At 39.9% G+C, this 60,948-nt stretch overlaps 1 protein-coding gene across 1 annotated transcript; it reads right to left on the reverse strand.

Annotated features, from left to right (window-relative positions):
* Nucleotides 1-32,402: 32,402 nt before the first annotated feature.
* Nucleotides 32,403-59,807, reverse strand: LOC133851072 (beta-glucosidase 42). The gene is made up of 13 exons (XM_062287376.1): nt 59,642-59,807; nt 58,214-58,280; nt 58,033-58,091; nt 51,408-51,483; nt 44,840-44,914; nt 44,683-44,770; nt 37,649-37,874; nt 36,589-36,704; nt 35,223-35,437; nt 35,082-35,116; nt 34,889-34,991; nt 33,535-33,646; nt 32,403-32,728 (listed from the first exon to the last, which is right to left on the reverse strand). The coding sequence occupies exons 1-13, from the start codon at nt 59,753-59,755 to the stop codon at nt 32,533-32,535; spliced, it is 1,482 nt and encodes a 493-aa protein (XP_062143360.1). The 5' UTR covers nt 59,756-59,807; the 3' UTR covers nt 32,403-32,532.
* Nucleotides 59,808-60,948: the final 1,141 nt, after the last annotated feature.

Here is a 60,948-nt window from a genome sequence, read left to right on the forward strand (position 1 = left end):
CAATCAATACAATGCAAACATTCCTGGTATGGACTAGGATTTAGGAACCAAAATCCTAGGCATGGGAGACCTCACCTACTAGGTGAGTCCACTCCCCCTCAAGGGGTGAATGGTCTCATCCTTCCTTACCCATACCTTCTCTACTTGTGAGGCAAGGGTGTGAGCCATGTCCAAATTGATCAGTCTGACTAGGACACTCTTCATCATGTTGACAAACCCTTCATTGGTCTGTTTCTTCTTGGACTTGTGAGGCTTCATTCTGAAGCATTCGGCCTTGGTGTGGCCATACTTACCACATAGACGGCATGAGGGAGAACCCCTTTGAGGATAATGTCGTTGTTGCCGAAAAGCATGATGATGCTTGGAAGGTTTAGAGCTAGACTTACCTGTCTTTTGCTCTGTTTTCCTGATCCGAGGCTGCTGATGTCGGATCTGAGGACAGTGTGGCCTAAAGTGTCCAGAGACACCACAATGATAGCAGGTAGGCTAACTTCTTTTGCTGAAATGCTTCTTGAAAGATTCTGCAAATTTAAGATTAGCATTTTCACAAATAACAAAGTCCTTACCTCTTTGAGATATATGCCTCCTATGGGGCGGGACATATATATATCTGAAGAGGTTTTCTCAGTAAAGCCCTTTTTGGAATCCTCCTGCTTCTTCCAAGGTTTGTGGGATTTTAACAGATAACACTTTGGTCTAATGTGACCAACCTTCCCACAATGATGACAAATAGGAACAAACTTACCTTATTTTCCTGAATCCTTGGAGTTAGGCTTCACACAGTTATTTAAGCAAGAATTTTCAGAACAAGCTGCATCTACTATCACAGGCTTAATATCAACAGAATCTAATTCAGAATCAGAAGCATGTGAAGTAGAAGTACTTAAATCATTAACAATTAAATCAGGCTTGTTAGAAATATCTGTATGAATACAAAGCATGCTTTTCAAATTATTACTAGAGAATTTTTCCAAGAGATCCTTTGATTCTTTTAATTTATTCTCTAGTGCATCAACAGTATCAAAAAGCATGGTATTCTCAGATTTCAAGGAGTCAATCAAAACATGCGATTCAGATAATTGTAAAATCAAAGACTTTTTTTCTTGCTTAATCTACTTGAGTTCTTTATTAGATTTCTTAAAGATTTTACTTATCAAAAGGGTATCTTTAGAGAAAACATAAAAATCATCATCAGAGAACTCAAGAAGATTTATATTAGAAGAAGTCATGGATCACACTTAGGAAATAAATCCAAACACAAGTGTACCCGCTCTGATACCAATTGAAAATATTTATTGACTTCTAAAACAAACCAAGTGTGTGTGTTTGTGTGCAAACAAATATCTTAAATGCAGAATTTAAATAAGCCAAGATATTTTTTACGAAGTGAAAACTCTATGAAGAGAAAAAAAACACTCTAGGGCAGCCAAACCCAGGAAATCCACTATCCAAAAACAAAGCTAGTTACAAGACACTCGTACTCACATAACCCTATGCAGTAGTCATACCTTTAACTCTGACATCTAGCCCAACACAAACGCTTCCCAACCAGATCTTCCACCTGAAGGGGTTTTTGATGGATTCATTTACCTTAGGGCCAACCCCTAAGATAGAATTCACACGAACACTTAAGCACACACTGGCACCGGCTTGAGAGCTAGCAGATCTTCGATTCTCCCAAAACACCCTCTCAAAGCCCTATGGAATTCAGCTCCGAATTCTGTACAAAACACAGACCTAGAGCCCCTTATTTATAGGCTTCAAGAGACCTCAAAAACTGCTGAGATTCGGACTCTGTCCGTCGAGGGTCCGGACGGAAGTTAGCCACGTCCGGACGGTCTTCAGTGACCGCCTTTTAGAAAACAGCACAATTCTAGAGACCTTCCGGATGCTACTCTCTTTCCGTCCGGAAGGTGGGCCATCCAGATGTCATCCGATTTCATCTCAAGTTGTAGGATTTTTCCTTAGCTTTCCAAGGACACCAATTTCGTCTCAACCCGATACTCGAGCAAAGAGTTATGATAAAAACACTGAGACGTGCGCAAATCTTTCTGGAAGCCTGAAATGCGTCCAGACGGTGTTGCCCTTCCATCCGGACGGTTGCTGTTTCCCGATCCGTGTTTGAACATGAAATCCAACTACTTGTCAAACACTGAATGGCGTCTGGACGGTGTTGCCACGTTACCCAGACGGATGCACTTGAACATTGGATTCTTCTCGAACTCTTAATAGTGTCCGGACAATTTGCCATTACGTCCGAACGGATGCAATCTTGAACAGTTTGAAGTTTCTAAACACTAATGGGCGTCCGGACGAAAATTTTTCGTCGTCCGGACGGATGTTACTAACTGAAGAGCGTCCGGACGGGAACACCACATCGTCCGGACTGTTTCTTGGGATCCGACTTCTCTAAGTTGGAATCTACACAGAATCTTCCTTGAACACTGAAATAGCCTTCATGAAGCTTGTGACACTTGCAACTTGTCATAATACGGCTCTTTCCACATCAGAGAAATAAACTCTGAATATCTGAAGACTCTGAAATATACCGCATCCCTGTGAAAGCAGCAACAATGCATAATAGTGATTTTGTCAACATAATGTTGCCGATAAAAAACTAACAGGGTTGGCTGTGGGAACCTCAAGCAGGGTGAAGGGAAGGCTTACAATGTGACTCTCAGTGATGAGTACGAAGAAGAAGAAGATCCTGAGCAAGAGAAATTTCTAGCCTTTGTGGCTCCACATGTAGAAGATGAGGATTCTTACTACTCAAAGCACAATGATGAAGATGGAGAAGAACTCAAGGAAGCTTATAAAACCCTCTATGTAGAGTTTGAGAAGCTGAGGAAAGCTCGCAAGCAACACATTCATGAGCTGAACAGTTTACAGATAAAGAAAAGCTCATTGTTGCTCAAGATACAGGGACTAGAGGAAAAGCTACTGAAGACACAATTACAGTTGGAAAGGGTCACCGATGAGAAGCTTATTCATATGCTGTCAATCTAGAAAAGCCCAACAAACAAGAATGGACTCGGGTATGTAGCTCCCCCCCTCTGATATTCCTTCTACTTCTAGGACTGTCTTTGTTAAGCACACAGTCCCCGTGCCTCCACCCACTGTCGTGGATAAAGGGAAGGACAAAATCAATGGAGATGTTTTGATCACTCAGAAGCATCCTACCATCAGAAGATCTCCTATATGCCATCACTGCGGATTAAGGGGGCATGTCCGACCCCAGTGTTCCCTTCTCAAGGCTTAGAGAGCAAAGGTCAAGAAAGAAGTGCCCAGACAAGCAAATTTCGGCACAAGACCTCTGTCCCAGTATTAGACTCCATGGAATCAAGCTCCGAGGCATCAGTCTCCCCATCAAGCTCCATGGAATCAAGCTCTAAGGCATCAGGCTTTTCAATATCAAGCCCCATGGCATCATGCCCCACGGCGCCAAGCTCCTCAGCAGAGATTTGTTCCTGCCAATCAAAGTGGCAAATCCAAGAATAACAAATCCAGGCACTTTAAAAAGCCATAGAAGGTGGAGGATGATCAATATTGCAAGGAGCTACCTATTTGAATGTAGAGCATGATGCAGTGGATGGATCATCAGATGAAAACCTGCCAACAACCACCTACAGGAAGGCAGGCATGGGTCAGGAAGGAGGAAGACATTCATCCCTTTAGGGGGAATGGACTCACCTAGTTGGTGAAGGTATTCATGCCTAGGATTTGGTTCCTAATCCTAGGTCATCAGGTTTGATTGCATGGCATGTTCTTCTACTGTTATATCTTGTGTTTGCTTTGCAATTAGGAACCACTGCTATTTGCCCCTATTTCTCTTGAGAGAATTTTGCATGTACTATTTGGGGAAGATAGAAAAAATAAGTCGAGCGACTCTTTTTCTGTATGGGTGTTTTCGAGCCTTCATAGGCTTGATCTTACCTTACATGCTAATTCTATGATGTTGTTTCCATATATCATCTTTTTCTTTTTTTTTCTTTTTTTAACAAAAAACAAAAAACAAATTTTGGGGAGAAAATGCAGGGAATTTTATTTTTCTTTTCTTTTCTTGGCATGTCAAATATTGCTTGTATTTTTGCCTGATATCTCAGTTCATTGTGTGTTAATTGACTATGCTTAGATATGATTGAGAGTTTATGTCTATACATCTGCCAATTTTTTCCTGTGTATGTAAAAGCTAGATAGTTACTTTCCCCATGCAATGAAAATGTGCACTATCCAAGGCTCCCCTAAGGTACATCTTTTCCACTCTAACTTCTTGTTTCTAGAAATTCTAATAAGAGACATGTTTTTGATAAGATGGTCAAATTGACCAACATGCTAGTTGAACCTAAAGCCTAAAAATTCTAGCATTCTCTCTAGATTGCAGCACCAAAAAGAAACAAGCAGTTATTCTTCTGAATTCCTTGTTATATGCTTATATTCACTACTTCTATGCTGAATTAGCTTTATATCTTGTCCATCATGGTGCAATTAAAAATTTTACCTTGTCCTTCATGGTACAAGTAAAAACAATTACGTATTGCATCTTAATAGGAGTGTATCAGATGAGGGTTGTTAGGCCCTAGTAAATAATAAGGTTTGACTTTTGACTGTTCTTTCTTTGATTTTCTCTCTTGTTTAGAAAATCTGGTTGCTTTTTGTCATATCAATGAACTTCATACCTTATTGAGAAAGTCTTTGTTAGTTTGTGATTGGCCTCATTCTGATTGGACAAAATCACTTGTATGTAAATATGCTTTTCACAGGGAATCCACTATTCAGAAGTCCTTCAGATGATTCTGCACTATTTTACAAGTCAGAGATTTTGGTTCCCTGCCAGCCGTCCGAACGACGTGTCATCCTGTCCGGGCGCTCATCGTTCCACAGTTCCATCCATCCGGATGACGTACCATACCGTCCGGACGCCTGACAGACCAAAGCATCATCCGTCCGAACGATGTGGATTTCCGTCCGGACACTCATCTGCATCGAGAAGCTTCTGTTCCAGCTTCCATCCATTCGGACGTCTCAACAGCCCGTCCGGACGACTCTCAGTGATCGAGCTTCAAATTTCCTTTCCAAGTTCAAATAAGGGAAGATTGCTGCAACCGTCCGGACAACGTGGATTCCCATCCGGACGCGCTCACACATAAGGCAAGAATCGCAATTCAAATTCAACCGTTCGGACACCAGTCTGCCATGGTCCGGACGCGCGCTCAACAAATATGGAAATTGCGTGTAGAAGATCAACCGTCTGGACGGCCATCCCCCTAGTTCGAACGTGCGAAGCCTTAGTAAGGAAATAACTTGCAGCGGGCGTGCGACCGTCTGGAGGACAGTGCCTCACCGTCCTTGGCTCTCAAACAGGAAAGATTTTCAACGAAAATCTTAGAATTTTGGTCGTACAGTTGTCCGTCTGGACGAACCATGTCCACCGTCTGGACGGCGTCCAGCTTTATCAAAGCAGTCGCCCATTTGAATCCTTAGCCTATAAATAGAGGCCCCTGGCCACTGAGAACTGCAAGAATTCGGTAGTGAATTCCACTAGAGCTTAGAGAGTTATTTGTGATGTTATTGAGCTAATCCGTTCTCTCTCAAGCCATTGCAAGTGTGTTGTTGTTGTGCTATAACTGAAGTCTATCTTAGGGGTTGGCCCTAAGGTAAAGGATTCCATTGAAGACCCCTTCAGGTAGGAGACCTGGTTGGGAGGCGTTCGTGTTGGGTTACACGTTAGAGAGCAAGGTACGACCACTGCATCAGGGGTATGTGAGTGTTACTATCTTGTATCTAGTCTTGTCTTCTGAATAGTGGATATCCTAGGTTTGGCTGCCTCGGAGTGGTTTTTCTCATCTTGAGTTTCCACTTCGTTAACAAAAATTCTTGTGTTGTTTATTTTCCGCATTGTTTATTTTTGTTAACACCTTGTGCACACACTTGCTGTTTATTTTAGAAGTCAATTTCATTTTTCAATTGGTATCAGAGCTTGGTACACTCTGAGAAGATTTATTTCTTGAGTGTTATTATTTTGACTTCTTTCTGTTTAAAATGTCTCAAACTCTTAATTCTGTTCCTGCCTTTGATGGTACGAACTATGGCTATTCGAAGGCACGTATGCGATTCTTTCTGAAATCTATTGACTGTTGGAGTATTGTTGAAACTGGTTGGACTAAACCAGAGGATGCAACACTCGAGCTAGTCCCTTAGAAATAATGCACGTCTTTCAAGTGATAAAGCCCTCCATGCTCTGTGCCAAGCACTTTTACCATCTGAATTCACAAAAATTTCAAATTGTGAATCAGCCAAAGAAGCATGGCAAATTTTGGAAACAACATATGAAGGCACTAAGCTTGTAAAATCTGCCAAACTTCAAATGTTGATTTCAAAATTTGAAGAGATTAAGATGTTGGAAGATGAGACATTTGGAGAGTTTTACTCCAAGATGAGTGACCTGAGAAACTCCATGGTGAGTCTTGGGAAGCCTATCTCGGATGTAAAACTCATCCGAAAGATTCTAAGATCTTTGCCTGAGCGTTTTAGGATTAAGGTGACAACGATCTAAGAAACCAAAGATCTAGAAGAAATGAAGATTGAAGAGTTGGTGGGATCTCTTCAAACATATGAGCTGTCTCTGCCCCCGGTCAAGAAGTTGAAGACCATTGCCCTAAAGGCTTCCAAGAAGAAGGTAGAAGCTTCATCTGAAGATGACTCTGAGGAGGAAGAAAATGTTATGGCTATGTTAGCCAAGAATTTAAGAAGACTTATGAGAGACGACCGATTTAGAAAGAAGTTTTTTGAAAAGGTGAAGAAAGCTCCCAGAAAAGCTGAACCTGAGGAAGAAGAAAAGAAGGATCCCAGAGGGCCCAGATGTTTTGAATGCTCAGGTTTTGGGCATATCCAAGCCGATTACAGGAATCTTAAGAAAGGCAAGGGGAAAGGCATACAATGTGACTCTCAGTGATGAGTCAGAAGAAGAAGCTCCAGAGTCTAAGAAGTTTCTGGCCTTTGTAGCCCCACACGCTGAGGAAGAAGACTCCTATTATTCGGAGCATAGCGATAATGGTGAAGAGCTCAAGAAGGCTTACAAGACACTCTACATAGAGTATGAGAAGCAGAGGGAAGGTTGTAAGCAGCATCTGTATGATCTAAACAGTTTGTAGACTGAGAAGAGTTCGTTGCTGCTCAAAATACAAGAGCTCGAGGAGAAGCTGCTAGAGACGCAGCTCCAGTTAGAAAGAGTCACTGATGAGAAGTTGACTCGGATGCTGTCTATCCAGAAGAGCCCAACTGACAAGACCGGTCTTGGGTATGTAACTACCTCTTCTGATGCTCCCTCTACTTCAAAGACTGTATTTGTGAAACCTGCAGTCCCAGAGCCTCCTCCCACTACTGAAGATAAAGGGAAGGACAAGATCAATGATGATGTTCCAGGCACTCAGAAGCCTCATTCCATCAGAAGATCTCCCATATGCCATCAATGCGGTCTAAGTGGGCATGTTCGTCCTTAGTGCTCCCTCCTGAAAGCATAAAAAGCCAAGGCCAAGAAAGAAGTGCCCCGACAAGCTAATCATGGCACTAAACCTGCGGTCCAGTTCCAGACTCCATGGCATCAGGCTTCGTATCATCCAACACCAAGATATCAAGCTCTTTGGTCTCATGCACCACGATACCAGACATCTTAGCATTAGAGGCCTCAACAGCGATTTGTACCAGCCAATCACAGTGGAAACTCCAAAAACAAATCCGAGCAGTTTAGAAGGCCTCAGAAGGTGGAAGAAGATCAATATCACAGTGAGCCACCTATGGATGCAGAGCATGATGGAGTGGATAATGTCCTGCCAGCAACCACCCTCAGGAAGGCAGTCTTGGGTCAAGAAGGACAGTCACCCCATGAGGGGGAAAAGACGCACCTAGCAGGTTCAGGTGTTCATGCCTAGGATTTGGTTCCTAATCCTACAGCATCAGGTTTGATTGCTCATTTCACTTGCTATATTTTGTATGCAATCTAGCAAACAGTTGTGTTTTTGCCCCCTTTTTCTCTTGAGAGAACGTTGCAGGTACTTGTTGGGGAAGACAGAAAAAGCAAGTCGAGCGACTGTTTTTCTGTACTGGCATCATCAGGTTTGATCTTACATTGCATATGATGTCATTTTCCAAATTGCATGTTTTAATAATAATAAAAACAAAAATTGGGGAGAATTTGCAAGATATTTTTTTTCTTGGCATATCAGATAATTGCATGTATTTTCTCCTGATATCTCAATTCTTTGGGTATTTACTTTGCTTAGATATAATTGAGAGTTTCTAACTATAATTTGCGAAGAGTTTTCCTGTATATGCAAAAGTAGGATAGCTTCTTTTCTCATGGGATGAAAAATGTGCACTATCCACGACTCCCCTAAAGGTACATCTTTCCTTCTTTGACTTTGTGTTTCTAGAACTTTTGGATAAGAGAAGAGGTCTTTGATAAGATGGCCAAATTGACCACATGCTAATTAAACCTAGAACCTAAAAACTCTGGCATTCCCTCTAGGTTGCAGCACCGTAAGAATCAAGCAGTAAATCATATGAATTATGTGCTTTAATTATATATTCACTGTTTATGTGCTGAATTTGCTTTATGCCTTGCCCTCTAAGTGCAAGTAAAACATTTACTGTGTCCTTCATGGTACAAGTAAAACAATTCGGTGCTGCATCTCAGGGGGACTGTATCAGATGAGGGTGGCTAGGCCCTAGTAAGTTATAAGGTTTGACTTTTGACTAATCTGTCATTGATTTTCTCTCTTGTCTAGAAAATCTGGTTGCTATCTGTCATGTCATTGAAAGTCATACCTTGTGGGTTAAGTCTTCACACACACATGCATTGCATGAGTTGAGTTGTCTATTTAAATTTTCTGTGTCCAGGAAAATATTTGTGCTGATTGAATTCTCAACTCTCTTTTATATCTCTGCTTAGTTTTGAGATGCTCTCTAATTGTGTTATCAGTGGATTATACATGCGTGTTCTGAAACTGACTTGAGAAAAATTAAATTCGGCAAATTTTTCTTCAGTTTTCTGTTTTTCAGTGTGAAGCGTCCGGACGGTTTCTCTTGGCGTTCAGACGGGTGGAGCTTAGTCGTCCGGACGGTTCAGCTTTCGTTTGGACGCGCGCGGCACCAAACGGTCGGACAGTAAGGATACTCGTCCAGACGTGCGCAACCTGTCCACATGTTTCCAATGCAGCGAACGTCCGGACGGGGACCCCACAGACTCTATAAAAGCCCCTGGTCGCCGCCTTTCTCCTCTACCCCACGAAAATCTCCCTTTTTGGCATCTTGTGAGTTATTACTTGTGAGCTTTTGGATTCATCTTGCTCCTTTTTGTCTTTTTGCACATTATTCTCTCATTCCTGGTATTTTTCTTGTCTTTTTCTCTTTAGTTTATTTTTTAACTATTAGAACATTATTTTGGAATGTTGTTGAGATTGTGAGATGCATTTATCTGCTGTGGTGATATTTTTAAGGACTCCATGGTGATAATTTATGTCTATATTTTTTAAAAGTCCTTTTTACTGCCGTTATAATGCCCAATTTTTGGTGTGACCTAACAAGAATATTTTTGGATTATTTTTGGCTATCTTGTTGGTATCTTTTTGCAGAATCATGTATGCAGGCAGTCCACAGCGCCGAGTTCGCCAGAGGACCGAGGGAGATCGGGCAACCATTAGAGCCAAGATCATGGATCGCCTAGTCATTGCCTAAAGAATATGGTCCGCTCTGACATTAAGGTGGCACCTTTGGATAGTATTCATGACACTATCCAAACTTACCATTGGGGGTATCTTCACTCCTATGCCTGTGTTGTCTGCACCAGGCTTGTCAAGCTTTTCTATGACAACCTCAAGGTGGTGCAGAACAATGACCACGAGTTGGTACTTCAGTCCACCGTTGGTAGCCATATCATCACTGTTGATCCCCAAATCATCAGTCACTTCATCAGAGTGCCTGTTCTCGAGTTGCCTGGCAGTCCTTATAATGAGGTAATCATCCCTCCCTCTATGGACAATCTCAGAGAGTTCTTCCACGCTGTTCCCTAGGGAGAGGAGCGCGCCACCACCATCAGGATCAGCGCCCTATCTGCTTCTCATCGCATGTTAGCGAAGATTGTTCAGCACAATCTCTGGCCGACCGTCAGGCGTAGTGACCTAATTTTGAAGAGGGCCCAGTTCGTCTATGCCATTCATCTCCGCTTGCCCTTCTGCCTGTGCAAGCATATTTTGGGCGCTATTCTAGAGGCCCACGATGAGAGCAATACCAGTCTACCTTTCGGCTGCCTACTCACCCAAATCATCCTTCAGTCCGGCATCAGTATTGCTAGAGAGCCGAAGATGAAGATTCATAATCCTATCGGCAAGCAGACTTTGATGAAGTCTAATGCTCAGCTGCAGAGAGATGATTCGGATGATGATGTCCCTGCTGCCATGCCTGTAGGCTTTCCGGACATGGCCTCCTCCTCTCAGACCGTCCCACCTTCTGAGCCGGACATCAATTATTCTCAAATAATGGAGGCCCTAGCTGCCATTCAGGGAGGTATGAGTACCATGCAGCTCTCTATGTCCTCCATGCAACAGTCCATCACTACTATGCAGCAGGAGGTGACTCCATCAATCTGCGTGTAGAGCAGAACCAGCTGGATCTCCGAGAGTTTCTCAAGTTCCATCATCTTGCCAGTAGTGACGATGAGGATGATGCGCCTATGGCAGAAGATGCTTGAGTTTCTTTATGTTTAGTTGTCTTTTTTTGTTGTATTTAAGACAATTGGTTTACTTTCTACTATGTTAAACTCTTGGACTCATATTACTCTGTTTACCCTGGTCCTTCTGAGACCGTTAGGGGGAGTAATTTTTATTTACAGTTGGTTTTTATTACTCTATTTTACCCTTTGTCCCTTTGTGACAAAAAGAGGGACTAATTTTTATTCTTGGACCGGGAATGTATTTCCAAACCGGTCAAGTGATTTTTGTCCCAGAATGGCCAAAAAGGGAGTTTGTTAGTTTGTGATTGGCCTCATTCTGATTGGACAAAATCACTTGTATGTAAAGATGCTTTTCATAGGGAATCCACTATTCAGAAGTGCTTCATATGATTGTGCACTATTTTACAAGTCAGAGATTTCAGCTCCCTGCCAGCCGTCCGGACGACGTGTCATCCTGTCCTGACGCTCATCGGTCCACAGTTCCATCCGTCCGCATGACGTGCCATACCATCCAAACACCCGACAGACCAAAGCATCATCCGTCCGGACGACGTGGATTTCTGTCCGGACACTCATCTGCATCGAGAAGCTTCTATTCTAGCTTGCATCCTTTCGGACGTCTCAGCCTCCCGTCCGGACGACTCTCAGTGATCGAGCTTCAGATTTTCTTTCCAAGTTCAAATAAGAGAAGATTGCTACAACCGTCCGGACGACGTGAATTCTCGTCTGGACGCGCTCACACATAGGGCAAGAATCGCAATTCAAATTCAACCGTCCGGATGCCAGTCTGCCATGGTCCGGACGCGCGCTCAACAGATATGGAAATTGCGTGTAGAAGATCAACCGTCCGGACGGCCATCCCCCTGAACCGGACGCAAGAAGCCTTAGTAAGGAAATAACGTGCAGCAGACGTGCGACTGTCCGGACGACAGTGCCTCACCGTCCAGACGCGGCTCTCAAACAGGAAAGATTTTTAGCGAAAATCTCAGAATTCTGGTCGCATAGTTGTCCGTCCGAACGGCCCATGTCCACCGTCCGAATGGCGCTCAGCTTTATCAAAGCAGTCGCCCATTTGAACCCTCAGCCTATAAATAGAGGCCCCTGGGCACTAAGAACTGCAAGAATTATTTGTGAGGTTATTGAGCTGATCCATTCTCTCTCAAGCCATTGCAAGTGAGCTGTTGTTGTGCTATAACTGAAGTCTATCTTAGGGGTCGGCCCTAAAGTAAAGGATTCCATTTAAGACCCCTTCAAGTAGGAGACCTGGTTAGGAGGCGTTCGTGTTGGGTTACACGTTAGAGAGCAAGGTACAACCACTGCATCAGGGGTATGTGAGTGTTACTATCTTATATCTAGTCTTGTCTTCTGAATAGTGGATATCCTGGGTTCGGCTGCCCGGAGTGGCTTTTCTCATCTTGAGTTTCCACTTCGTTAACAAAAATTCTTGTGTTGTTTATTTTTGTTAACACACTTGCTATTTATTTTAGAAGTCAATTTCATTTTTCAGTCTTCACACACACACGCATTGCATGAGTTGAGTAATCTATTTGAAATTTCTGTCTACAGGAAATTTTTATGCTGATTGAAATCTAAAACTCTCTTTTATATCTCTGCATATTTATTTTTTTTATAAGTAATTAAGTTTTATTGAGAAAAAAAATCGTAAGGCGCCCATAAGTACACAGGAAGTATACATAGTAGAAACCAAAGCTAACCCAAAACACCCAAAAAAAACCAAAACAATGTCCAAAAAATAACCCACAAAAGCACCCAGCCAAAAACACCCACAAAATAACCACAAAAAACACAAAGCTAACCCGAATCACCCACAAAACCACCAAGGTAAACAACCCTACATCAAGTGGGTCTTGCCCTTCCTACATCTAGGAGAAGCTTTAATGGCGCCATAATTCACAGAGCTTTGCAGATTTAGAAGTTCCCTCTTGCCCTTCATCTTCTGACACTTGATACTTTCTTCCATAATTGTCTTGAACCTCTCGCTGTACTTGCAGTCACCGTCCAAATCTTGGACAAACTCTCCCAAAGCCCAGCAGTCTTCGCCCTAATTTTTTCCTCCCATTCTGGCGTCAATTTATCACCCATCTTCGCCGAAGAGATCTGCAACAGGATATCTGACCCATGGTTGTTAGGCAAGGAGGCATCATCAACCCTAGAACCATCAGAATAGCCAGACTCCAGATCAGAAAAAGCTGGCACTTCACAGAGTGGCCAGCCCTGAGTTCCCTTGCTCTCCGGTAGTAATGCCGAAATGGTTTGGAATTAAACAGCACGGGGAGAGAAGAACGAATCTTCTCCCTCAATTCGGCAGCCCCTCAAAGGGGAGGAGGAACAAAAGCAAGAAACTCTACACCACAAGATCTACCGAAAAACCCATAGCTAACTAACTGACTGGTCGGAACCGAAGGAGAAACCAGGGTAACAGGAGGTGGCAGCTCCAGCTCCAACAAAGGGGAGAAGACGAGAGAGGAAGATGACTTCACTGGAGAAAAAGCAAAACAGGAAGAATACCCTCCACCGGGAGCAGGCAGACCCAGTAACACCCCTGAATCTACTATTTGACTACTTTATCAATGGATTATACATGCGTGTTCTGAAGCTGACATTGGGAAAAATATTTTTTCTGTAAATTTTCCTTCAGTTTTGTTTTTCAGTGTGAAGCGTCCGGACTGTCTCTCTTTGCGTCCGAACGGATGTAGTTCAGACGGCCGAACGGTAAGGTTACAAGTCTGAACGTGCGCGGCCTGTCGCATGCTTATGTGGCAACGCGCGTCCGGACGGGTTAGTGATCCGTCCGGATGGGGACCCCACAGGTTTTATATCGATGCTCAAACCCTAGCCACCGCATCTCATTTGCTCTCACTCGTTTTTTTCGTACTTTTTGTCCATTTGAGCATATTTCTCTCCATTCCAGGTACTTTTTCTAGTTGTCTTTATTCTTTTCAATGTTTTATTAACTATTAGAATATTGAATCTTTGTGGAATTTGTTTGAGATAAATATTGCTTATTTGAGATATCTGCTATGTTGGGATTATATCTGTTGGCATTCTTTTGGATTGTATTGTAATATTCGCTGGTTGTAATTTTTGGAAAAGTCCATTTTGCTGTCGTTATAATGCCGAATTTTTTTAACAAGAGTATAATATTTTGGAGAATATTCTTTTTGTATACCTTGTTGATTATTTTTGCAGAATCATGTCTATTGGCAGTCCACAACGCAGAGTCCGATAGAGGACAGAAGAAGATTTGGCAGCCCTCAGAGCCAAAATTATGAACAGGCCCGTCATTGCAAAGCGAAATGTTGTTCTAGCTGATATTATGGTGGCTCCTCTGGATAGTATCCATGAGATTTTTCAGACATATCACTGGGGCAATCTTCACAATTGCGCCTGCGTTGTACTTGCCAGACTAGTCCGAAAGTTTTATGCCCATCTCGAGGTAGTTCAGGATGATGACCGCGGGATAGTTCTTCAGTCCTCCTTTACAGGGCATGTTATCACTGTTGATCCTCAGATCATCAGCCAGTTCATTGGGGTACCTGTGCTCCAGATTTCTGCCAGCCCATACAATTAGGTAGTATTGTCTCCTTCTCTGGATGATCTCAGAGAATTTTTCCATGTAGTCCCTCAAGGTGAGGAGCGTGCCACTACCATTAGGATCAGTGCCTTGTCTGCCCTGCACCACATGCTTGCCAAGATCATCCAACACAATCTCTGGCCTGTTGCTAGGCGCAGTGATCTCATTCTGAAGAGGGCACAATTTGTCTATGTCATTTGCCTGCGCTTGCCCTTCTGCTAATGCAAGCATATTTTGGGAGTGATGCTGGAGGCTTGTGATGAGAATAATACCAGTCTCCCCTTCGGATGCTTACGTACTCAAATCATTTTGCAGTTAAGCATCAATGTAACTGGAGAGCCAAATAGGAAGATCCAGAATCCCATCAGCAAACAGATGCTGATGAAGTCTAATGCCTAGCTGAGGCGAGACGATCAGGATGATGATCCATAGCCCCCTCCTATTCATGTAGTAGTACCTGATATGGCATCCTCCTCTTAGACTGCTCTGCCACCTCCACAGCAAGATACGGGTTACATTTAGATTTTAGAGGCTTTGGCATCACTACAGGGGGGTATGAGCTCTATGCAGCTGGCGATTTCATCATTGCAGCAGGGCTTTACTTCTATGCAGTAGGAGGTTCACTCTATTAAACTTTGTGTGGAGTAAAGCCAGTTGGATCTCCAAGAGTGTCTCAAGCACCATCATCCATCCAACAGTGATGATGAGGATGATGCGCCCATGGCTGAGGCGGCTTGATTTATTTTCTTTGTGCTTGATTTTTATTTATTTTGAGACAATATATATCTTTCTTTTTATGGATAATTTGTTAAGCATTATAACTCTTGGTTAATTATTACTCTGTTTACCCTTGTCCTGCTGAGCCATTTAGGGGGAGTAATTGTTTTGTGGTTTTTCTTATTACTCTGTTTTACCCTTTGTCATTTTGTGACAAAAAGGGGGAGTTATTTATGTTTGGGCCGGGATAGTATTTTTAAAACGGTCAAGTGTTTTTGTCCCAGAATGGCCAAAAGGGGAGTTTGTTGGTTTGTAATTGGCTACATTCTGTTGGACAAAATCACTTCTATGTAATGATGCTTATTATACAGGGATGTTGTTTTATTCAGAGTCTACACTTTATTTTTTGAGCTTCAAGAAGACTCTATGCAGAATTCAAAACAGTTAGTTCAGTTCCCTTGTATCCGTCCGAACGACATGATATTCCGTCCGGACACCCAACTGTCCAAGCATCATCCGTCCGGACGACGAGAACTTTCTGTTTGAACCTTCCTCTGTGACGAGAAGCTTCGAACTGTTCCAAGTTGCATCCGTCCGAACGTCTCAACAACATGTCCGGATGCCGTTCAGTGTTTGACCAGCTATGGGATTTCTTTCCAAAACACAGATATGGTAAGATAGCTACAACCGTCCGGACAATGCGTGTTCCCGTCCGGACACTCTCCTTCATAAGGCAAGTCGTGCATTCAACTTTCAACCGTCCGGACGTCAGTCTTCATGGTCCAAACGCTCAAGCTTCATATATGGAAATTGTGTGCATCAGTTTAACCGTCCGAACGTCAGCCTTCATGGTCAGGATGCTAGGGCAACACCGTCCGGATGCGGCTCAATTCAGGAAAGAATTTTAGCGAATTTGGAAAGCCGATTGCACAGTTGTCCGTCCGGACACCATATGTCTACTGTCTGGACAGCGCCTAGGAAAACCTAATCAGACGCGAATTAGGTCTTCTGTAGCCTATAAATAGAGGCCCCTAGGCATGTTGATTGTAAGAATTCTGTAGTGAATTCTGTAGAGCTTAGAGAGAGAGAACATTGTAAGAGTTATTGTGCCGATCTGCTCACTCTCAAGCCGTTGCCAAGTGTTGTTGATGTACTGAACTGAAGTCTATCTTAGGAGTTGGCCCTAAGGTAAAGAATTCCATTGAAGACCCCTTCAAGTAGGTGACTTGGTTGGGAAGTGTTAGTATTTTGGCCTCATTCTGTGTTTGGACAAAATCACTTATGTGTAAAGATGCTATAAACAGGGATTCCACTTGTCAGAGCATTTTCAAAAGACTCTACACTGCGAAAAAGATAGAAGATTTCAGATTCCCTGTCAGCCGTCCGGACGACGTGTCATCCCGTCCGGACGCCCATCTGTCCACTGTTCCTTCGTCCGAACAACGTGTTCATCCCGACCGGACGCCAGACAGACCAGCATCATCAGTCCAGATGACATACCATTTCCGTCCGGACCCTACAATGTATCGAGAAGCTTCTATTCCAACTTGCATCCGTCCGGACATCTCAGCAGTCTGTCTGGACGCCTATCAGTACTCGAACAGTCTCAGATTCTTTCCAAGTTCCAATAAAGGGAAGATCGATCAACCGTCCGGACGATGTAGTATCCCGTCTGGACGCGCGTCTCCTTAAGGCAAGAATCGCAATTCAAATATCACCGTCCGGACGTCACTCAACCTTGGTCCGGAAGCCCGCTCATCAGTTAAGGAAATTGCCGATTCAACTTCAACCGTCCGGACGTCTGCCTCTCTTGGTCCGGACGCAAGCATAGCAGATATGGAAATTGCGTGTTGAAGAATTGTCGTCCGGACGTTCATCCCCCTTGGTCTGGACGCGCTAAGCCTTATATGGAAATTACTTGCAGCGGTCGTACGACCGTCCGGACGTCAGTGTCTCACCGTCCGGACGCGGCTCTTAAACAGGAAAGATTTTCAGCGAAATTTTTGGAAAATCCTGTCGTACAGTTTTCCGTCCGGACGACCCAAGTTCACCGTCCGGATGGCATCCGTACATATTACAGTAGTCGCCCATTCTGCACCTCAGCCTATAAATAGAGGCCTCTGGGCATTGAGAACTGCAAGAATTCGATATTGAATTCCACAAGAGCTTAGAGAAGTTCAAGATCCCTCTGAAGCCGTTTCAAGTGTGTTGCGCTACAACTGAAGTCTATCTTAGAGGTCGGCTCTAAGGTAAGGAATTCCATTGAAGACCCCTTCAGGTAGGAGACCTGGTTGGGAAGCGTTCGTGTTGGGTTACACGTCAAAGAGCAAGGTACGACCACTGCATCGGTACATGTGAGTGTTACTATCTTGTATCTAGCTTTGTCTTCTGAATAGTGGAATTCCTGGGTTTGGCTACCCCGGAGTGGTTTTTCTCTTGATTGAGTTTCCACTTCGTCAACAAAAATCTGTGTGTCTTTTACTTTCCGCTGTGCTTAATTTTTGTTGACACTTGTTGCACACACTTTATTTTTAGAAGTCAATTTCAATTTTCAGGAAGCATTCATGTTAGGTTACACATCAGAGTGCTAGATACGATCGCTGCATCGGGTATGTGAGTGTTACTATCTATGTACTAGCTTTGTCTTTTGAATAGTGGATATCCTGAGTTTAGCTGCCTCGGAGTGGTTTTTCTCTAAATTTAGTTTCCACTTCGTCAACAAAATATTTGTCTCTTTATTTTCCACATTGTGATATTTTGTTGCACACTATTACACACACTTGTTAAAATTAGAAGTCCTATAATTTTCAACTCCAGTCCTAGTTCTACTGTGGCTCCAGTCTTAGTTCATCCATGAATCCAGTCCTAGTTCAACTACAACTTCAGTTTATCTTCTAGCCAATCGTGAATGTAAATTCAAGTCTATAAATAGAGGACTATAGTGAAGCAGAAAATTCACTAATCCACTGTATCAGTAGTTTGTGAGTACACACTCCCAATCATAACCAGTCATCAAAGATAATATCTGGAGGTTTAATCAAGAACATCAAGAATGTGTCCTTGATCATTCAGCATCCAAGGAGAATCTCAGCCACAGTTAAATAGCCCTACATGCCTAGGAGAGGCCGAATTTGATTGTAAGTACCCCAAACTTGTGTATTTGATTTATCTAGCCATCTTTATCTTGAAGCTAATTTTTTTTCTGAGATCGGTTTCCGTTGCTCTTACTTTGTACGTGCATGATCCCCAACAACAACCCATCCTTCTTATCTACACAGCCTCTCTCTAACCTTAACTCTCACATCAATTTTCCCGAAACCTGTTAGGTCTTAGAAACTAGCTATATTATGTGATTAAAAAACAAAGGTTGTAAACTTTTTATCACTTAAGTATTTTGTTGTAAAAAGTTAGGTTTTTTTATTTGAAGTTTTCTGAGATCGTCACCAACCATCTTGGTGTGAATAATGGATAAAGACTTCAAGAACCAACCCGAGTGGATGTAGCTTCTGTAACGACCCACCCCTGATGACACAATATTGTCCGCTTTTGGCTCCCCCGAACCAGACTTTCCAGGAGGTCACTCATCCTGGTACTACCCTCGCAGAAGCACGCTTAATTGCGGAGTTCTGATAGGTTCATGGTCATCACAGCTTTAAAACGCGTTGTTTCAATAAGGGTGCGTTTATACCCACCCCCAACGACACAATATTGTTCGCTTTTGGCTCCCCCAAACTAGACTTCCCAGAAGGTCACCCATCCTTGGACTACTCTCGCAGAAGCACGCTTAACTATGGAGTTTTGATAGGTTCATGGTCATCACGGCTTTAAAACGCATTGTGTCAAGAATTGTGCGTTTATACATATAAGCACATCCTCATTCCCAAGCGATGTGGGACGTCACAGCTTCCTTTTTACATATTGCATGTAGATTTTCTCCAATCCTATAAATATAATAGGATTCCCATTGTGTTGGTGTGAAGCTTAGACAAAGTTTTAGCCTTAGAACCTCTTTAGAGGTTACCTTGCTTCACCTTTGTGAGCCAAGAGAGCATTTGTTGAGAGCCATTGTAGCTTTCCATCTCTTGAAGTTTTTGTTGTTTCAAACCGCACACCATCTTAAACCTTCAACTACTTGAAATCTACCGGGGGGTTGGTAAGGAGGTCATATATATAAAAGATTGGCCAGTGAGGAGCTGGAATGACGCTAGGCAAAACTAAGATTGCTCTGATAGCATATGATAACAGTAGAAATTAAGAATTGAAGACTGAAAAGGGAATTCGAGAAGAGAGAAAATAATGATCTGAGAAGAGAAAGACCCTAGATGCCCCTAAAGAAGCAAACATAGAATAACTCTGAAGACTGAAATATTATTGATACTCAAAAACTGAATTTCAAATTAATACAGACATGCCTTTATTATAGAGGCTAAGTTTGAGTACTTTCCAAGCAAATACTTGGAAAAAAGAAAGAAATAAATAAAAATACAAAAATATCCCTAAACTTGTAGACAAAAAAGTAAAATATATTATTCTAAAAATAATTTTCAAATATTTTGTATGATTCTTTCCATTCTTGTGGTGATCTTATTCCAAAAGCTTCAAACCTTATGCCTAATTCTCCTGCATCAATCTTCCCCGGGTCGGAAAGAATTTGTCCTCAAATCCAAATCATCTTTGCCTCGATCTTTTGGATGTCTAATCAATTTCTTCCATCCCATACTTCTCAACACCAAAGCAACTTGACACTGGAAGAGAAACAATTTGCAACCCATCATAACATTACTCTGAATATTAGATCTAAAGTTTCTCGCACCAACTTCAGATAAATCAATCTTCGCACGTCTTTTATTTATTTTCTCCAATTCATGCTCCATAAAAGTCTTCCAAAAAAGTATCAATTCTTTCTTGACTACCAAAATTAAAATTATCATCCAACACATCAAAACCAACATTCAAATTGTTATTAGGAGCATTTGATAGAAAATATTCAATCCGAAGGAAATTGACATAACTTATTTCCTCATAACTCTATTGAAATCCTTTATTTTGTGGACTTTCATCAAACACATGGTAGTCATTATTTTATTTAATAAATTTTATTGTATAAACCATAAAACTAACCTCATCCTATAAATTATCTTTATTAGGATAGTTATTACAGGTTGGTGGAGAGACCCAATCTATCAAAAAATCTTCCTCAGCAAATTCATCTTCCTCCTCCACATGAGATAAATTTAGTAAATGAAAGTGGGGCTTCCTAGCAATAGTCAATGCAGTGATAGTGCCATAAAATTCTCGAAGCTTAACTTTGAAGCTTAAGTCTCCATGCCGCTCATCCCGACCATACTATTCTTGAACCAAAACAGGATTGCGATACGGGCTCTCGAAATTGGATTCTGAATCACAATCCCCAATATCGCGATGCATCTCCAAGTTTTACGCTGCTAGACCATGGGTTAACTCCGCAATCTGCCTCTGGAAGTCTTCAATCATCACATCTTGTACATTGCGTTCATGGTATCGGACTTCCTCATTCGAAACCTGTCCATGCCAACCATAACCACAACCACTAACCATGAAAACTAATGAAACAGATTCACCCCTGGAAGATGCTAAGCTATGATACAAACTGACGCCAGACAGAACTAAAATTGTTCTGACAGCGTATGATAGCAGCAAAAGTTAAGAATTGAAAACTGGAAAGGAAACTCGGGAATAGAGAAAATAATGATTAGAGAAGAGAAAGTCGCCCCCGAAGAAGTAAAAACAAAGAATAACTTATAAGACCGAAATATTATTGATACTAAAAAACTAAATCTCAAAATAATACAAAGATGTGTTTATATAGGCTAAGTTTGAGTACTTTCCAAGCAAATACTTGGAGAAAAAAAATTACAAAAATAATCCTAAACTTGTAGACAAAGCAAAATATATTATTCTAAAAATAATCTTCAAATATTTTGTATGATTCTTTTCATTCTTGTGTTGATCTTATTCCAAAAGTAATCTTCAAATCTTATGCCTGATTCTCCTACATCATGGAGACTATTAGAGAGATAGGGAGACAAGTGAGGAGTTTATCTGCGTGCAGATTGTTTTAGTAATTTTACAAAGAGTTATAAGTTTTACTATGCCTCTGCATTGAATCTTTTATAGTCATTGACTTCCTCGGTTTGCCTATCTCGAAGTCGTTTTACCTATGAAGTACTCAAAGGATTTCCATTTTGTAATAAAAATATTTGTATTGATTGTTGGGCGTGATTATATTTGCAGCTTATTTATATTTTGTTTAATGTAGTAATTTGTTATTTTTATTACTATTTTTATTGTGCTTGTGTGCTGTGGGGTTGGATTCCAATCCATACAAAACCCATTTTTGTTGCTATAGATAATGGCTGCGGAAGAAGTTGTAAAGCTCTTCGATTCCTACTGGTTTGAGAGAAGAATTTTCTCAAGGAAGCCACTTTTCTTGTTTTCATAGAATGGTATTTTTTTAGGAAGAATGGTTGTTTCTTTAAATATAATGTGCTTGTTATTATAGTCTATATATAATGTGCTTGTTATTATATAGAACTATAGTGTAAGTAAATAATAATACTGACATATTAACTTAATATGTTAGTATATTGACTAACTAGTAACTAGTTAATGGTATACTTTAATATACATGAACAAGTAATAATCTAGCATGTTATATCACTATTCAATAATATATTAACAAGGGGAAAACTGCAATTTACCCCCCTGATGTTTACACGAATTTTCAATTTTGGCACCAATGTTTAGATTGCTTCAATTGCACCCAAGAAAGTTGAAAAAAATTTCAATCCACCCCCTTCCGTCCAATTGCTCCGTCTGATGAGACGGAAATGGACCCACGTGCGCGGCATGTGACTTATATGCAGATAACCGGACGAAAATACCCTCAAAAAATTGAGCCGTTGTTTTCTAAATTAAAAAAGACCGGTCCTGTGTCCGCTTATGCATTTAAAAATTCAGAAACCACTTTCAAATGCAAAGTAAAAACCCGAAAAACATCTCCGGAATCAACAACAAATTTTTGATTTAGGATTCCTTTGCGGATTATCATCACCAACAAATTTCAGCCGAAATCGACTTTGGGCTAAGGGTTGTCGTGATTAAACAGACCGAAGTGGGTGTTCGATCAAGGTATGTTCAAATAAAAAGACCCCTCTTTTAAATTTAGGGTTTTGTGCAAAAGTAGGTTACGTCGTTTTTGTGTTATGATATCTTTTAAATTCATTCGATAATTCCTTTATTTTGTCTTCAATGAAGCGAAAGAACCGAACTAAAATGTGCTTAGGGTTCCGTCGTTTTTGGGTTATGAAATCTTTGTTTTATTCAGAAGATGCTTTCAATGATTGGCTTTGTATATTTTTTATTGAAAAGTTGCTTTCTTACTGGGTCCGTGTGTTTTGTTGAATTTCAATTACCTTTGTGGCTTTGTATGATGATGGGACCATGTGCTTTGCTTTTACATGTGCATGATGTGCTGCTTTGTGTTGATTTGGTGTTTAAAAAACTGCAATTTACCCCATGAGGAGAAAATGGTACATGATTATGTCTGTGTGTGTAGTTAGTTGGTGTATTGTCTGTTTAAAAAACAACAGTGGTCAGATGAGAAAAATGGTGCCAGTGTGTGAAGTTAGTTGCTGTATTGTGTGTTCAAAAAAGAGTAGTGGTCCCCAGATGAGAAGTTGTGGTTGTGTATATTGGTTGCTGTGTTGTGGTCCCCATATGTCACTTAATGTGTTGTTGGCCTTTATTTAATTTTACAACATGTCACTTACTATGTTTTATTAAATTTACCTCGTAGGATGGCACACAATAAACTAGTGGTTGAGGTCCATTTTGGGGGTAGGTTTGACCGGAGTTTTGGGTGTGAGTATACGGGTGGTGAAGTTGAACTGCACAAAGATAGTGTTGACCTTGATAAACTATCTTTCTTTGAAATTGAAGATATATGTAAGGAATATGGATATAAGTTAGGGGATTTAATGTATTTTAAAGACCCCGTGAAGAGTCTTGCTGATGGGTTGCATTTAATTACTTCAGACCATGATGTGCTGAACTTGTCTGCTTGCCATGATGGGCATGCCATTTTGCAATTATATATTGTGTCTTTTGGGGATGGAGGAGGTGATGAAGAGGATAGTCAAGATGATAATGAATATAGAGGTAGGGCTGATTTGGATGATCCTTGGTGGGATGATAAGCTTAGTGATACTGAAGACGTATTTGATGTTGGTGTTGATGTTGATAGTTCTGGACCCTCTAATGTACAACATGATAATCCTAGGGTTGAACAAGGTAATGTAGAGGATAATGAAGGGGGTAATGATGAGAATAGTGAAGAGGGTGGTAATGATGAGAATAGTGAAGAGGGTGAAGAGGGTGATGAGAAGTGTGAAGAGGGTGGTGATGATGAGAATAGTGAAGAGGGTGGTAATGGTGATAATGAAGATGAAGTTGGTCATGATGACGATGACAATAACTCTGATATGGCTAGAAGTGACATACTTGTCTCACCAGTAGCTAATGATGAAGAAGTTGAAAATTCTGAGTCAAGAGGGTCTGAGTTCCATGCAGTTGACCGAGAGGATCCAAGTTTGGAAGTTAAGATGAGATTCCCAGATATACAGACATTTAGGGAGGCTGTTAGGGTGTTCAATCTGAAGAGGGGCAAGGACATTACCTTTAAAAAAAATGAGAGAAAAAAGTGTATTGTTGTATGTAAAGAACCAAAGTGTAATTATAGAGTGTATGCTAGACAGGTGGATGATGAAGCTACATTCCAGATAATCAGCCTTCAAGGTAGACATGTGTGTGGCAGGCAATTTAGGAACTCAATTGTAAACTCTACATGGATAGCCGATAAACTGATTGATAAGTTTAGAGTTCAGCCCGACATGCCATTACATGTGATACAAAATGAAGTGAAAGAAAGATGGACGATAGATGTGAATCCGAGCATGATGTATAGGGCAAGAATCAAGGCTAATAAAAAAATATATGGCAACCATGGGGGTCAGTATGCGGCCTTGTGGGACTATTGTGAGACCTTGAGAGCAACCAACCCAAGAAGTTGTGTTGTGATGAAAGTGGATAGGACAGTACCCGAGGCGAATCCAAGGTTTCAAAGACTGTATTGTTCTTTGGCAGCCATGAAGAAGGGCTTTTTGGAAGGTTGCAGGCCTGTGATAGGGGTGGATGGGTGTTTCCTTAAAGGGCCATTTAAGGGGCAACTTCTAGCTGCAGTTGGACGCGATGGCAATGATAACATGTATCCGATTGCATATGCCGTAGTTGAAGCTGAGACTAAGGACAGCTGGATCTGGTTTTTGGAAACCCTAGTGTCTGATCTTGGGAACCATGAGCGGCATGGCAGGCCAACATTTATTTCGGATCGACAGAAGGTAAGTCATGGTTAGTGCCCCGTGTGATCTCATTTTATTTTAAAATGTCTAACATTCTTAATCTAATGTTGTGGTTTTTTGATCGTAGGGTCTAATGCCAGCCTTTGATTATGTCATGCCAACCGTCGATCACAGGATTTGTGTAAGGCATCTTTATGCGAACTATAAAGACATTGGGGGGCATAGAGGAATTGCCCTAAAGGAGAAGTTATGGGCTGCAGCTTCTGCATACACTGAAGGGGATTTTCTAAGGGTAATGGGTGAGCTGAAGAGAATGAAGAGTGATGCCCATGAGTACTTGGCCAAAATTGATCCTAGTACATGGTCAAGAGCATGGTTTGCTACGGATTCAAAGTGTGACCTTCTGCAGAATAATATATGTGAGTGTTTTAACTCATACATTCTAAAGGCTCGCAATAAGCCTATCTTGACCATGCTGGAGCAGATACGAAAAAAGTTGATGAGGAGATACCAGGCTAAGAGGGATGGCATTCAAACTTTGACAGGGAAGTTAACTCCTAAAATACAAAATAAGTTGGATGCAATACGGAATGAATCAATGGACTGTGTTGCCCTATATGCTGGTGATGACATGTTTGAAGTGACTGGTCCAGATGGTAGACAATTTGTAGTCAACATGAGGAGAAAAAGTTGTGGTTGTAGAGTGTGGGAAATGTCTGGAATCCCCTGTGTGCATGCATGTTCTGCTATTCGACATAGTTGTAAGAATGCAGAGGATTATGTTGATGAGTACTTCACTGTGGAGATGTACAAGAAAGCATATGAGCCAGTTATATACCCAATGCCTAGTCAAGAGCAGTGGATACCAACCCAGCATGACAAGTTGGAACCCCCAGTATCAAGAGTGGCCCCGGGTAGACCAAAGAAGGTAAGAAAAAGGCAAGTTGATGAACGTAGAGATCCGAAAAATCCAAACAGAATGAGAAAATTTGGTGCTAGGATGAAATGCTCCATGTGTAAGGGCAGAGGGCACAATAAAAGGGCATGTCCAATGAGAAGTACCCAAGCAAGTGTTGTGCTGCCTACCCCACCTCCAGACAGTGTGCGTTTATTAATCTTTATTATCCTTTATTTTTTATTATGTACTATATGCATACTGATAGTCCCACACCTTATTTGACTCATTTGGAACAGACACAAAGTACCACCTCAAGAACTCCTACACAGGCTACAAGAACAAATCTGGTCTCACCGCCTCCACCAGCAAGAACAAATCCAGTCCCACCACCTCCACTAGCAACAACAAATCCGGTCCCACCTCCTCCAAGGAGACAGAAGACACAAAGGGTCGCGGCTATTTTTGGGAAGTCCAAACCGGGTCCCACCACACCTATTGATCTAACTGAGGGTGATAGTGATGAACGAGGTGGCCCTGCAATCCAAGGTGGCCCTGCAATCCGAGGGGGCCATGCAATTCGAGGTGGCCCTGCAATCCAAGGGGGCCATGCAATTCGAGGTGGCAGTGCGGGAACCAGTGGGACAGCAACTAATCCGGCATCCAAAAGCAAGGGCAAACGTGTGGTGGCCACTGTTGAAAAGGCAATTGAGATTGCTGAAGCGAAGAGGAAGAGAATGAGGCCAGAATGGAAGCGTTAATTAAATATGTGCTTGTATTTAATGCACATGTGCATAATCTGTGTTTGACAATTGGTAGTTATGTGTTTGACAATTGGTAGTTGTGCGTTTGACAGTTGGTAGTTGTGTGTTTGACAGTTGGTGGTTGTGTGTTTGATACAGTACTAAAAATGCAGGATTGGTGGTTGTGTTTGATAGACAGTACTAGCAATGCAGAATTGCTTATTTTTGTGTAATGATTACAATGTGTTTTATGATGTTGGAATGCATTGCAGGTTTTGACATTTGTGTAGTTTTGGAATGCATTGCAGGTTTTGATATTTGTGTGGTTTTGGAATGCATTAACAATATGAACAAGTCAACACTGATTTTGGAGAAATAAATTTTGGGTGTGTCATGCGGTTGATATGGGACAGGGAGAATTATATAATTACGCTACTTTGAAGAGAATGCTTTAAATTTATCTTTTGGACCCAATTGACAATTGTGTGCTTATATACTTCTGATTATTATATCTAATGTTAATTATGTGTATTGGGATCGGCTTAATTTGCTGACCAAATTGTAGCCAATTTATGAAACTAATGAGAAAGGGTTTCGAATGGGCTGTTTGGACAATGAGACTCCATTGAAATTAATCGTTCTTCATTAGCTGCCCAAATCGATTGCAATTCGGTTAGCTAAATTGCAATCATTAGCATTGAATATAATTTTACCTTTTGGGTCCAAATTGTGTGCTTATATACTTGTATTGTTATATCTAATCTGAATTATACGTATCCGGATTGATTACAATTAGTTAAAAATTGAAGACAGTTTAGGCAACTAACAAGAAAGGGACTCGGGGTTCATCGGCCCAAACAAATCGACCCCGTATTTTAAGATGCTCAAGCACATGAACTCCATCAATGATAGTGTGAAAAATATAATGGGATAAATTTCTGTTACTTTATGAATACAAGCAGCTCCAACTACAAACAATCCCACTTAAATACATGCAATAAGGCAACCAAAATACCACAACACAACTTAGTGCACAAAAAATGGTTCACTTCTAGCTTCTATGGCCCCATAGAAGTGCACAAAAAATGTCTAACAATACAACTCAAGGCAACCTCAAATAACCAACCCTATTGTCCTCCTGGTTTTTGGCTGCATGTCCGAAGAAGAAACACAATGCAAATAAAATCCACGAACACACAAGCATTGTGTGGTAATTCTTCTTCACTGCTTCAAATTTGATCCCCCAAATCTCAATTTCTTTACGGTATTGTGCAATTTCTGCGTTCCTCTCATTGTCAACTTCGGCCTTCACCTTCTCAATCTCTTTCTCTATTTCGGCCTTCACTTTCCCAACTTCTACTTCAACCATGGTTTCACATCGTTTAGTTTCTGCCACCAAACTTTCGTGCCACTCAACCAATCGACCAACAACCCTCTGACCATGTGCACACATTTTGGGATCAACCCACTCAAAGAAACCACAATCTCTGTGGATCTGCAAAACACAACAAATAATGAAAAAATTGCAACTTGTCCAACTTGTCTGGAATGCATTCCAGATTTTGCCACTTTTTAGCACCAACAATCCAACATCGAATGGTATATATGCAAAAAAGCCAGATTTCAAAAGCCGACTATAAAATTGCAAATTTGAACTCCCAAATACAAAATGAAACCCTAAAATCGATCAGAATAAGTACTACTTGCCTTCCAATTTTCACACCCCATAAACCTTCTTCCGAAATTTTTGCTCGTGTGCGCCGTTTTCACATTCATCGGCCGCTCGCAGTAGCATACTCATTGCCGTGAAAAAGTGGCAACACTCTGTGGGGACTCCGACCTTGCTTCCATCCTCTCCTTCGAGTGCCCAATCGATTGCCCAGAACAGACGGGTATCTGGCCAGGGGTCGAGTCCTGTGTCGAGGCGTCCATCGTCTCCGTCAGCCTTCAAATTCGAAACCCTTGTTTTTCCTGAAACAATATTTGAACCAAATATACATGAAACAATACGGGTGACTTAGAAAACAACGGCTCAATTTTTTGAGGGTATTTTCGTCCGGTTATCTGCATATAAGTCACATGCCGCGCACGTGGGTCCATTTCCGTCTCATCAGACGGAGCAATTGGACGGAAGGGGGTGGATTGAAATTTTTTTCAACTTTCTTGGGTGCAATTGAAGCAATCTAAACATTGGTGCAAAAATTGAAAATTCGTGTAAACATCAGGGGGGTAAATTGCAGTTTTCTCTATTAACAATATTAACCTATAGTTAGTATAGTTAATAAACATTAACATATATATCAAGATATTAACATTTAGTATACTAACTAGTTATGTACTTATGTTATAATTATTAACTAGTAATAAATTAACTAATTAAAAATTAATATTTTAATTTATTTATTTATTAACATAAGTTACAAACCTGTATAGTATGTTACGACTTACTAGTATAGTAAACTTAATAGTACATATATTATACATCAGTCAGTAGTTATTATAGTATATAATATGTATGGCCCTAGTAACTATATGGTACATATGTATATAGGTTACATAAGTTTATATATATAGGTAACAATATATTATTATATATAATTATAAGTAGAGACTATAGTATATGTATAATGTGAGTCTAGTATACTATATATAACCAATTAACTATAGTATAAGTGTAGTATATAACTATAGTTGACCATGTATGATGTGTCATATATTATATTATGTTCATGTATATAGTTATATACTTGTATACTTATAAACTAACTATTAAATATGTTAGTTAACAACTTAACCATATGTCATAATATTATATATCATAGTTTATAACTATAGTTGATATACACTATCACACTAATTATTAGGCAGATAGTTATATAGTTAAACATATTATAAATAGTTAATTGTATTAACTATTTAGTTAACACTTAACTATAGTTAGTATTTACTATTTAGTTCATTAATACTTACTTATATAATAACTATTCAATATAATTATATAGTTATATCCTAACTATTAAATATGTGAGTTATCAACTTAACCAATGTTATAATATTATATAACATACTTAGTTAATACTTAGTTATTTATATACTAACCGAAAGAACTCGAGGAAAAGTTCTAACCCCATAAACAACAATACAAGTAGTAATTATCTAAAATTAAACTTATTGAACAAAGACAACATGAAGAACACACCACAAAAATAATTTGCACATTCACAACACAAGATTTTGTTGACGAAGTAAAAAAAACCATTTGAACATATCAAAGGAAAAAAAACTCTTCGAGGCAATCAAACTCAAGAATCACTATAATAAAGAAGATCCAAAATACAGACAAAAATACTTACAACCCCTTTGTAAAACTAAGACTTCGTATGACAACAAGCTTACTGCTTGCCTCTGTGCTAGCCATTATTCTTTGACTGCCTTTTCTTACTGATCATTCGGTAGACTTCTTTGTAGTTAAAGGATGAGTATGATATGGTCTCAAAAATGAAATAAAAACATCAAGAGAGGGAAAGCTCAAAGCTTTCTACAAATCCTCTCGCTTAGCAATGGTGAGGTAAGGATGACTTCACAAAATTGAAGAGGAAAGCATCAACAGCTCTCTACCGAAACGGCTCACAATGGAAAGCATCAAGGGCTCCCTTTCTAATTTTTGTGCTAGGCTACTCTAAAAACCCAATGAGGGCATCCTATTCTATTTAAAGGATTGGAAAGAGTAAAGATTAAAAAGTTAAGGAAAACCCAATTTTGGTAACTTCGTGATAACTTTTTATCCCAAACTCCGATTGAGGCACACTTAGCAGCGTTGGAAAGCTGGTTCCTAGATCTATGACTATGAATTTCCAAATATTTTTCCAATTTAGACGTTTACTATGTCAAAACTGGCTTGCAAGTTTCTGCTGATGTGCCGCGATGTCATGATGACCTTCTAACATGGCAAAACAGAAACTATCTGTGGCTTTTTGTCATGTCCACGTCTTGACGTCCTTCGGACGACAAGAATAAAAACACCAAAAAAACATTATATTTTTCACACCAAACACTTAGAAAATGAAGATTAAAAAGTTGTTAAGGAAAACCCAATTTTGGTATCTTTGCGATAAATTTTTATCCCAAACTCTAATTGAGGTAAACTCAGCGGCATTGGAAAGCTGGTTCCCACATCTATGACTATGAATTTCCAAATATTTTTCCAATTTAAACATTTACTATGTCAAATCTGGCTTGTAAGTTTTTGCAGATGTGTCGCGACGTCATGACGACCTTCTAACATGGCAAGACAAACTCTATATGGCTTTCTGTCGTGTCCACGTCTTGACGTCCTTCTGACGGCAAGAATAAAAACACCCAAAAACATTATATTTTTCACACCGAACACTTAGAAAATGAAAAGATTTACAATTAAGATTTTGGACACTGAATGAAACCAATTTCAAAAAACTAACACTAACTAGGGAGCTAACGATTTGAGCCGAATGAGTTGAGACGATTTTTTTATACAAGCCAAGCTGAATTTATATGAGTATGTATAGTCTACTACTCGAGTAAATTTTTGTGTTCACGAACGACTTATTTATTTATCAAACCGAGACCAAATTGATTTTTTACGAGCCAAGTTCACGAGCAGTTTGTCTCATTTAACAGTCCTATCCACTCTGCTACAAACTACACCCTCGGTTACCGCTTAGTGTTAAAATGGATGGAAAATCCCTCACTTGCCCCACACGACTTTTATTTTATTTTTTTGCTTTAACGTTCCAAAATGCCCTTGAAAATTATTTTTAAAAAAATCCTCCTCGAAGTTGTAGGTTGAGCAGGCCAAGAAGAGTGCAAAGATCATCAATCTGAACGATCGAGATTGGACGACAATGGTCTCGTTGGCATGGACATGGAGCCTTTGAGAAGCAGAGATTGTACAGCCTGAGTAGAGATTGCAGAGATTGTAGAAACTACAAAGAGAGAGTAATGGAGTGTTGACAGCGAGATTAAGGTTCGACAAAGACGGAGAAAGTACAACACCATTACTGACACAGACGTAACCATAATTTTTCATCTGGAGGGGCCAAAATATGAACGAGATGTCAAACAAGTTTTTAAGCCTAAAATACATATATGTTCAACTTTATAAAAAAAATTAAAAATTAAAAGAATAATTGAAAACCAGGGGGGCCAGGTGTATTGATAGTTCTATCACTTATTACCAGTGCTGGCGATGCGCTGCTTTGGCCACGCTCCGCAGGGTAGGAGGTGGGTGCACTAATTGACCACTCAAACTTGTCAAGGGGTTGGCCGAACTAATCCTTTCAAGTTTTTTTTTTTTTTTTTTCCCCCAATTTTTTTAATAACTTTTAGGGGCATTTTTGAAAAGCTCACATAAGAAAAAATTCACAGGAGGCAGTTTTCGTCTCTCTTAAACTCTAAATGCTGACGGAAGGTGTCATTTGTAACAGGGTGGTAATTTAAAGGAGTCAAGTGTCACATTTAAAAATTTGAAATTATGAAATACCAAATGGGTGATAGCTTAAAACAAGCATTGAATTTAGAATGAAATTTTATTTAAGGTTAGCAACTTTTGACATGACCCGTAAATTTGATACCAACACAATACAAAATTATTGACTTAGGATTTAGGCTAAACAAGTTGACGGATTAACCCGTTTAGTGACACATTTATGACCCGTCAACCCGTTTATGACCCGATTAGCTAAACGGGTTGACACGCTAAACTGTTTAGCTAATCGTGTTGGGTTCGGGTGGGTCAACCCGTTTAGCTAATCGTGTTGGGTTCAGGTGGGTCAACCCGTTTAGCTAATCGTGTTGGGTTCGGATTGGCTTAAACAGGCTTGCGGGTCAACCGAGTCGACCAAAACCCGACACGATAACCCGTTTTGCTAATCCTATTTTTATTGAATTTTAATCCAATAAATGAGCTTAAAAGCTACATATTTAAGGTTAGCAACTTTTGACATGACCCGTAAATTTGACACGAATACAATACAAAATTATTGACTTAGGATTTAGGCAAAACGAGTTGACGGATTAACCCGTTTAGTGACACATTTATGACTCGTCAACCCGTTTATGACCCGATTAGCTAAACGGGTTGACACGCTAAACTGTTTAGCTAATCGTGTTGGGTTCGGGTGGGTCAACCCGTTTAACTAATCGTGTTGGGTTCGGATTGGCTTAAACAGGCTTGCGGGTCAACCGAGTCGACCAAAACCCGACACGATAACCCGTTTTGCTAATCCTATTTTTATTGAATTTTAATCCAATAAATGAGCTTAAAAGCTACATACGGGCGTGAGAAAATAGGTGTGAAAAAGTGAGAGTGTGTACCATTATTTATTCCATAATGGTCATTAGGATATAAAGTACACCACCACAACTTACTAATTTAGAATGCCAGAATAAGTCTAAAATAACAAGTTCTTTCTGGCTATAAATTAGTCTTCCTTGCCTTTTTTCCCTTCACCGCCTTTCAGGAACCGTAGGAACCAATAAGCAGAAGATTTTGGGTGGCGAGAAAGCCCATTCTTGTAATCCACGTAAACCAAGCCGAAACGCTTGGTATAACCTTGAGCCCACTCGAAGTTGTCCAGCAATGACCATGCGAAATATCCCCTCACATCAACTCCATCCCTGTCCATGCAACACACATAAACAACATTAAATTAATTATCTTTTCTTTTTGGAATATTACCTCTAATTCATCATTTATTCACAACTCACTCATTCATAAAGTGACAAGACAAGAGCTCAAGGGTCTCTGAGTATACAAACGGTAAGGGATCCTCATAAAGGTAATACCTATGCCAAGAGCCAATTTAAGACGAAACAATAATTTACTATTCAAAGTCAAAAAGACTCCTGCCAATATTATTCCATTGTGGAACCTCAGAGGGGGGCAAATGGGGATTCAAAGAATCAGTGCTTATTGCCCCCAATTACATCTCTCTGTCTCTCTGACCCAACCAATGTCCCAATGTATATCATTTAAATGTTAAGGTTGATAAAAGGTTCTAAGCATGCATGTATGCAATTCAGTCTTTGAGAGGTTTTCGGTTCACCAATTGCAATCTCTAACTAGTCATCTATTTCAGCAATGAACATCAAATTCAGAGGTGATGCTTTTATTTAGTAGAATAATAAATGATAGTTCGTAGAAAAACTTATTTTCTCTCTGTTTTTGTTTTTAATGTAGTGGTGGTGCCCTCTGTATGGTGGGCATGCTAAGATTTTGGATTGGTGAATTGTGTAGACAAGATAGGCTCTGTTAGAATGAAGATGAATGTCAATGCACATAGACCCAAATAGGAATCATTAGCAGGCATAAATTATGGTTTATAGCACAATTTACCCAGTAGTCAGAGGAAAGGATAAGAACGGACCATCTAGATATATGGAAGAAAATAAAAAACAATGATATAATGGTAGAAGTAACCCACTTGATTGCCTGAGCTACTGCAGCTAGGTATCCCTTATAGTAAACAACTCTCAATTTGTCATCTAGCATCCCATCATCAAGCGGGGAAGTGTCACTGTCTTCGTCATCCATTCCTGTAAGTGGCAGAGAAAAGAGTTGCAGAGAATCACTGCCGCATCATTAAGTGGCTTTTAACCACCATAATCTGAGCCCGACTAATAAAAAGAGATCTTGTCATCCCAAATTTTATTTCTTGATCATATCAACAATGCGCTCTTCGGGGAAGAGCACAGGAAGGTTGCTTCCTCTATTATGTTCACGCAAAGAACATCTAGAAGCTAGCTTTTGTCGTTGTAAGCAACCATGCCTATATAATGGAATTTTGCTTACCAAAGTGGTCTTACTAAAATTAAATAAGCAAACCAGTTCCGTTCCAAGTGACATGGCTTTCACTATTCCTTTCCAGAGGGAAAAAAATGAAAAAGTAAAATATTATATGATATCCTGGAAAGTTATGTCCTATATTGGTTTTTTACTAGGTGACAGTGAACTTTATAAATGATTTTATGGAGTTCCAATTGTAACCTGACTAGTCCTTTTGGATATCCTGAGTAATGATAAATGGTATTAGAGCTAGTCCAGTAACCCATATGGCACTAGAGCATTACAGCTTGAGGTGGGCCCTAACGCTCTCGTCAGGGATTTGAGCGAGGGAGATTGTAACACCCTATAAAGTTAAGTTCCACATTGATTTTTTCTATGTGAGATTGGGCTTTCTAAGTGATTTTAAAGAGCCCTAATTGTGACTTAACTAGTCTTTTTAAAGTGATAATGCAGATATGACTAGCGTTTTCTCTGTGTCGTGACAAATTGTGACATCCCATAAAGCTAAAACCAATTGCAACTTGATTAATCATTTTAAAGTAATAGCCATATATGGTTAGCGCTTTCCTTGGTAGTGACAAATGGTATCACAACATAGTAATACTATGTAGCGCTTGGGCACTGCATAGTGACTTACACTCAAACGAGGACGTAAGAGATTTAAGTAAGGGAGATTGTGACATTCTAGAAAGTTAAGTCCCGCATTGGGTAAGTGGATTGTAATGATGTTACATGGGTACTAAGTCTCACATTGGTTTCTTACTAGATGAGAATGAGCTTTGTAAGTGATTCTAAGGGGCTTTAATTGTAACTTAATTAGTACTTTTGGAGTGATAATACAAATATGACTAACGTTTTTCCTAGGTTGTGTCATATTTGGAAAGTCACCCCAAGACCACCAATTAGCAACCACGTGCATCTATACAAAATATACCAAAAACCATTGAAAGTATCAAACCATGTTTGTTTTGATTGCAAGAATCAGAGTGTACCATTCTCAGTAACATATATTGGGGGATTATTGTATCTCTGTGCTATGTAATTGAGAACCTTTCGGATGCCCCAAGGAACCACATAAAGCCATTCTGATGCTGCCTGCCACAAATAAAATCTTTCAGTAGACAAGAGACAATTTTTAGATAGGATCTGTAGTGTGTATCAGAGAGAGAGAGAGAAGATTCATACCCTCTCACCAATTACCTCACCCCCTTCCCATTCAACTGATAATAAAGCAAGAAATAGAAATTAGAAGAAGCTTTTCTATGAGACATTAATAGCTCTGGAAAAAAATTTAGGAAATGTTAACAAGCAGTGGCAGTGTTTTACCAATTCTCTCCATCTCTTGTGCTTTATAGAAATCACCTTCTTCAAGGCTATCTGTTGCATGAGCAATAAATCTCGATGTATAGTGATTTAGACCAACAAAGTCTATCGAGTTCCTAATTAACTCCTTCTCTTCCTCTGAGAATTTAGGAAGTCGATCTCCAAGTCTTTCACGCATAATCTCAGGATAGTCTCCATTGTATATTGGATGCAAGAACCTGTCCCAACATTAGCAGTATATCAATAATAATGCTAAGGGCAAGAAGAAAGGACCTCAGAATAGTAAAAATATACTCAAACAAACATAACCATAGCTGAAAGCAGAGTCAGCTACTAGGTGAAACCCAGCACAATATGACTTGAAATTGTCCTAAAGGGGTTTACCTCATGCCAAAAGAACCCAACTAGTGCAACTTATATATTCCATCATTATTTTCAGCATAAATTTTCATCAAACAAAGGGTCCAAACAGAATATTTCTTCTTAATCTCTCCAAAATGACGACAACTTCACATACCTTCTATGAACATGAGAGTTTTACATTTCGTGGTCTACCACATGAAAGTTACAATTGAAATGATTCATATGTTGCCCAAAGATAGTATAACATTCAGTTATGTTTGAAATTCGGGATCTCTGAAGTAAACTATTGTGTCGTATGATGTATGACAGATGTGTAGTATGATATATGACAGACACTCAGTAATCCTAAACATACTTGTAAAATTACTTGTCTATGTCTTGTCATTGATTGTGGGTAATCTTGTCATTTCATCCATTTTAATCTATGAATGAAAACTGATCCTTTCGTGTATGACATTGTATTCTCTCTCCAAAGTAACTGTTAACATTACAAGTCCAGCACTCAAAATCCCTTGAACTGTTACTTCTTTAGGTGATCCAATAAAATTATGAAGGTCTAATATGTAGAGGGGAGGCTTTATTCATCATGCAGATTAATGTGTTTGTATACGCAAATATGTATGCATGTCTTCGTGTGTGTGTGTGTGTGTGTGAGAGAGAGAGAGAGAGATAGAGAGAGAGAGGAAACGGTCGTTGCAAACTACAATATCCCATAATTAATTTAAAATTCATGTATAATATCACTACTTAGGTAATTGATAAAAAATAACACAGGTTTTAAGAAGTTTTACATATTGTACATTACGAATAAGTAAATAATGTTTCATATGTATACCGAGAACTTAAAATTGTTTCAAAAACTTTACTTCATTCAAATTTTTCCATGAATTTTGGTTTCATATCTGTGTAAACATCATCATCGTACATGTTTTCAACTAAGATGATACATCACCAAGAAGCTGCAATAAGAAGATTTTGTGAGACAACAATAATTACGGGGAACTACCATCCAAGCTGAAAATCAAGACGTGTTGCTGCAGCAGTTTTATCTTCAATTTTATCTGAATTAGCCTCAGCCCATTCGCAATCTAGCACCAAGCCTACTTGTCCCCCTTGCTTGTCCTGGGACAAGAACAAGGATGGCAAGAGCAAGAAAAGAATGTTATTCTTGTAATGATTCAAGAACACAAATGAATATTTGATTGATGAGTATAAAAATAAGAATCCTACTAGTAGATCATGTATTCAGGATAAGATGAATCTTTAGACTGACAACTCCACTTATATATGATATTGTGAAACATCTATATCGGTTAAACACTAGGAACAAATCAAAGCATAACCAATATAACTATATAGTTGTGTCTGGCAAACTAAGTTATGTAGCATCCTGACTTTAGTTCAATTATGGTGAATTGCCTGGTGCTAAATCTCTCAACAGAACACTGATCATTTTGCATAATCCTTGCATACTCTATTAAGGATTTAAAAAGATGTGTTTTAAAAAGTGAAAGTGACATAATTAGCTAAATTTTAAAAATATAGTGACTAATACATTAGTTACCCTGCAAAGATCCATCCTTTGATAAAATGAGGTGTGAAGTCATTGAAAATACCAAATGACCTCGATCTATGATTAGCCACAGGTGTATAAGTGACAGAAGGAAAAGCCTAAACTTAGTATGCAGGTAACCATGAAATCTCGAAGGCAAGAAATCAAGCAGCTTCAATCATTTCTAATGCGTGATAAATTTATTCACATTATTTAATAGGCCGTAACACTGGTATTAATGGAAAATTGAAAACACTAATAATTAAGAACTATGATTTTCTTTCACAAATGACTATGTAAACCTTGTAAATAAGCCTACCAAAATGAAGACTCTGTAACCCTGGATGGTACAAATACACTGCTCTAGTTTCTCACCATAAATAGTATCATGATTTACACAAAATTGAACAAAACCTGATAAGGTGATAGGCCAAACAAGAACCATATTCTGTAATCCCAATATCCTTATTTAGAAGGTAAAGTAATTAATTAGTAATACAAATGAACAGTATACCTTATACTTGCTTCGGTATATTGAAACGGCTGCCGCATGGGCCAAGATCTGGTGGTGCGCAGCCCAATATGGTTCTGTTGATGACTGTTGATGTCTTCCTGGAGCAAATACCCCAATATCGTATCCATTCACAGCAGTTTGAAGGGGCTCATTAATTGTAATCCAGGTCTTTACTCTATCACCAAAACTGGCGAAGCAAGTTTCTGCATAGACTGCGAAGTAATTTCTGGGTGCAAAAAATGGAAGCCGGATTAAAAATTAATACACAACAAAAACGCATACAAAGGCAAACACATGTGTTTGTGTGTACTTATGCATGTAGACTCACGCATGTGCACATGTATACCAAACAAAAGAAGGAAAAAAATTTCCCTGATACTTTGTATATGGATGATGTAAAAATTTAGTAAATTATAATGTTGTTTTCCCTAAAAGTCATTAATGTCATACCAATATTAGTCTTCTTATGACTCTCCCTTCCACTATCATACTATAATTTCAAGAATATACAAGCAATTTTTCAACTAACTATAGAGAGAGGTACACACAGCATGCAAGCCTAATCCCACATATTCGGAGCACGTGTTCATGGAGGGGCAGTTACCAACCGAAAGTAAGCACAAATGCATCGTGGATGAAGGAAGCATGTTGATAAGTTCAGCACGTGGAGCAGTTAATTGAGATGAAGGGAAACAGGGGAAAGACAGTTAACTAGTAGTGGCCAGTTGATTGTATGTCAATAATGCTGTACTTTCTGTTTTTATTTAATCTATAAGGGTTGTAGTATTGGGTGTGAAGAATCTTTGAGTTGTCTTGTATTGGGTGTACTCCTACCCGAAGTGGAGATTTATCAATTTCTTTTTTTTGATAAGTAAATGAAATTTTATAAAAGCGTAAGGCGCCCCTCTAAATACACTGGAAGTATACACACGGAAACGCCTAAGAAGGCAAAGAAAACGAACAAGAAAATCAGAAAAGCTAATACACACGGGAGACAAAAAAGCCTCCGTCCAAAGATACAACGTATGAAAAAACGAAGCAACAAAATTCTCCATGAAATTCTCCAAGTCTTCAAAACACCTAAAACTTCTCTCCTTCCAAACACACCAAAGAATGCAAATAGGCACCAGCTTCTAAACTGCAGCACTCCTTGACCTACCCGCCTTCCACCAACATGCGAATAAATCGACAACTCTCGTAGGCATAACCCAAGACATACCAAACCTAGAAAAGACATGATTCCACAAAGTAGTAGCCACATCACAATGAAGAAGAAGAAGATGGTCTATAGTTTCCCCGTCTCTTTTGCACAAGTAGCATCTATCCACAATGATGATCTTTCGCTTCCTGAAATTATCCGCTGTAAGAATCTTTCCAAGGGCTGCCGACCACGCGAAGAACGCCACCCTCGAAGGAGCCTGAGTCCTCCACACACTCTTCTAAGGGAAATGACTGCCCTCACAGCCGGCCAAGGAGCTGAAATAGGACTTAACCTTGAACACCCCTTTCTTGGAAAGGACCTACCTAAGCCTATCAGCACGATCTCTACTCACCCTGGCTAAATGCAACACATGAAAGAAGGATGCAAAGACACCCACTTCCCAGTCATGTGCCTCTCTAACAAAGCTCACATTCCACTGTATAGGGCCGCCCAAAACCTCCATATTATCCGCAACGGAAGCATCCTTCATCCAAGCTATACCAAAAAGAATAGGAAATGCTTCCTTCAACACCCTATCCCCGCACCACAGATCATGCCAAAATTTTGTCCTAGCCCCATCCCCCACCTCCAATCTAGAGAGACCAAAGAAAATCCCCCACCTTTTCTTGATATTCTTCCACAGCCTCACCCCATGAGCACCAACCGGCTCGCGAGAACACCACCCACCCCACAAACTACCAAACTTGGCATCCACCGCAACTCTCCACCAAGCTTCTCTCTCTATCACATACCGCCACAACCATTTACCTAACAAAGCATGGTTGAACAACAACAAATTCCGAATACCCAACCCTCCATCTGAAATTGGGGAACAGACTTTCGACCACCTCACCAAGTGAATTTTAGATTCTTCACCCAATCCACCCCAAAGAAAATCCAATTGAAGCTTCTCTAAACGAGCAGCAACACTCCTCGGGAGATGGAACAAAGACAAAAAGGAAGTAGGCGCATTGGCAAGGGTACTCTTAATAAGGGTTACTCTACCACCCTTAGAGAGATACATCCTTTTCCAACTAGCCAAACGATTCAGTACTGTTATTCCTTGTTCAATCAATTTTGTTACCAAAGAATCCCATCATTTGGTGTCAGGGCATGGGTACGAACAAAGGGTGAATAGAGAAACTAGAAACCGACTCAGAAGGTTCAGGATGGCATAAGGCGAATAGAAACAGAGAGATTGCAGAGCATAGAGGAATCCTTGAATGAGATTAAGAACATGATATCGGTGAACAATGTCTTTTCTGAGATGGCTACCACATATTCCAAAGAGAAGGGCTCATCTTTCCAATCCTCCCATAATCGTGATTACCATCATCAACCCATGTCGAACATGAGGCAACTCAAGATGGACTTCCCACCATTTTTTGGTGATGACCCAACTGAATGGCTCAACAGAGCTGCTCAGTTCTTTGAATGTCATGAACCAGTCCAGAGCAGCGAGTTGCCCTCCCTCTTTTCACCGGTGGGTTTAGAAGGATGAAGGCATGGTAATTACATGGGAATTATTTGAGCAGGAGTTAATCACTCGTTTTAGCCCAACCGACTATGAGATCTTTGATGAATCTCTTTCAGGGGTCAAACAGCATGGTTCTCTGCGAGGCTACCAAAGGGAATTTGAGAGGCTTGCCAATCAAGTCGTAGGATGGCCACTTTTCTGGCTGGTCTTAAAGAGGAGATTGCTGCTGAAGTGCACATGTTCAGGCCAAGAACGTTTCGGGAAAGGATCAGGCTAGCTCAAATGTGCAATGAGAGGCTGACCCACAAAAAGAAGTTGTCCAAATTGGACATACAGAAACCAAGTCTGCCCTCGGAATTCATCACCACAACAACCTCAGTTGTGAAAACACCTCAAGGGCCACTGATAAGGAAGCTTTCTTGGGAGAAGATGCAGAGGAGACGAGAAGGGTCTCCATTTCAGCTGTAATGAATGCTTTACTCCAGGGCAACGCTGCAAGACTCCCCAGATTTTTCTCACTGAGCACGAACCAACAGAGGAAGCACCAATCCTCATCTAGTCCACAAGGAAAATAAAGGAGCCGCAACACAGGAGAATGCAGAAATTTCCTTACATGCGCTAGCAGGATCCACGGGCCCTTGTTAACAAGGAGATGGTGGCCATGTTGATCGACAGTAGATCATCACACAATTTTATAGACAGAGTGGCGCAGATGCTTCAATTACAAGTTAAAGCTACGGAAGAAGTTGCAGTCAAGGTGGCTAATGGTGATCGATTAACCAGCCATAAAAAATACAAGATGGTCCGTATGACCATTCAAGGAACTGTGTAAATTACGCTGTACTCACTCACCTTCATAGGATTGGATGTAGTCTTGGTTATTCAATGGTTACAGTAACTCAGACCAGCGCTTTTCGGTTGGAAGAAACTTACCATGAAGTTTGAAAGGGACGGAAAATCTTGCGTTATTACAAGGCAACCAATGGCAACATAACAATAGGTGAGCATTTAGACACTTGCACGTAAAGGCAATTGGAGAGGAACCTTTTTTGGACTTTGTATCGAACATTTGAGGGACAACCACAACAACACAGCTCCAAAAGCAACAGAGTCAATTTTGGACTGCTATCTACATCTATTCGAAGAACCCAAGGAACTTCCACCATCTAGGGAGTTCGACCACCGCATTCATTGAAAGAAGGGATGTCGGCTATCAACGCGAGGCTGTACCATACCGCAGAGTACTATACTGGTACTCTCGTATTAGTCTCTATACCCAAAAGAATATGAGCCACTTGTTCCAACAGCTTAACTGGTTTGCTCCTAGGAATTTGTCTAACTAGCTGCCCCTTTACAGTCGAGAGTTCTTTTTTTTGGCCCCAAAGGCAGGTCTTAAGTCAATTGCCAGCCACGCAATGAGCCGTTTAAGTGACTTTATGTACAACTAAGAATATGTCTGCATAGCTCTGTTTGAGTTGTTTGTGGCTAAGCTTCTGGTGTTGTGTAGTAGTTTAAGCTGAGTCGCATTATAAAATTCAGCCAAGAATTAAAATTTTAAGAGTAAAGGGAATACCTGGAAATTTAAAAAAGCAATGCATGGCACATAAAACAGTTTTTAAGAGCATAAATAGAGAGATTCAGCAATCCAGTGAGGACATCATTACAACATCCTTTTAGACACAGTTGTATGTTGACTACATGAGTGTCTACAGCTTAATTGTTTGTCCATGAATTCTATATCCTTCATAGGATCTCCAAGGCTGCTGCCAACATTTCTCACATATTTAACAGGAATTACAGCAGAATCTAAAGGTGGTATCATGTACTGTAATTAGAAGCACACATAGGTGAGCTTAAAGTGCAAAGTGCACGAGGTTTGCACTCCTCACCACTAAAGCAAAGCATATGTAATTAACGACATCTAAAGCATAGATAGAAACCACATACTTTTCATGAAACATCAGGCAGTAAAAAGCGTATTTTTATTTCTATTAAAAATTATGTATTCAATTGAAAATAATGGTTGCATCTGAAGCCATATAAAAGTTTATTGTTGATTAGTTATACCAACTCTATTCTTACAATATAATACACAAAATTAAAGTATATTTTCCTCTGTATTTTTAAATCTGTGGAATAAAGTCTGAAAAAAAAAAAAAAAAAAAAAAAAAAAAAAAAAAAAAGATAACAAAAGTTTAGGAGACCATATCAACAACCCTTCCCCCTCTCCAACTATCCTATCTATGGGAAAAAAATCTTAATTTTTTATCCTCGGCAAATTTTGTTTTTTTAATGAATATTATCCTTGGCAATTGACAATTTTTTATGAGAAAATAAACCAAAAACGATGTGACACTTAAAACAAAATGTCTACTATGTAAACAAAAGGACATATTGCTTAGTCGAAATGACATGCCACTTACAACAGAACATTGATTTTGCTTGCTTTCTGTTTCACCCAAAACAGAGTAATGATTCAGGTTTTTTTTCTTTTTTCTTTTTTCTTTTTCAATTGTTTAATAATGAATAGGTTAATTATACTAAATTTTTAATAGTTTCATATTCAATATATCATTTCAAAAATATTCAATTTACTTTGATAAGCCTTGCTCCTGGTGCATTTTTAATAACACTAATATCATTGTTTGGCATAGAGAACCTTTAGAAGGGCTAAAACTTGTGAAAACCTGGATTCTATAGATTTTTATTTTTTATAAGTAGGATTCTATGGATTGTATAAGTGTTGTATAAGTATGTGCAAAATCTCATATTGGATGTGTACTAGATGGATTTAAGCTAAGTAAGTGATTTTAAAGGAGCCTTAAGAGTGACTATTCCTTTTGGGATATTTCTTTTTCTTCTTTTGATACAGGGTGTCCCACGGTTTTTAAGGCGTAGACTAATCCCTGGCCCAATGTCTTTCGCCACTCCAGGGATTGGGCTGTTAACTCGCGGGCTATGCCCGGGTGGCTGGCCCCAATAGGTATGCCAAGGTGGTTGGCTCCAAGAGGGAGGTAGCACTTAGGTGGATTCGAACTCGAGACCTCAAGAGGTAATATTCCCTTGAAGCCGCAAGCCTAACCACTAGGCCACCCCCTTGAGGTTCCTTTGGGATATTGCACAAGATGACCTTAGGTCTTGATAAACGATATTTAAACCAAAATAATAATGCCATGTGGCACAAGGATACTAAGTGTAACATGCAACATGGACCCTAACAAAGAGGTCAGGGATTTGAGTAGATTATTATGCCCCAAATTGTCTAAATTGTGAAGACATTATATGGGTATTTGCTAAGTCCCACATTGAGCATGTAATAGGTGAATTTGAGTTACAAAAGTGATTCCAAGAAAGCCTTAATATTTGACTAATCCTTTTGGGGTATCACGTATGTGACTAGTACGTCTTAGCGTTATGACAAAACTTGCACCTTTTTTGAGATGAGATAAGGGATGGAAATTCTCTTGCTTATCCAATGCCTCATGGGTAGTTATTAGGTTTAAATTTCCCATGAATAAATCAACAAATGACTATGATTTCCATTATTTAGACTACGAAAAGAAAAGGGTCCATGCAAAATTGTAGTGCCCCTTAAATGTTTCTTTTCTAACTTTCCCAAAGAAGGAATACTTGTAGTTAATGACCCCTGTGTGCTTTGGTGGGTTGTGGGTATTCTCTCGGTTCTGTGGGTTTTTTCTCTTGTCAGGTTGGGCTCTTTTGTGGGTTGTTTTGGGCTTTCTTTCTTGGATTCTGGGGTTCTTTTTCCGTTTTCTATCAGTTGTTGTAGGTTAGCTTTTGGTGTACCAAGGGGCGCCTTTACGCTTTTTTAATAAATCTTTTCTTACCTATCAAAAAAAAAAATGAACCTTGTGAACAGTAAATTTTTCTTTTCTTCATTTCGCATACTCATTGCATACATTATTTATTCCTCAGTATGACTATACATTCTTTATTCTTCAATATGGCTTCAAAATTTATGAGCCAAACAAATATAGTTATCGAATTCCTCAAAAACCCTATGTTTTTGCAGCTTCTAACATGTTTCTTCAAATAAGCTTCAATTTAAGAACTATTAATGTATCTTAGTTCTTGATGGTAACATTTTCCCTCAAGCCTAAGATGTTAAGCCACAAATTTTCTGAGCTTCTCTGAGCTTAACATAAACTGAAGAGAAGTCAGAAGAGACATACAAAAAAGAAAGCCATAATCAACGCACTAAGAGAAAGAGGTCAAGTCAGCATGTGTAGAAGTTTGACAATATTTAGAACATATATATTCAATTGAAATCAACATGAGAAGTATTGCTATTTTTCAAGATGTTTGCAAAACTGAAGGTTCAATTATGACAATACTTACACAATTTGTTTATTTAACCACCCGCCCAGTGTCTCATGAAGATGCAAAGGAAGATCCCAGTGGTACAAAGTTACGCAAGGCTGGATACCTGCAGGAATAAAACTGTCAAATATGCATTGTTGGTGCCACTAAAAGGAAATTATGTACAATTTCATACCCTTTTCAAGAAGAGCATTAATGAGATTGTTATAGTAATTAATCCCTTCATCATTGACTTTGGTTCCCAAACCATCTGTAATCATAAGCAAACCGTCAAAGAAGATCAATTTGTCAATTTGTCATCATAATTAATTAAGCTCAGGCAACACAGTAAAAACAGAATTTCTGTACAACTGTACCTATATAAGGGGAAAACTAATTGACTTAGTTTTTTATATCAACATTATAGTTCAGGACAAAAACCCAGGATTGAAGGTGTCAACACCACCTAGTCCTAAAAGGAGGACATTTTTTTTTTTTTTATAAGTAAATTTAGTTTTATTGAAAGCGTAAGGCGCCCCTACGTACACTGGAAGTATACAACAAGAAACACCTAACTAGAAAAGGAAAAAGAAACAAGAAAATCAACAAAGCTGATGGATAAATGGTACAAAAAAGCCATCAACCAGAGATACAGCATATGGAGAAACAACTCTAACACCTCCTCTAGGGAGCTCTCTAGGTTCTCAAAACACCTAAGGTTTCTTTCTCTCCAAATACACCAAAAAATGCAAATAGGCACCATCTTCCATGTTGTAGCACTCCTTGATCTCCCAGACTTCCACCAACAAGCAACTAGGTCTAGCACACTCCTAGGCATGGCCCAAGAAATACCAAAGCGAGAGAAGATGTTTCACAGAGCGGATGCCACATCACAATGCAGAAAAATATGGTCTACTGATTCCCCATCTCGCTTGCATAGGCAGCATCTATCTACAATGATTATGTGCCTCTTCCTGAGGTTGTCCAGAGTAAGAATTCTACTTAGAGTTGCAAACCATGTGAAGAAGGCTGCCCTCAGGGGTGCCTGAGACCACCACACACTCTTCCAAGGGAACCAAGTTCCTCCAGAACACGTCAAGGAACCTAAATAAGACTTAACCCTGAACACACCTTTCTTGGAAGAGACCCATCTAAGGTGGTCTGCCCAATCTCTATACACCCTGGTAGAGTGTAAAACCTGGAAGAATGAGGCAAAAACATTTACTTCCCAATCATGCACCTCTCTAACAAAGCTCATGTTCCATTGAATGGACCCGCCTAAATTCCCATATTGTCAGCCACTGATGCATCCTTCACCCGAGCAATTCCAAAGAGATCAGGAAACACTTCTTTCAGAACCGTATCTCCGTACCACAAGTCATGCCAAAATCTAGTCCTACTCCCATCCCCCACCTCATATCTAAAAAATCTGGAAAAGGTCTCCCATCCTTTCCTTATGTACTTCCACAACCCTACTCCAAAAGCCCCTGCAATCTCATGGGAGCACCACCCACCCCACATACTACCATACTTGGAATCCACCGCAACTCTCCACCAAGCATCTCTTTCCCTACCAAAACGCCATAACCATTTTCCTAACAACACGCGGTTGAACACCAAATTTCTAATGCCAAGCCCCCCTTTTGAAATTGGGGTACAAACCTTCGCCCAACTCACCAAATGATATTTAAATTCTTCGTCCATTCCACCCCAAAGAAAATCTCGTGGTAGCTTCTCAATGCATGTAGCAACACACACCGGAATAGGGAACAGAGACATGTAGTAGGTAGGTATGTTGGAGAGAGTACTCTTGATAAGGGTAACCCTCCCACCCTTGGAGAGGTATAACCTTTTCCAACTAGCCAACCGATTTTCAACCTTTTCGATAACTCCATCACAAATACGAGTGGACTTGTAGGAAGCCCCCAATGGAAGACCCAGATACTTCACTGGCAAAGAAGCAACCTCACACCCTAAAATGTCGGCTAACCTTCCCACTTGAACGACATTCCCCACTGGAATAAGATTGGATTTGGCCAAGTTGACCTTTAAACCCGAAACAGCCTCAAATAAGAGAAAGAGACTCCGCAAATACCGCAACTTGGAGGAGCGAGCATCACAGAAAATCAAAGTGTCGTCAGCAAACAAAAGATGCAAGAAAGAAGCATTACCCACTCTGAAGCCATCCAACAAACCCCCACTGACCGCTGTTGTAATCATATGACTCAAAACCTCCATAACAAACACAAACAAAAGAAGAGACAAAGGGTCCCCTTGCCTCAAGCCTCGAGAGCTACTGAAAAAGCCGTTGGGCGAGCCATTAACTAGCACCAAAAACTTCGCAGAAGAAATGCAACGAGCTATCCATGAGCACCATTTACCCCCGAAGCCACACCTCCTCAACATATACAGGAGAAAATCCCAATTAACATGATCATAAGCTTTTTCCAAGTCCATTTGAAGAAATGATAAAGATAAAGATGTAATGTTATCTTTATCTTTGAAGAGTGAATATATGGACTAAATGATAAAGATGTAATGTTAGCCCTTGTTTTTCTTTTCTTTTTGATAAGTAGTGAATTTTATAAAAAGCGTAAAGGCGCCCCTAAGCATACAGGAAGTATACAAAAGGACACCAAAACAAGAAAGAGAGAGGAAGGGGAAAAACACCCAAAAAACCCAAACAGAAGGAAACCCAGAAAACCCCTACAAAACCAGCCCACAAAACCCCTACAAAACCAGCCCACAAAACCCTAAGACTAATACATCACATTAGGCCGCTTAGCCTTGCCCCTACTAGAACCAAAACGCCTAGCATCATAATTAATCGAGCACTCTAAATTCTTCACTTCACAACTCCCTTTAAACTTAGAAGAGGAAACTGAAGCCTCTAGACGATGCTCCGCATCAATTAGAGTCATGAAGTCTAAAAAGCCCTTCACATTCCCCTCGTGAGAGACCCCTAAAGTATTAACACAGAAGCTAAGATCAATCGCTGCCCCGGGAGGATCACCAATCTCTTCAAAACCACCTCCCCGCAAAGATTTACCCACTTCTGAGAAAGACCTTAAAGGCGGGCACCCAAGCAGAGACTGGACCGAAGAGAGTGGAACCACTCCCACTTCTAACGGAGGAAGAGCCGCACCGCTTGGGAGAAGGAAGCCACGCCGAAGGATAGGCTGATAGCCCTCGTCTTGAGCAGCCGTAGCCTTTGCAGGAGCTGACAAGGGCTTGGAGACAACCCCACAAACCGGCCTGGAAAGCTCCTTGGGAGCACTGAAAGTCTCAAGAGCCTCTGCAAGCAGATGCTTATCCAATTTGCCAACCTTGTTCTTCCAAGAGTATGAAAGAATCGACTTGGAAACTGACGGGTAAATAGGCTCGCCAGACTCCGACATCACAGGGAGGGAGTAACGCAGCCTTTCACCTAGAGCATTCGCACCTGAAGAGCAATCATCGAGAGCTGGATCAAACCCAAAGAGAGCCGAAGAAGGAGCCATCTCAGACGAAGGCGACAAAGGAGGATCCCCACCTAGAGCTGACCTCACCAAAGTAGAGACACCAAAGCCCTCGGAAACAGAAGTAACGGTCGACGACGACACTTTAGAAGCTTCAAAACTGGACGGAGTAGAGGACTTTTCCCCGAGAATCTCCGTGGCAGAAAAAATTTGAGGAAAGGGAGAGGAACGCTCTTTTAACTCCGGAAGAGAGGCTGAAGAAAAACCCACAACTTCCGGCGCCGGGGCACCCAAGCCGGAAGGAACAGAACCCATACCCGCGTCAGATCCATGAACCGGAGCTAACCCGCATTTCATAGCCTTCTTAAAGTAATTCAGTCTTCTAAGACCCGACTTCCTGGTCTTTTTAGAAAAAGACCTACAGCCCACCCTTCTTGACCTAGCCCTAAAACGCATTCTGCCCAACCCAAGGCAACATTTAGTCCTGCCCATGCTCCACTTCAGCCCATCAAAGGAAACCCAACCCAAATGAGACCTATGCGCACAAGCCCAAAGAAGCCACTTTTCAAAAATATCAAGAAGCTTCCTGAATATCCTCAACTCCTGCACTGCAACGTCACCTGCAGCCTCAGCAGCATCCCGCTTCTTGGAACACGCAAGAAGGTCCTTACCCAGAGGACTGGGAGAGAAACTCTCCAGAGCGTAGCAATCGACCGCAAGGCCTTTACCCAGAGGACCGAAGGACCTTTCCAGATCGTAACAATCCACCCCCTGCCGAAACGGCTCCCGCTCCCGATCCAGCGAAAAGATCTTCTCCGCCTCGCACCAAACCACCGCCGCCTTCTGAACCAGAGGCTCGCCAACAATCGGCGAGCCCACCACCTCTGCGAACGACAAAACACCCGCGGCCTTGCCCAAACTCTTCCCCACCGGGACGCCACTAAAAGAAGACGACACCACCGAGGTACCAAAGAAAGCCAACACTTTGCTCAACTCCCCAGAAACTCGCCCCCAACCCCGCCCGTCACGGCCTTCAGGAAAAACAACCATCCCTCTCCGGCCACCCACAGCATACACCGCCACCTCCAAGAACCGGCCGGAGCTATTCCCACCTCTCCGAACGATGGTCACCTTCAAGCCCTCTCTGAAAGATTTAACAAAAATTTCAAAGCCCGGATTTTGCAACACCTCTTCCACCATCAACAGTAACCAAGCAACGCATCCCGAGCCTAGCCGAATCCACCCTGAGAATCCTTTCCTCTTCTCCGCCACCCTCAAGTCAAATGACCCTTCCACCACCGAGAAGATAAAGGACTTAGCCTCCACAAAGAACCGGTTCTCCATGCCTGACCTCACACGACAACCCCCGAAGGGGTTCGCAACAGCCCACCGCCACGCCTCACATGGCTGAAATCCAGAGAGATGCAAGCTTTCCTAAAAAAAAGATCTCTTATGTATGCAGAACCTCTCTTATGTCCAAGATGTGAGGTTGCTTTGATTAAAAATTCTTCAGCAAGAAGTAAGATTTCAGTTTGAAAAATTATGAAATGGATTTGTTTTTCTTTTAAAGAAAGAAAACAAAAAATGCCCTCCAATGGTTCATCATCTCATTTCCATGAGCACTGTGAAACTCATCATTTCAAGCCATTCAAAATGCCACTATTATACAGCATTAACCCTATAAATAGATCATAATAGTCGTTGGCACACAAAGTTACCTACAAAGGAGATAGACGTAACCTGCAAGTTTTCCAAAACCGACCTGAATAGAATTGTTATTTTCCAAAAATGCTTGCTGAAAATCAAACCTAGCCATACTACATGTCCTCACTAATGAAAGGGGGCTGGCATCTTTATTTCAACTGTTTAAATAATAATTGTGCCTTATAGACCCAAGTAAGGCATATAGACTATGTGGAAAAACAAATTACAAGATATGATTTCTGAATTAGAAAACTATGCACCATGTATGACAGCCAGGTCCAACTCTCTTTTATACAAAAAATAAAAATAAAAAGGAACCATGTCCATGTCTATTTTGCACTTATGTAAAGATGCATTGAAAATTGTCAACTTCTACCAGATCTTCTATCAAAAAGTTCTACCTGAACTCTTTGCTCAGGAATCTCAATTATAGAATATCTCAAGTTCTAAATGCTTTCAAATCTTAGAAAACTCTAAAAGTTGGCCTATATGAGTCAAGAAAATTGACAAAAGGATCCTTTGTGCTGTCTTATGTGGACCATATGAAGAAAAAGGAATACATGGACGTTTAATGGGGTTAAGCTAGTTGGACTACACTAAAGTCTTCATTTTTTTTAAATCGTTGTATGACTGTATGATTGTGTTAGGCTATATCCATGTCTCCTCTTTTCTGGGTTTTATTCGTCTTTTGAACTTTAGATCGTAGTGACTAGGGAACCTTTTGTATGTTTTTTCCTTAATTAACTATTCTCCTTTCTCTTTACGATAAAAATTTTGACTCTTAAAAAAAAAAAAAAATCAACTATCAAATTCCAGTCCCAAAAATGCTGCTGCAACATTAGAGTTGACTCAAGTTGTGCCAAATGCATATGGATCGTTGCAGTCTTACAGACTTGGTTTCTACTTAATTTTTTAGGTAAGTAGGAATTTTTTAACAAAAATATGCAAAAATTGTTTCATATACTTTGCATTCCCAAATGGATCAATCATGTATATGAATCTCATATGTCATCCAAAATTGTATAATTGTGGTTCAAATTGCTAGGAACCATCCATCCCAAGAGCTTAAGCTCTCAGGAAGTGGCCCAACAATGTATATCAAGAACGCAAAATAAATCTAACACCCACTCACAGGTAGACTCACCGAAAATCACTTAACCAAATGCAGACCTTGCATGTGTAGAAACAAACAGCTACAAATACCCAAAGAGAAATTGAAATAACAGGAACTTAGGATTAGAACACAAGACATTTTAGTCAAAACAAGGCTCTGATATCATGTTAGGAACCACCCATCCCAAAAGCTAAAACTATAAACAAGTGGATTAGAAATATATATCGAGCTTGCAAACAGCAAATCTTACATAAATAAATAAAACTCTTGCTTACTTCTAGACAAAACTTAAAAAGGACAAGGATATGGGAAGAAGGAAGGTAAAAATGACTAACTGAGAACTTAATACAAAGGAAGAAATAGTAATTAGTAAGTTTCAACACTAATCAAATAAAGAATCACAATGCTCAGATTGTACTCTTTTTGAATAGTATTGATAAAGTGAATATTCACGACAAAATGCACTAAACATATTCTACACAACGTACCAGGGAAGATACGCGACCATGATATGGAAAAGCGATAAGCATCAAATCCCAATTTGGCTATAAGCTCAACATCTTCCTGAATATAAGTATTGAATTAATCACCTAAGCCTAAAAAAAATAAATAAATAAAAAAAAATCGAAGAAGAAGAAGAAGAAGAAAAAAGACAAACCACAGAAGTGATATGAAGAAAAAAATGTTTTCTCTATACCAAAGGAAAAAGGATTAAATTACACATACAAGAAGTAGATATGCATTAAGTTCAAATCAACTTAACAAGCCTTTTTCAAACTAAATTTGAGGTAAACTCCATGGATCCTTTTCCAACTAGTTGTTATCAGGTACATGTATCTTTTCTCACCATTCTATTAACTCTTTTTTTTTTAATATAAGTAAAGGAAATTCATTCGACGCGCAAGGCCGCAACCCAAATACATAAGAAGTAAACAGGAGACAACACCCAACAAATCAAGAACAAGAAAAAAGAGATCAAAAATTTGAAAATATAGAGACACGGGATTAAGTGGTAGTAAAGCTCCACTAAAATAAGGTTTTGAGAAGATAGGTCCATAGACCCGCTCTCGTTCTCTCTTGATCATTGAAGCTTTGAGCATTTCTTTCTCCCCATATGCACAAGAATAAGAAGGAAGGAATTGCATTCCAAACAATAATGTTGTCATTCCCACCGACCCCCCTATACCAACACGCCAAAAGGTCCACCACCCGTTTAGGCATAACCCACTCTACCCCAAACATCTAAAAAACCATAATCCACAACTCTCCAGCGACATCCCAATGAAGAAAAAGATTATCCGGAGTTTCCCCACTCTTTTTACACATACAACACCAATCTATTACCATGGTGTGACGCTCGTGGAAATTATCCAAACTGAGAATGTTTTCAAGAGAAGCTGTCCACGTAAAGAAAGCTAACTTCAAATAGGCCTTAGTCCTCCAAACACTCTTCCGAGGAAAAGGGGAAACACCATTAGGAAGGAGAACTTATAAAAAGTGGACCTCAAAAGATCTTTTTTTAGGGCATTCAACATGCCTATCATCACCCTCCCAACCCACTCTAGCGGAGTACAAAACATTGAAGAATGAGAAGACGGAGTCCACCTCCCATTCATGCACAACCTGGTGAAGTTAATGCCCCAATGAGCTGTATCATTACTTGTTACTCCTGAGGTTAGCCACCGTTGCATCCCTATTCCTAGCAAGACAAAATAACTCTGGAAAAGAACCTTTCAAAGGATGACCTCCACACCATATATCATGTTAGAACCGGGTACGAGAACCGTCAACCACCTCCAAACTAGTAAAATTATAGAAGATACCCCACCCCCTCCTAATGTGTTTCCAAAGGCTCGCCCCATAAGCTCCATTTTCCCCCTTAGTACACCAACCCCCCGCCAAACCCCCATACTTTTTATCCACAATCTAGCTCCAAAAAGCCTCTCGCTCCACAGCAACCTCAACAACCACTTACCCAAAAAGGCTTGATTGAATTTAGACAAGCTCCTAATCTCTAACCCTCCTAAATGGATAGGAGAGCAAACCTTCTTCCAATTAACAAGATGGAATTTTGGCTCATCATCCAAACCACTCCACAAAAAATCCCTCTACAATTTTTCTAACCAATTAGCAACACTAACTGGGATAGGGAAAAGGGAGAGGAAATAGGTAGGAAGGTTGGGCAGAGTGCTCTTAATCAATGTTACACGGCCACCCTTAGACAAGTAAAGTCTTTTCCAACCAGCTAATGTTCTCTCCATTTTCTCAATGATAGAATCCCATGTAGACTTAGCCTTAAGCGGAACACCCAAAGGGAGATCCAAATGTTTCAAAGGCAAGGAAGAAACCCTACAATCCAAAACTAACTCCAATTTAGCTAAGTTAATCTTCAAACTAGAGGCAGCTTCAAAACATAGGAGGACACATCTCAGGTATTGAATATGGTTTGGAGTAGTCCCATAAAAAATGAGGGTATCATTATGGATACAGAAACAAGATCATCACTCCTGGCCCCCATCGAAAACCAAAAAAAAAGCCCCCATTCACCGCAACTACCATCACCCGAGAGCTAATGCAGAACCCACTGGACATACCATTAACTAGGATAGAGAACCAAACTATAGATATACAATGAGCAATCTATTTCCGCCACTTCTCCCCAAAATCACATCTCCCTAGCAAGTAAAGAAAAAGGTCCCAACTGACATGATCATAAGCCATCTCTAGGTCCAATTTACACAAAACTCCCGGTTCGCCTAATTTGAGACGACTATCTAGGCATTCATTAGCGATGAGAACCAAGTCTAAGATCTGACGCCCTCTGATAAAAGCGCTCTGAGAATTGGAAACGATATTCTCCAAAACATCTTTCATTCTATTTGCCAAGACCTTTGCAATAATTTTGTAGATGCCACTCACCAGGCTGATAGGACAGAAGTCTTGGACCTCAACAGACCCCACTTTCTTTGGGATAAAAGTAATAAACATAGCATTCAGACTTTTCTAAAATTTTACCCCGCTAGTGAAACTCAAGAAAGGCTTTCATTACCTCTTTTCTGAGAACACCCCAGGAGGATTGGAAGAAAGCCATTTGGACCCAACGCCTTATCCCCCATTCATGTCTTTTAAAACCTCATACACTTCCCTTTCCTCGAAAGCTCGTTCCAACCAAATAGCCTCCTCCTCACCAATAGAATGAAAAGGGAGACCATCCACATCCAAGCACCAATGCTCACTCTCGGAGTAGAGCTGAGAGTATAAGCTCCTTAATAAACCGATGGATTGAAGGAAGTAACGCCATTGATAACCAACTACTCCATAGCGTTGCAACTTCTGTTAGAATTAGCAATCCGGTGGAAGAACTTGGTATTTTTATCCGCCCCTCTCTTAGCCAAAGCGCCCTCGACTTTTGCCTCCAACACACCTCCTCCAACAAAATAGTTTTTTCCAACTCCTTTGTAACCACCACCTTCCTCAATTCCTCTTCCCCAAACAGGGGCCTTTATTCCTCAGCAACATCTAGGCCTTGTAGCTCATCAATGAGAGCACTTTTCCTCTTATCAACATTCCCAAACTCCAAGTCATTCCACTTCTTTAAATCAGCTTTTAGAGCTTTTAACTTCTAAGCTAAAACAAAACTGGGGCATCCTTGAAAGCAGTAGGAATTCCACCAATGTCTCACCTTCTCAACAAATCCATCAATTTTCAACCACAGGTTTTCAAATTTAAAGAACCTTCTACCCCTTTGAGAATCACCACAATCAAGAAGAATAGGGAAATGATCTAAAAGAAGTCTGGGTAGCTTGCTCTGAGTATTGACTGGAAAATGAGCCTCCCATGCAGGAGAAATGAACAATTTGTTAATTCTAAACCAAGAGGGGTAGACCCGGTTGTTGGATCAAGTAAAACCTTCACCATGTAGAGGTAAATCCATAAGACCCTGCTCAAAGATAAAGTATGAAAATTCTTCCAAAGCAGGAGAGGAATTAGTCCCCAATCTCTTACCAGGGAAACGATAGACATTGAAATCACCCCCAATATACACCAAGGGATATCCCAACATGAAGCCAGACCTGCTAGCTCCTCCCAAAGCAATCAACAGTCAACATCTGAATTGGGCCCATAGACATTGGGGGGGCCACTCAAATTGGTCAATGACACTTCTGAAATTACAAGCCACCACAACATTCCCCACACACACTTCAATCTTTTCAACAACTCTCATGGCGCCTTACGCTTTTTTAATAAAATTCTCTTACTTATCAAAAAAAAAAAAAAAAAAACAACTCTCATGTCCCAAATCAAGAGAATGTCACCTGAAGCCCCCCTAGAATCCAATTGACACCAGTCATAGTGTTGACCATTGCACAAACTACGCACGATGCTCCTAGAAAACTGCTCCAGTTTAGTTTCTTGTAAGGCCACTAAGTCAGCCTTCCACACTCTGAGTAAATTCCGAATACACATGCATTTATCCACTTCATGCAGCCCTCTAATAATCCACGAAATGATTTTCAACTTCATAAAGAAACAAAAAAGACACCCACCCATGTATACCTCCAGATTTGGAGAGACTATCCCTTGAGGCGTAATTAATGGAACAGTCCAGTCTTTTCAATTCCCTGCTGCCTTTGCAGCTTTCAGGGGTCAGCTTATAAGAGCTAGAAGGAGAGCCACAACTCACATACTACACTTGAATCGGTTGGCTTCAATATAAGTAAAAGGGGTCATAATCTCTTTTTCAAATTTGTGACAAGACATTCCAAAAAATTTGTTAAAACCCTTGATCTTTTTCAAAACCCACTTTGAAGTCTCTTTCGTAGAAAAAACAGCCTCCTTCGAAGCTTAAGGAGGGTAAGCAATCAGAGACTCACAGAATAAAGGCTCGTCAAACTCACGCTCAAACACTCCTCCCTCCAAAATCTCCACATCTAGACAAGGAGAAAAGTCATCACAAATACTAATACCCTTATTCTCAGAGAGCACAATAACGGACTCCATCCTTGCTGAACCCACACCAGCTAGGAATAAGTTGGTTGGGGGTAGCCTGAGAAAACTGGGAAGCTTCATGGGGGAAACTAGACAAAGACCCAGCTGCCTCCACTTGAAATCACCCCTCAAAAGCTACCTCCATCCCCAAATAGCAAGCTTCCCCACAACTCATAGGGACAAACAAAAACCCCGGGTCTAAACCTAGAACAAAAGCCTGCTTCCCATTCTTCAGAATGAGTGCCCAATTAAGAGCCTCATACAGCATGGAGTCTGCCTAGTTAAGATCCTCCATCACCCTTGAGACACCAACAATAGATGAGTTCGAAATCGAAGCAGAAACGGCGTTGTTACCTGGAATCTCCCCAAACACAATGGACCCAACATTGACCGGCATGGAGCACGAATCTACCTTCACAAGCAGAGCTGTCTGGGTGTCGGAGCATAACGGTTGTGGTAAGGGACCACCTGGCCAGGAGCACTTCAGTACTTCTCTCAATGGAGAAAATTGGTCACCCTTCAAGAACCCCTCTGAAATAGCCACAGGTGCCTTGGGGGAACTCGACGGAGCTAGCAGTGGCTCCATGGTCTGAGCTGACGAGCCCCCAGCCACATGCTTGCTTGACGAAGACACCCCACCCCTTGATGTCGCTCTCCACATCAAAAAGTATCCATGCCTAGAGTGGGTCAGGTTATAAACCCGGAAGCCCCTACCACGGGCTGGCTTTCCTCCAATGCCCCTTGCTTTAGAATTTGCCAAGGGGCTCGGCAAAGAAGATGCCTCAATAATAATGGGCTTTGGCAGGCCCAAGCGCAGCCCATCAGAGAGTGTTTTATTAACAGGCTTCAAATGGGTTTGGTCAACACTTCCATCAACCGTGGGCTTCGACAAACCCACAATATCCTTATACGCAACACAATTCAGGCCCACCTCAATTTTATCTAGCAACAAAATACCTATATCAACAGCTGTGGCAATAGGCGCGTGATTGGGTAATACAGTCGATCCCCTCTCTGAAAAATACCAACGTGTTCGTTAAGTTACGCAGATCAATACAGGCGGCCATTCCCTTCTTCGAGCCCCCTACATAGTTTGCCACCCTGACCTTGTTGGCAGAAAAAATGGGAAAGGTTGAATCCGCATATGCAACCAAGCTGACTATGGGACAGCCATACTTCGGCTCTAACGCCCTGGGTATGCCATCTCTACTCTCAGAGGTTTCTGCCACGGACTGCCTCATATCAGCCACCATCTCCGCAAAGGACCTCCTACCAACAGGCCCTTCCTAGCCTTGCACCCCTAGCGCTGAAGAGATATCACCCATACCAGATGAAGAGTACCATCATAACTGTCGTGACCTCCGTGACTGTGACTGGACCTGGCGATCTTCGCCTATTACATGAGGACATACTCTCTATTACCTTCCTATTTAGCATATCCTTCTTAAACTACTACCTATGTTATTAGATGAAATAGATAATGATACCATAAGTATAAAAACATCAAGAAGAAACAAGTATTGCTAGTGATCAAACTACTTGGTACTTCTATTTCACAAACAAGAATGCTTAACAGGTCATGAAGCATGCCACTAAGGCCAAACTGCATGTCACCAAACCTATCAATTGCTTCTGCAGGCAAGTGTGCTGAGAACTTTTATATGTAGATCTGGGAAGCATGCACTATCTAATACAAATGATTTTCTTTTTTGGTATGTTTTACGAATGATGATGATTCAGCACTTCAATATTGACACATGTTACAAGCGTTCACAAGAAACAAATAGAAAATGGCGATATGTGAACATTTTCTGGCTTTTTCTCCAAACTCTCTATGCATTAACAACAGTTTAATGATATTACAGATTCACACAAGAAAAAGAAGAAATAATTACTCGAGCAATGCTTTATCCACCAAGGAATGGTGTTTGCTCTTAGAATTGGGATTAGGACTGAGCCATACAGCTCATAATTACTACAGGGTATAGTGCATCCACCTGATAATGAAGTCACATCCCAAACTTAAGAATGGGCTACTTACTACACAATCATTACAACGCCAAGCAATGACAACGGAACAAACGGGAACGTGAGTCACTCATGGCTAAAGCCAGTGTTGCTGACCTTGTATCTATGATATTGATCCACTGCAACGTCAGCATTGCTTTTGTCAATGATCTTGCCTAACATAACAAAAGAATGCACAAATAAGATTCAAAACATGCAGAAGAAAATGTCAGTCCTGTCAAGACAAAACTTATCATGGGAGAATTTCTTATAAAATTGTGGAAGAAAAAAAGAATACCCTCAGTGTGTGAAAAGGAATCCCAAATACTAGGACCCCTACCACCCTCCTTGCAGGCTCCTTCCACCTACAAATAAACAACAAGGAGACCAAATTCCAAGTTCAGTAAGTTCTCCATTATTTTTTATGGACACTACATGAACCAACTCAAAAATTAAAAAGAAATAAAAAAAAATAAAAAAATAAAAAAATAAAAAAACATATGAGTTACCCTTTCTAGACTAACATTTCCAAAAGCGACGTTATGCAACTCTTATTTAGTTTCACATACTTTATTTTCCAAAGGTGATTGATCTCTATCTCTTTTATACAATTTATTTTTCTATGAAGAGGCATACTATCAAACCACTTACCAAAAAAATGCATATTATCAGACCTCCATTATATATCAAGAAAACATTTTGTAAGATGAATATTGTGCATGAATTTGTCTCATGCATCCCTTCCTCCAATTTTCTGTTTCATCTTCTTTCACTTCTCTTTTTAATTTATTTTTTATTTTTCCCTTTTTTACCGTAAAACAGTAGAATGAAATAACATCTTTGGTGTTCCTTTGGTGTCCATGCCCATCCTCAAACCCTTGATAAAGTGACCACAACACAATCATTGAACCACAGTGCTGAGAGGCAATAGGCAACCCGCCAAGCTGGTGTTAAGCAATCAACTGAAAAACCTTTTTTCTCCCTCTTCAATTCCCGGTCAATTAAAGAAAGGCCAAATGCGGGTTGTTCAAAAAACCAGCAATATGGAGAGGACAGATGCCAATCTTCCATAATTAGACTATGAGGAAACTTGTGGTAAAAGTTTGAGTTGTTTTAAAATTTTGATTAAAGAAAGATGATTTTATGTACAGTTCATTACCTATCCATTTGAGGAAGGCATAATTCATCACTCATACCCCTTGGCCTTCGGTCACAAAGAGACGATCACAATATCAAACTACGGCAATACCACAAGATCCTTTGTAGTATATTTCAATATATCAAGGATAAGGAAATCTTTAAAATATTTACCAAATAAAAAATCACTTAATTGGATGATATGCAACAAAAACTACACCGAAAAGGCCAAAAAAGAAAAAAGACGAAACAATGGGAGGAACCAACCAAAACCAATCAATGACTACAAAAAGAAATTCATGGAAACAACATAACAAAAGAAACCCAATTTTCTTTTTTCGAAGGAATATATTTATTAACAAGAAAGACTCAGCAAAGTACAGCACTACAGTAAACAGCATGTTCAAACAGCAAAAGCCCAGATCGTAATTTATAAGAAGGATAAGAATCTCATTTCATTATATACATAAATGTGTACATTAGAAAGTGAAAATTAGCAAACACACAGATCATGATTCGTCAGAAATGAAAAGTAATACCATGTACGAACATTAAAATGTGCAAAGCACGGTGATGGTAAAAAGAGCACCTGATGGGCAGAAGTGGCCACTCCAAAGACAAAGTTTGGAGGGAAGTCGCTGCGAGAGACTTCCTTGTTGGAATCATCAGCTTCATATTCTTTCAACAAGTCCTTCTTCGCCATTGTTACCGTCACCTGGGGAGAGATAAGAGAACAAGTGGTCTCGGATGTCAGAAGGACTGCATAAATATATGGATAGAGGTAAAAAGTACATAAATTTACTTTCAATAAATACTACTTTTTATTGATAAAATTAACTACTAAAAATATTTACCGCATTCCATTCAAGGTAAGACAAACCTTTTGAAATTCAATTAAGAGATATATAGAAAAATGACACTAAAATATATCTTGAGTAAAAAATAAGAGAAAGGATTGCATTTTTTTAGTAATGCTAGATAGTACCTTTTTATTTCATATCTACTCTTTATTGTTGACATAGAAGAATCAACTAAAGATTATTTCTTGCTAAAAAAAAAAATTCAATAATTAGTTAAAACTATAACTTATGCATTATGAAATAATTGTAAAATAAAAATGTAAAATCTTTATATATATATATATATATATATATATATATATATATATATATATATATATATATATATATATATATATATATATATATATATATAATACTATTTAATGGATTATTTTATTACTGTTATATAACTATATAATGTGACAGTAAAAATCGACATTTGATTATCACTTATAAATAAATACCAAGTTTAGATCTCAAAAATAATTTTTATTATCATATTATCTAGTTGTATGGCAGCTCTATAGACAAAGTCTACTAAATAAAATTTTATATATCTACATTTATAATTTGCGTCTCACTCTTATTTTACTGTGTTTTTGTGGCTTTGTTTATCAGCTAGTTTATCATACTTTCCTTCTTTTTTTTTAAGAAAAAATTATATTTTTATGAGGACCAAATCAGGTCAATAAAATAAAAATGAAATGGTAGTTAAAGCTTTTTAAAATTATCTATTTCTATAGACAGAGAGAATTGTAGCCACGTGAAGTCGGTGTACTATCATTCGAGAGAGACACAACAAAAAAAAAAAAAGTAGTGTGATTGATGTGTCAGACAGGTACTGGTTTGCTTTTTTTAAAAGAAACAATAACTTGGATGAGTAAAATTATTGGATAATTACATTGTTGGTCAATGTGATATGTTATAATTATTTTTTACTCCCTACGGTTTAAAAAGTTTATAGGAGATCCTCGTGATATGCATTAATTACAAATCGATCCCTAGCGTCAAATTCTGTTAAAATTTTTAACAGATTCCGTCAAATGCCACGTCA

This window comes from Alnus glutinosa, chromosome 12 (genome assembly GCF_958979055.1).
Source record: "Alnus glutinosa chromosome 12, dhAlnGlut1.1, whole genome shotgun sequence".
NCBI lineage: Eukaryota > Viridiplantae > Streptophyta > Magnoliopsida > Fagales > Betulaceae > Alnus > Alnus glutinosa.

What these genes read in the sequence shown, in the direction of transcription:
- LOC133851072 (XM_062287376.1), bottom strand. Translation starts at nt 59,755, where the DNA reads ATGGCGAAGAAGGACTTGTTGAAAGAATATGAAGCTGATGATTCCAAC. An exon ending in TTCCTTTTCACACACTGAGG is followed by an intron (nt 58,092 to 58,213) that starts GTATTCTTTTTT and finishes TTGTTATGTTAG; the next exon opens with GCAAGATCATTGACAAAAGC. An exon ending in TAATGCTCTTCTTGAAAAGG is followed by an intron (nt 44,771 to 44,839) that starts GTATGAAATTGT and finishes TTATTCCTGCAG; the next exon opens with GTATCCAGCCTTGCGTAACT.